Genomic DNA, 72,089 nt, shown 5'->3' on the forward strand with positions numbered 1-72,089 from the left:
TGAAGATCCTCAGATTAATTTAATAGGGTTGGATGGTGAAAATCAAGTTTTCTTAACACAAGAAGATCATGAGGATGAGGAAATCAAACTGTTCCAAACTAAATCAGGTGAATCCTTTGACTTTAAACAAGGCTATGACACTGCTGTTTATGAAGTCCATAAACAGTACAAGCTAAGGAGTAGAACTGTGAATGTCAACCATCCTGAAAAGAAAAAGGATAATCAGCAGCCTGAAAGAGTTATAGTCACGCAACCTAGTGACAAACTAAATTCACTTACAGAAGAAGTGATTGTTGAAGAAATCACTGAGCCACTGTCCTTAAGACAGCAGTCTCTGGACACTTCATCATCTCATCCTAATTTAAATGTCACTCCTCAAGAGATGAGTAAAAAGGATAAATCTCAAAGTCAAGATAAAAATCTAGAAGGAGACTTAATGAACAAGGAAAGAACTGTCACCTATAACCCCAAGACCCAATCTGAGAAACCTTTTGATCTTGAAACAGAAATTGGTAAAATAAAAATAGCTATTCCTCTCTTGGAATTAGCCAAGCATGACAGCTATAAATTGCAAATCAAAAGGTCCCTTCAACTCACTAGCAACAAAGATGATGTCAATGTACTGGATGACACACCAGAACTCCTCTTTGGCCCAGAAGTGGATGGAAAAACAGTAGTCACAGGGGTACTGCCTTTTTATGTCAGTTTACATATTCATGACAAAATACTACATAATGCAATGTTTGACTCAGGTGCCTCTCACAATCTTATGCCAAAAGCAGTCATGGAGAGATTGAATTTAGACATAACAAGACCATACAAGGATCTATTTTCCTTTGACTCCAGCCAAGTCAAGTGTCTAGGTCTCATAAAAGACTTATGTGTCTCTCTAGTTCAATACCCAAACAAGACAATCCTAATGGATGTGGTAGTTGCTGATATCCCACCTAAGTATGGAATGCTGTTATCAAGATCATGGGGAGCCAAACTCCAAGGTTCCCTACAATTAGACATGTCATATGCCACCATCTCTGTGTTTGGGAAACCAAAAAGACTGTATAGAGAAACACTAATGAAGTACATGGTCAGCAGTGAAGAAAAACCTCAAAATTTTCCTATATATGCTGTTCATTCAGACATAGACTCATACATTCTCTTCAATGATACAACCACTCCCTCAAAAGGTGAAGTTGAAACCAAGATATTCATACAGGAGGAAGATGCAAATGAGAGTAGTATCACTCATGAAACAACAGTCAATCAAACATTTGATAGTACTGCTGCCTTGATTGTCAAGAACATCCAATTAAATGATGAGATTGTCCTAGAAGACAAGCTAGAGAAAAAACCACAACTGCTACTTACATTACCAGCCCATGAAAAGATCATAAAATCTCCTTCCCAACAAGATATTCTATGGTTCCTTGAATTTGATGGCTCAGTCAACAAATTAGGGGCAGGAGCTGGAGTTTGGGTACACAATAAAGAACATAGTTATGCAGAAGGCAGAGCCTATAGATTGAATTTCAGATGTACTAATAACATGGCAGAATACGAAGTTCTGTTACTAGGACTCAAGTTGGCAAAATTCTTACAAGCTGCCAGGGTTTCAATCATGGGAGATTCAGATTTAGTTATCCAACAAGTGAAAGGGAACTTTGTCACAAATGACAAAAGACTAAGGACTTATAGGTCTGCTGTTGCTGAGATACTAAACTTTTTCTCTGAATTCCAAATTACGAAAATCCCCAGAACCCAAAATCTACATGCTCATAGTTTAGCCACCTTTGCAAGTATCTGCAAGTTGCCCTTTGAGCCCTACCATTGTTTCACAGCTGAAATAAAACACAGACCCTCTATTCCGAACAACATCAATGATTGGCAAGTATTTGAGGATGACAAGCAAATAAACCAGTTTTTAACTCTGCAGCAAGAATTTGCAGGATTAAATATTGACAATGAGACAGCAAGTCAATCACAAATACTTAAGTCAGCAAGTCAATTACAAATACATGATGGAGCAAGTCCATCACAAATACAGTTTCAACAGACTGCTCAGCCAATATCACCTAGAACTGCAAAACAAATGCTGAATCCAACTATTTTCAATATAGAAAACATCCAGCAAATTCAACAAATTGACTGGGAAGAGGGAGTATCCAATGCTGAAACTGAAATCATTGAGCTGAAAGACAATTTTCTTCCAACGGGCCTAACTCCACTAGAGGACATCTTTGACTCAAATGATATTCCCAGAAAACCAAAAATGCAGCCCTTAAATGCAGCCATTGAAGAATGTAACATAGGTACAATTGACAAACCCAAGATAATTAAATTATCTGCTTCCTTACCTCCTGACCAAAAGCCAAAATATATTGACCTCTTCAAAGAGTTCCAGGATGTTTTTGCATGGAGCTATGAGGACCTAAAGTCCTATGACACCTCTGTAATCCAACACACCATCCCTCTCAAACCTGATCAAAAGCCCTTTAAACAAAAACTGAGGAGAATAAATCCTATGCTTCTCCCAGCGATGGAACAAGAGGTACAAAAAATGTTTAAGGCAGGCATCATAGCACCAATCAGATTCTCTGAATGGGTCTCCAACCTGGTCCCTACAAGAAAGAAGACTGGTGAAATTAGGCTGTGTGTGGATTTGAGGAATTTGAACCAAGTATCCCTTAAAGACAACTACCCCTTACCCAAGATGGATCACATTCTTCAAAGGGTGGTAGGGGCCTCAAGGATCTCATTACTGGATGGACTTTCAGGTTTTAACCAGATCTTAGTTCACCCTGATGATCAGGACAAAACAGCATTTACAACCCCATGGGGAACTTTCAAATATGTAAAGATGCCTTTTGGATTGAAAAATGCAGGGGCAACTTTTCAAAGAGCAATGGATATTGCTTTTGCCAAAGAGATTCATGACTTTTTAGTCATTTACCTAGATGACCTCACACCTTTTTCAAAATCTGACCAGGAACATCTCAAACATTTAAGACAGATCTTCCTAAAATGCAGAAAATATGGAATCTCCTTGAATCCGAAGAAGTCCCTCTTTGGTTTAGAAGAAGGCAAGCTCTTAGGACACATCATCTCAAAAGATGGCATTAGAATAGACCCAGACAGAATCCAAGCCATCTTACAAATGCCTCACCCAAGGAATGTCAAAGAATTACAAGGATTCTTGGGAAAAATCAATTTCTTGAGAAGGTTTATCCCAAACCTAGCAGAGCTAACCAGATTATTAAATAACATGCTGAAAAAGGATTCAAAAGTGAAGTGGACTGTTGAAGCCAATCAAGCATTTGAAGGTATAAAATTGGCCCTTACCCAGACCCCAGTCTTGACCAATCCGCAGTTCGACAGAGAATTTATCGTTTTCTCTTTTGCTTCCCAACATACTATTGTTGTTGTTTTATTACAAAAGGATGACCAAGGAAATGAGAAGCCAATTGCTTTCTTTAGCAAAGCTCTCAGAGATGCACCTTTGAAGTATCAAATCATGGAAAAACAAGCTTATGCTTTAGTCAAAGCAATTAAAGACTTTAGGATTTATATCCTTTATTCCCATGTCAAAGCATACGTGCCAAGTCCTATTGTCAAAGACATTCTCACCCAAGAAAATTTAGAAGGCAGAAGAGGAAAATGGATTGCCAGCATCTTGGAATTTGACATTGAGATAAAACCTACAAAACTAATAAAAGGGCAAGGCTTGGCCAAATTAATGACAGAAACAAATTTTCAAGCCTTAGACATCAATCAGCTGGACAGTGAAACAGATCTGGCGACTCCAAAGATCAATGTAGCCTTTGAACAATCCCCCTGGTACTCTGATATCTGTTATGTGTTACAAAACCTGTGTGCTCCCCCAGGACTGTCCAGAACTAAGTGTAGGTTTTTAAAAATGAAAACATCAAGATTTTGTGTGATGGATGGAAATTTGCTTTGGAAAAACCATGAAGGTATATTGCTGCACTGTTTAATGGAAAATGAAACTAACAATATCATGCAAGAGTTTCATGCAGGAGACTGTGGTGGACATTTGTACTGGAAGTCCACTGTGGACAAGATACTGAGGGCTGGTTACTACTGGCCCACCATGTTCTCTGATATCAAGAAATTCACAACATCATGTCACAAATGCCAAGTGTTTGAGGGCAAAAGACAGTTGCTGCCACTCCCCTTAAGACCTATTGCAACAGAGAGACCTTTTCAACAATGGGGATTGGATTTCATTGGGGAAATTCATCCCTCATCTTCAGGACAACACAGATGGATTTTGACAGCCACAGACTACTTCACCAAGTGGATTGAAGCTGCCCCATGCAGACAAGCAAATGATTCAGTAATCATTCAGTTTTTGGAGAACAACATACTGGCTAGATTTGGCTGCCCTGATAAAATCATTATGGACAATGCTGCTGCGTTCAGATCCAAGAAAATGGTGAATTTTTGTCACAAATTTCATATTACTTTGGGCCATTCTACTGCATACTACCCCCAAGGAAATGGCCTTGCTGAATCATCAAACAAAAGCCTTGTAAACATTATAAAGAAGGTACTTGAAGAGAACAAAAAGCACTGGCACAAGAAACTAGTCAATGCCTTATGGGCAGATAGACTAACAACCAAAAGATCAATTGGGACCAGCCCATATGAGTTGGTTTATGGATTAGAGGCCAAGTTCCCCTCATCCTTAGGAGTACCTGTTATGAAGCTTCTTCAAGAAAGCCAAGCTGAACCAAATGATATGCATAGAAGGATAAATCAAATCATATGTCTACAGCAAACCAGAGATCAAGTTTTCGGCAGAGCTCAGGTATTACAAGAAAAACTAAAGAAGGCCTTTGACAGAAGAACCAAAGCAGAAGATTTTAATGTTGGTGATAAAGTCCTCAAGTGGGATGCAAGAAGAGAAGAGAAAGGAAAACATGGAAAATTTGATTCCTTATGGAGAGGACCATTTGCTGTCCAAGCAGTACAAGGTAACAACACTTATTTCCTTAAGAGTCTCAATGAAACTGATTTGGATGAAGGTCCTGTGAATGGCAGGATGCTGAAGCACTATTTTGAATATCACCCATGAGTGCAACCTGATTCTCCCATGTAAATATGCAGATGTATATATTATTTTCTGTTCAAAATTGTAAAAATGCAGTTTCCTTACTTTATTTTGACTGTTAGCAAAAGGTAAATAGAATCAGAGGTCTACCAAGAAGAGAAGCACACAATTTGGCACTTCAAAGCAGCAAACTTCAAGAATGATATGGGCAGCCAAAGAGCAAGGCAATCTGACCTGCTGTTCTTGGTCTTTCAAATGAAAAACCATCCCCATGTGGAGCCACTGTTAGATACCTATACCAATAGGTTTCATATTTCATGATTGGCTATGGAAGGTCCAAATATGCTCTGCTTTGATGATTCAAAGATCACATATTTCCTAGAGAAACTGATCTGTGCTTATAGCTTGGTATGGACTTAAAATTTTGATGGATGGTCCAACAGTCTAATCTGGATCATTCCATGGTTTAAATTTGCAGTTGTAGAATAGAGAAAGGAGTCTGTCCAAACTATTTAATCTTGGCAGACAAGTAGTTCAGGTAGAAAAGAAAAGGCTCCCAACAGCTTAATCTGGGACCTTGGAAGAGATAAGGGTAGAAGTAGATAGAAAAAACAAAGAAAAAGCCAAAGAAAAGAAAAGGCAAGTAAGGGTTTGCAAGTCCAAGTGCACCCTCCAAGGAGAAATAAAAAATGCTAGGTAAGTAGCTGGGTAAGTAGTTGGGGTTGCAGAAAGGTTATCTTTACCATTGCGCATATGTTAACTGTGTTTACCAGAGTAAAGTCAATTAATTGACAAGGTGTTCACCTCCATCAAGTTACAGCAAGGAGCATGACTAACCTCCCTCCTTCCCCCTTCCATTTCATTACTAACATCCCCTCATCAGCTGAGATTCATGGAAGAAGATCATGGTTTCATGGTGGTTCTTGTTCATTCAAAAGCCACATTTCTTGACTAAAAATCTTTTCATTTTGATCTACTCTCTAAACTAAGTAAGTTTCAAATAAGCTTAGTGGTTTCCCCTCCATTTACCCTTTCATCCATATTAACTCTAACACTACTATGTAAATCCCCTACATTACCTTTTCCCCTACTAGTACCTAACACCATGGTGTATAAACCCCAAATTTTGTATAAATATCCCTCCCCTTGGTATTATAGCCAATAAGTTCTGTGTCAGGGATCAAATGGCATCTGGTCACTTTGATGAACCTAACCCTAAACCCCTCCCCTCTTCTGAAGTCATTTAGCCCCTTGGAAAGCTTCATTTGCCAAAAGAAGCCTCATAAATAACCTTGTTTTACCTATACCCCCTTCATTTGCAAAGATAACCCCTAAATACCCACTTTGTTCTTATCCAAAGTATCGGGCCTGCATTATTGCGCATTGAAAACCTTTATAAATCCCCTTTACCCATAAACCCCTTTCAAAACACGAAAAGACCCAAAAAACCCACTTCTAACCGCCTAAACCAAAGTTGGCGCATGCATTTGGTTTATTTTTTGAAATGCATTGAAAACATTGTAAAAACCCATATCCGAAGGTCTCCGCCCGCATGCATATCCCCCGAACATATCATTCCCCCGTCCACCGTCGGATCAGATCCAAGAGATCCGACGGTCCGTATCAATATCGGAGCAGCCCCCGCGGCGGACGTTTAGCGCCCGAGAAAATGACGTTGCGTCACGTCAGGGCGCGGCCACGCGTCGCCCGTTCAGGACTCTCGGAGCGCCTTCTGACAAGATCTGCTCCGTACCCTAACCGCCCTGAGAAACCGTGGCGGCTATCCTTAACCGCAACCGCTACGGCCCTAACCGCCAAGCTGCTATCCCACGTCATGCCCACGTCACCTCCACCCTGCCACCGCATCACACTTTTGTCCGCATCTGTGCCAAAGTGTCCGCCACCTCATTACCCCGTGGACCAACGGCAGCCCGCCACCTCACCCGATGACGTCATGCTGACGTCATCCAAGGCTGACCCCACCCTATGGCGTCATGCTGACGTCATCACAGAAAAAGCGCCAAATTGCAAAAAGTCCATATTTAGCCAAAAAACGCGTTTTTTTTGTACTTTTCGCTCATTTGCTACTGTTTCCTTTGCATGTTGTTTTTACGTTCTGAACTGCGCCACCTGCGGGAAACGTCCAGAAGACCTCCAGAGCACCAATTCCACCCACAGCCACAACCTTTGTTCGCGGTTAGCCAGGTATTTCTCATAGTTCGTCCTCCATACGCCTGAAATTCACTGTAAATTGCTCAGAACGCTTAAGGAATACTGAAACTCACTATTTCACCGATAGCTTTCCTCTGCAAGCACTTTTAATTACAAATGCAACCTTGAAACCACCAGCAGAGCCTTCATTTCCCGAGTTTTGGGTCAAAAAACTGTAAACTGCTCGCGCAAACGTGAGACAGTTGGTCAAGTTACTTAAAACCTGCCATAGAACACAGAGGGAGACCAGGCATTGGTCTTATTTATAATTCGAGCAGTATTTCAATTGCTGCGTGTCCACTCCACCCTCTGCTCCCCATAATTCACAGTTGCATTGCAAAAACTCACCTCTGTGCTGTACTGCTCACTTGAAACTAATTCACCTGCAAGACAGAAACTGAATAGACCATGGAGACTCCAATTGCACTGAACATCAAGCCTCTCAATGCCCCTCATCAGGAATTAGAATGGAAAGCCCTGGGAGATATGGATTATCAAATGCTAGACTGGTTTCCATTGGGCTCCAAATATAATATTCAGATGCTGAATGAGTTGAAAGCCCAGCACCTTAGTGGAGCAGACATCTTAGGGATTTGGGACTCAAACTTGCCCATCTACAACCTCCCCCAGGTAAATCCTATGCCAGAGTTGATCTACAGATGCCAGGAGTGCTATGACCCAGGCCAAAGAGCTGTCATCAGCCCTACAGGCTCAGTCTTGTGCCATATCACCCCAGAGAGTATAAATGAGATGCTGCACTTCCATACTGCAAAGCTATTGACCCCCCTCCACATGCAGAACTTGATAAAGAAGGGGAGCAAGTTGTCAAATGACCAACTCATCAAAATCAACCAGCTGTTTGTAAAACCAGGCTCTGAAGCCATCAGAACTTCTCCTATTGGATATCAGTACTTGAATGAATTGGGCAGGATGTTAGTGGATTTGATCAGCTATGTCCTAGGGTTCAAGGGACTGGAGGATGTGGATGAAATCATAATGGCAATGCTGTCTCTATTCTCTCCTGGTAAGCCCCCAGCTGTACATTATGATTATGCTACATACATTGCAGATAAGATCCATGACCAGTTTATGAATTTGAAGAGGGAAAGACTGTTCAGGTATACCTCATACATATACCACCTATTCTTGTTTTATCAGCCAGCCAGCTTCTCTATTCCCTTGAAGCAAGTCAATGCCCAGGGAAATCCGAGGTCAGTTGTGTTTTGGACCTCTGTCTTTCATTGTGCCTCTGTATCACCTTATACATACTCCGAGTTCATTGACTTATTCATTCATCCAGCCATGACAGTATTGCATGGTGTTCCTCCTCCAAGGTTAACTGATGACATGAGGAGAATTCTCCACCTGAACAAAACCTACAGCATTGGTAATTGGTACCTCTACCAAAACCACACAGTCATCAGAATATATGGCTGTGAGTTGAAGCCTTTTAGGTTGCCAAGGTATGTCCCCATGAGGCTTTTCGCCTTAGAATATTTCAGGCAGTTTGGGAATGCCGACTACCTCCACTTTCAAAGCAAGAACAAGAAGTCACAGTTAAAGGTAAGGAGCCAGCTGGGCCCTTTCCTATACAACAGAAAAGAGGAGGGGTGGAAAGAGGCAAACAGTATCCTAGAGGCCCTTAAACTGCAAACTAGCTTTGAATGGATACCCTATGACCCCAATCACTTTGTATCCCTCAGGAGGATAAAATACAAATTGGGCAGCTATTCACACGTAAGGCAGCCTGAGATTGAGCAGTATGCCAATGCATTAAGCTGGGAAGAAGGTACCCTAGAAGAGGAAATTACTAGTCAAGAGCTGCTAGAGAGAAAGGCTAGAAATATTCAAAAGGAAGCTGACTTAGAAACTTGTGGACAGGTTCCCCTCTCATAAAAAAAACAACTTGGAGCAGCTACTACATCATCAACAACACATCAGCAAGCTGCCGGGAATACTGCAGAGACAGCCAACAAAGGCAAAGAAAAGCAGGTGGAACAGCCACCTCCTTTGACAGAAGAGCAAGTGGAAACATTGCTGCAGCAACAAGAAGAAATGGAGCAGCAGGGAGAAGGGCAGCGGCAAGAAGGAGAGCAACATGACAAATAGCAGCCCCTGCAGCAAGAAAGAGTAGTTGATACTCCAAGCTCCACTGAGCAACAGGCTCAAAATATAGTGCCTCCTAGGCCAGAGAATACCTTTGATGCCTCGGTCCTCCAAACTCCTCAAAAGGAGGATACATTTGTTTTTAGGAAAAGGGATAGAGAAACTCCCCTGACATCACCTATAAACCAGGGAGAGAAAAGGCAGAGGTTGAATGACTCTTCTGAGGATGACATAGCAACAAGGCAAGCATTGGGCATGGGCCCACCCAGCAGAGAAGTTTCAGCCAGTTCCTTCCAGCAGGAACAGGACAGAGCTATAGGAGGAGAGGTCAGCTCCTCCAGCCAGCAAAAAGAAGGACAAGTAAGCATCAAACAGCAATTTATAGACATCAAAAGGAGGAGTGATCCTATCAAAATACAGCTGTACAATCATCTGCTAAACTTGGCTCCCACCAATCAGCAAAGACTCATGTCTGCCTTCGATGTAAGTGAAGGCAAAATGATCATGAGTCACTTTATGCCCACAGCTCTACATCCCCAATCTGCCTCAGATTACCTCAGGACCAACATGGAGGTCCTGGCCAAAGACATACACCCAATGGACAAAATCGAACTGCACAAATAGACTGGTGAGATGGTGTATGCCTCCTTGGCAGATGAAACATTAGAAAATTACAAACTAAAAAGCAGCCTTGATAATACAGCCTCTCAGTTAGAATTGGAGAGAGCATCATCACAAGCTAAGGACAACAGAATCAGGTCCTTGGAAGATATAATTATAGAGATGGGACATGATCCCAAGGATGTCAAGGGTATCCAAGAAATATTGAAGTTGAGGGATGCAGACATGGCGGCCTTAAGGAGGAAAATCAAACTCCCAGCCACAATCCACCCTCAAACAGATGATGTTGCCCAACAAATACTTGAAAAAGATGCCACAGATCTAATGATATCTCTGTACAAGGAGCTGATCCGGACTCAAGACAAACTAGGAGAATCAGAGGCTGCAAAGGCAGCACTACAGGCAGCATTGAAGCAAAGAGAAGAGGGTCAAACCTCCCAGCCTCCTCCTGAAATAATCAATCTTGAGGAAGCTCCTCCAACAACTGCCCCTCCTCCTCAGCAAACAGGGCCTACAGCACCAACTACATCAACAACTGCACCAACAACAGAGCAGACTCATAGTCTGGATATGCAGAAGCTCCGAAATGAAATTCAAGTCCTGGAAGCTCAAATGTTGGAGCTCAATTCAGCCAAAGAATCTTTGGCTAAAGTAAATGAGAGATATGATAAGAGCAAACAGAATGAAGCTGTAAAGGAACGAGAAATAAAAGCTCTAAAGAAGAGGATAACTGAGCTTGAGAAGGAGCTCACACTAGAAAAGGTGACAGCAGAGCTAAAAGCAGTCCTCTGGGGCAATATTGGCCGGTCTATCACCAATCAGTGGCAGTATATTGAGACTATGGATGAACAATCAGTACTCATTGCAAAGGCAAACAGGGAAATACACAGAGCTAGAGCAAGCCTTGGCAACATGCCTGATGCTGCCACCAGAATGATCAATATTTTAAATAACAGGACAAGCTCTCAACTGGCCACCATGGGAATTGCTCACAGGACAGAGACAATCTCAATGGTTAAAAGGGTCCTGACATTACGAAACCTGGTTGGAACACTGGAAAGAAGAACCCAGGATATGCAGACTGAAATCAACAAATTCATGGACAGATTTCAGGCATTACAGAACAGAGGCCTCCCCAGCATATTAAGCAGTGTAGGAAGACTGCTTACCCTTGAAAACTACACTAAGAGGGTTGATGCCTATGCTGCAGAACAAATTGCGAGACAACCCAGCACTTCAGCAGAATCAGGGCCAGCATCAGGGCAAACTTTATACAATAGGGTGGACAACCTATTTTTTATTATGAATGAGATCAATCATCTGTTTGATGTGCCTCCAAATTTCTTTAAGTATACAGAAGCAGATGAAACCATAGAGGCAATTGTGAAGCACCAATTGCCCACACAGGAAGTCTGGAAGAATTTGACACAGATAATATTATCAAGCCAGAACCTGTAAGTGATAATTTTTCCAGTTTATAAGTAGTCATACACAGGCAGAATTTTGGTAGATAAGCATACAAAGGAAAGATAAAGGCTGAGCCAACTCAGTAGGGCTATTCGGTCACCACAGCAGCAATCACAATCACAGGTGGCAGACCCGAGAAAATACAGCGCAGAAAGCATAAAGACGTGTTCTCCAGCATTAAAGCAAAGTGGCTCAACCGACTCACTGACCTCCAAAGGTCAAATTATCCTCTGACAAACATAAAGAGCATTTATGCTGCATTCAAAATTGTAATAACTTCTTTTCTACTTTCTGTACGAAGTTATGAAGATATTTTCTCTCTCAGATGATTCAATGCCTGAGATATTTTGTATAAACATTCCTATAAAATCCCCTTCGCATGAGCTTGCAAGGGTGGTTGTTGATTTCTCCTAAAGAAATTCTTATGCTGTAATCCTTTCAGAAGTTTAATAAAGAAAGTGATGGAATTTCTCGGATTTCTGAAGTGTTGAATGCGTTCTGGTGCCTGTTGATAACTGCTGGATTCCTATGTATTTCACCATACAATAAGTCTCTGTAACTCTCTCTGTCAACTAGTTGTTTTGTTAAAATCCATATATGTTATCTGATCTTCAATACTAAGCAACAAGGAAAAAGAATAACTTTCAGGATTTATTCACTGAGTACCTTGAGTTCAATCTGTGTTGTTTATGAATGTTTTCTTCAGCTGTAATCTAGATAAGTGTAATTCTTAATTGCTGCACTTTCAGAATACATCTTTCATGTTGGTCTTTGTCCCAGGAATTCAAGTTTTGCTCCTGTGCACCGTGTTACACTTTCACCTCGCCAACTTAATAGAAAATTCTTAATTGCTTTCTGTTGGTTGACATACATCACCATTTAAGCTAATTTTGTTTGTCTAAAATACACAATAGGCCCTGCAGTTTGAACACCACCAATCCAGCGTATCAGATCATTTCACAACTCCGGACTCCATTGCCCAATGGTATTTCACTATCTAAACACTATGTCATAAGACCTGAAAGAAATCCTTCAACCAAAATATAAACCAAAACCTGAGCATAATAACTAGCCTAAAACACCATTATAACAGAGACAAATCATAAAGAGAGAGCCCTCTCTGATTACAGTTTGGCTAGAAATTGTAATCCAAAGATTGGTTAGTGGTTACCCCGGCCGTATTCCCTTGGGAGTCATAGGGAACAACCTGGGTGTTAACACTTTCTCAAATGCTACAATACCAATGTTAGTACAATAGACTACACCAATAATAATTCAATAACATCTTGAGATCTAAACATCCATTCATATAGACCATTATTAGTCTTCATTTTCAACTATCTAATAAGATTCCAAATAACATAAGCTTAAACCAAAATGATATTATGTTGACAATGTTGGACCCGCCAACATGTCAAGGGGATCTCCCTGGTAAGAAGTCCCAACTAGACCACAGACCGTTTCGAGTAGGTGTTCTAGCAATGGGTAGTAAAGTAGTGCCTTGACCGTGGTAGCACACAGAGGTAAGTATGATAGCTTTGGTCGGAAGCAAGTGTGTGACCTTGCAGTGAGTCAAGCGAGATGCATGGGGGTTCTAACACATAGAGGGGAAAAGGAAGTGTGTCCCTTAGAAGCCTGTAATATTACGCATCCTAAAAGGAACACACGAGCTGAATGACATCACAAGATGGAAAGAAGAATAGTCCACAATCCAAAGTGATGGGTTAATCCAACAACACGTCTCCAACAAGATTCATACAATTGCATACAAAATAGTTCATACACAAATGTGTAAGTTAAATAACATACATTGCTAAAAAACCCAAAATATTCTAACTACAATAACAACAGATGCATGAAAATGTGCTAGCTTAGTTATATTATTAAGTGAAAATTCCATCCATACATACACCAATGACATCCACTAGCACCAATAATGGAACATTACAGTCAGTAGTACCTTCTCCTCCAAATATATGTACTCACTCTACGTTATGGAGAAGTCAAGGCTCATCACAATACTCTCCAAGCCTTCTCTAAGCAATGCTTAGCCAAATGTTTGGCTCCGAAAATCCTCTACTATGAGTTATGAGGTTCTATATATAACAAAGGGTTGGGTGACCCTTGACATTCCCCTTTGACCCTTTGACTACCCTCATGACTCTTCAACTCCTTTACAAATAACTCTTTACATGACATAGTGATTGTTCACATTCCACCAATGACACTTGGAATTTCACTTATAATATATTTACAAATAATAATACAATTTCTACATATACCGATGTGGGACAAAATAGGCTTGTGTTATGTTAGCTTGATGGGGCCTAACCCAGGTTCAAAGTTGTTTGCAACAACCAACAAAACCCTAATTTTTGGCCATTTCGGCAACAACCCGCGTAGCGCAGGCTGTAGTCTCATCTGAAGCAGTATTGGGGGATGACAGAACTAGGTTTCTACATCCATAGGTCTGTGTGATGGGTTCCTAAGGTTCCTAGGGCTTATTTCTATCTTTAGGAACCCTAACCCTTCTGAAATAGATAATTACAGTAATTTACCTTAAACAACTTCCAGATCTTCGCAAAGGCCTTTAATTATTCATAAAAAGTAGAAACAGTATTGATCTATTAATTTCGCGCACCATATAAGCATTAATTCATATAAATTTCAACATAGAGCAAAAATACAAAAACTTGCAGAAGTAAGAATTAATACATAGATACACAGGAAATGTCTCAAAATTGTCTTTATTAGGTATAATCATTCAAGTACAGACTCCTTTTCACTACGCACTCAGCTATAGGGGCCCGTGCACTCAGCCTGTGGACTTACCAAGGTCTCTACACACTCAGTTGCAGAGCCTTCCCCTTCGCCTAAGGACATGAAACAAACCTTTCCTGCCTTAGCTTACTTGCCCTTACAAAATATTCTTCTCCATTAGATCTCCCTTAGACTCGCTATGACTCTTCTATTTATGGCCTTGCTTTTACAATACCATGGTTCGAGGACCATGGGCAGGTCTCAAAACATTTCTATCACCTACCCACTTAAGGGATTAAAGCCCCTTTGACTCTGACTAACTTCGCACTCTGCTTCCACATTTCATTGAGACTACACATCTTTACAAAAATAAATTACAAAATTTACCAAAATTTACCCCAGGTACCCCATCCCAACAGGCCCCCAACACAATTTGGTGACTTTTCCTCGAGTCACTCGGATGGCATTGCAATTTGGTCCTGGAGTTCATGGAACTCCATCTTCATAACCTGCAGATCAGTTGTGCCCTGCATAGCTGCCTATTGTACTTCCTCGACTAGCTTCTCTATAGTGGGGCCTTCCACTGCTAGGCCCATAGTCCTTTATATCTACTGGATCCCCTTTATCTTATTCTGCATGGATAGAGTGAGCTGGCTAGCTTCCTCTGTCCAAGGACGGGTTATGGCCCTTAGAGTGGCCTCTTTTCAACACATCTCTTCAATCTCAATTTGTAGCTTCTTTCCTTCTTGTAACCGCGTAAACCGTTGCACTATCGCTAAAGTGCATTCAGTCAACCTTATCTCATCAAATCGTTTTTTCTTTTGCTTGAGGTTACTGCTAACCTTTTGCAGACTAGGGTCCTCCTACAGAGATGTACAAAGCTCCATGGCCTGCTCAAATAATTCAGTGTAATCCTTGAATTTTGCTTCTAATGTGTCCATTCCTTCCTTGATCACTGCTCTACGCTGCTCCAGGACCTTTGGCAGAGTTGTTGGCTACAACTTCAATTGCAGCTCTAAAATCTGCAGTTGTAGTTCAAATCAAATGTGACCGATTTCATCCTTTGACTCCCTGACCACCGCAACCAACTTTTGTATCTTCTCCGTTGATTCTGCTTCTGCTAAAATATTGAGTTCAGGTAGTGCATTACATGCCTATGTAATCATTGCTTCCAACTTTTGGCTGCGCGTAGCAATTTCTTCCTTATCCTTCGATGTCTCTGCCTTTTCTGTAAATATTTTATGGTTATTGGTCTTAACCTCATTGATCACTAGTAGTGTGCACTACTCCCTAACCCTCAGCTCATTGGATACACCTTGATGCAATTCATGGAGGGTTTGGATAGGGAGTGCCATGAGATTGACACCCAGCTCCTTGATCTGTGACAGTTGGGTGATTGCTTCCTTTGATTAGTGATGAGCCCCAATTTTTGGTAACAATTTGGGCTCATTTGGCCTACTTACCTCGCTCAACCTTTCATCTTTTATCACTTATGCATCATTTCTTAGTATATTTGTGTTATTTGTAGGAAGAAGGGCAGGCATTATATCTATGTGGCTAATACACGATGATTTCAGGTTTTTTGGCATTAAAGGGAGCAAAGAACACGCAAATGGAGACAAGGAGACAGCCAAGGTGGCATTGCGGGTTTATAGGGAGGTTGTCCACAGTCTTGATGACCTTCCTCGTGATTTCCACCTTAACTCCGAGCTCCAACAGCTCTCCCCACCGAGCTAAAAGGCAGCCAACGGATTCTACAGGAACAGCAGTTTACAGCAGTTTACTTTTAGTTGGACAGCCAAGCTCCACTAATTGAGGAAGCCAGCTTGGCCCTCATCATGTATAAATATTGAGGTCGTAGCCTTTGATAGGAGCTTTTTGAACTTTTGAACTACTGTTGCAATTTCTAAGCACGAGCTACAGCTCGGTTTTTGCTTTTTGTAAGCCAGTTTTGGCATGATGTTAGACTCATGATTATTCAATAAAGGCAGGCAGCTTTGGATTCAATTCTGAGTTTTTAAGGGAGCTATAGCTCTCAGGTTAGGGCCCAACCTGAGAGCAATAGACCTCCTTTTCCTTGTATTGTTACTTGTCTTTCCTTTCAGCACTTCATTTCTTTGTTTTGACATGCATTTGGAAAACACAGTCTGCTGATTTAATTTCTTTAATGTGATTGAGTAGGATTAGTTTATGGTTAAAGTGCTTTCAGCAGCTTAGATTAGAGTAGGAGGATTGTAATTCATCAGAGCTCCAAAAAAGTTTGATAGTGCACTCGCTGCCATCTCTGTTTAGAGATTGGGGGTGTGGGTTGTACCAACCACCAAAAAATGCAGTCTTATACGTTCATGCAAGCTGCAACACAATCATTTCAGTTATAAAACCGTCCATGCATTCTGATCTTGAGCAATACTTCTTCGTTCCAACACCATGCACGATTTATCTCCACAATTTACATTGTTGTTCGTTGGTTTAATAACACAGTTAGAATAGGTTGATGGAATTCTTGGTTGTGTGCAAGACATAGAGGATTTGTTTCTTTTACACTGCAAGGCATCACTTGATTGTGTTCTTCTTCTTCTCAACCACGCCTAAAGCCACCTACTCATCATCTGTCCAGCTCGTTAGCCTTCCAACCCTTCTACTTCTCACGTAGCTCCACCTTTTCAACTTTCCATTGCTTCCACCCTTCTATCCACCAACCAACTGTACCCACTCTTTCTCCATCTTATCTCTCTGTCCTTGAGCCATCTCAAACTCCTCCTTCACCTTACCCATCCATCCATACAGTTCCTTCACTCCTCCATTACCTAAAACTCTGACTGTAGGACATCCTGTAGAAGTTAGCAGACTTCCTGTAGAAATCCCGAGTTTCCTATAGGATCCCCTGTAGACATCCTGTAGAAGCCTGCAAACTCGGTTTCCAAGCACCTGAACGTTGCGGACTTCTGTGGAATGATGTTAGGGATCCCTTGGAACCTCTCCTAGCCTCCTGACCTCTTCCAAGCCTTCCTTCCCTTCAAACCACCCCTGCACAGTCAAGACCTAGTCAGAAACACAATCACAATAACTCCACCCACTTGGGAAAAAATACAAAAATGAGTTCTTTTCAATGAAAGTAGTCTAAATTCATGCATCTCATCTCACTAGAAGTAATGGCATCATTTTTAGACATTTGCACTCCCACCAATGCATCATAGAGATTAAGCTAGTCAGATTAGGGTTTACTAGGGTTTCCACGTTTTGGTTGGCTTTCAGTTCATTCTTGCAAAGTAGGTTAATTTCCTTTGAGATAGCCTTCGTCCATCATTTAGAAAGCTTCTTCTGAGAGCATATAGAAGTTGGCTTGAGCCCTAGCGGACTTGTGCCAGCTGACCAAGTGACAGCTGCGACAAGAGCTAGTACTTGTGCATACAGCACCGTCGCTTCCAAGTTTGTTACGAACTACCGGGTTGATAAAATTAGAGATAGGAAGCTCCAGGAGTTGTAGCATTATTGCTACAATACTGGAGCCCACCATCTTTTTGGCGCCATTGCCGGGGAAGCATCAGAGTATTAGTAATTGTTGCTTTTCTTCTATTTTCTTACTCTTGCCTTCTGCCAAGTAGTTTATTTCATTTCCATTCTGCAAAAGTAGCATAGACATTTCCTGCTTTCATAGATTAGTATTTCAATTCCGCAATTTCAATTTTGCAAGCGTAGATTAGCATTTCAATTCTGCAAGCGTAGACTAGCATTTCCATTCCTGCAATTTCATTTGAGCAAAGTAGATTAGTACTTTCCTGCTTTCCTTTCAATTCTGCATCTTTATTTCAGTAAGATAGTTAGTTGTAGATCAATCCGTTTCAGTTTTGCAGGTACCAAAGAAGAGAAAAACAACAAAAGCAATCAAAAAAGTCTTTCCATTTCATGCCTCGTAGGAACCGAGATAAGATAGGCAAATTCCTACCCAATACCCCCACCACAACACTGAGTCAACCTTCTCTCTTCTTAGGTGGTAGTGATCCAGAAGAACCTATAGGTGAACCTCCTGAGATATACGAAGATCCTATAGCAGAAGAAGAATTAGAGACCATCCCATCTGAAGCTATGGCTGACAATAGAAGAGAAGATGAGAGAATAGAAGGTGCCTTCCCCATCCGAGAGACCAATGGAGAGATGAAAATGAAGAACATTAGCCCCTCCGCTTTACCTCACTTCCATGGATTGACTACTGAAGATCCTGATACCTTCCTGTTTGAGTTTGTTGTCCTTTGTAGAACCTATGACTATACTGAAGATGAGCAGAAGCTGAAACTCTTCCCTTCCACTCTTAAGGATGCAGCATTACGCTGGTTCATGGGCTTACCTGGGAATAGTATCACCACTTGGGCTCAGATGCAGCAAGCTTTCAATACCAAGTACCGGGATTACTGTAGGTCCAAGGAAACCAAGGTAGAAATCTTTCGGATGACTATGGGAAATGATGAGTCCTTAGAGGATTATGAGGAGAGGTTCCAACTTAGCTATAAGCGGGCCAGGTGCACACTTGACCCTGAATCCCTCAAGTTGGTTCTGCTCTGAGGAGTCCCTGAAGACCTCTTAGATACCCTTCACATGTTAGCTGGGGGGGATATTTACCAACTGCCTTATAAGGACATCAAGACTGTGTTTAGAAACCACTCCAGGGCAGCTCGGAAACGAGGTATAGGAAACCTCCTCTCAGCTGGTGTTCCTTTCTCCAAACATGAGTTTGCAAATCAATTAGAAGATCTTAAGAGTGAGGTGAGACAGACCATTGCCATGCAACTGGACACATTCAGGATCCAACAGAAGAAGGAAGAAGCTGAGAGAGCCTTGGCTATCTTCTGCCCTAGATGTACAAGGAGACACCCTAAGAATGAATGCCCATTGCATTCGGTTGAAGTGTGTTTCGTTTGTGAGGAGGACCATCCCACAAACCAATGTCCAACCTTACCTGGATTCAAAGCCATGTACCAAGGGACAGAAGCTCCCACTGAACCTCTCTATTTCATCAACCAAAGGAGGCCACAAGGACCTAGACCTTACCAGCAGGGGATGCAAGGGGCACCTCAAGCTTACTACAGCCCCAACCAATCGACTCCTATGCCTTCCTGGGGTCCCCCTTCTCATCCTTCCTGGTCTATGCCTCCTCCATGGTCTTATCCACCTCAGTAACCTACTCAACCTACTTCTCATTCATATCATTCACATGCCCAGCCACAGCCTCAGTGGAATACACCTCAGTCGGGGTGGAGGCCCCAGTACAACACTCCTCCCGCCATTTTGCCTCCACCACTAGTTCAACCTCATCCATTACCTCCTGCTCCTCCAAGGCAACCTCAAATGCCTGCTCAACCGAACCCGAACCCCAACAATAGACAGGCCCAGCAGGTATACACTGGGGAAACCTCATGCCCTACCTATGCTGTGGAGATCCAGGAGATTAATCTTCGATCTGGAAAGACTCTTCCGGATCGCCAACCTCCTCCCCCGGAGGATGAGGAAGATAAACAGGAAAGTGAACCAAAGGCTATTCCACCCTTTCCTGAGAGACTAACAGCCACCACACAACCCAACCCAGAGGAGGATGAGCTTCTGGGTGAGCTCAAGCAGTTGTGTGTGAAAATACCACTTCTCCAAGCCATCAAGGATGTGCCAATATACAACAAACTGGTTAAGGAAAAGTGTTTCAAACACCCAGGCAAGCGAAAGAGAGATGCTTCAACCATCAATGTCTTGGGACAACTGTCTGATCTTATGTTAGGACAAGTCATCTGCCCAAAGTATCTAGATCCTGGGAGTCCTGTAGTAGATGTCCACATCAATGGCACCATCATACCTCACACCTTGATTGATTTGGGGGCTGCCATTAATGTGATGACCAGGGATACCATGCTCAAACTCAATCTTCAGGGTTCCTTGAGGAAGACCTCGACAGTACTGCAACTAGCAGATCGCTCCACTGTGACTCCCGAAGGGATTGTGGAGGATGTCTTGGTCTCTATCGACTCTTGGGAATACCCTGCAGATTTCTTGGTTCTGCAACCCAAGGCAAAGCTTACTGGATATCCTCTCATTTTGGGAAGGCCTTGGTTAGCCACTGCAGATGCTTACATAAGTTGTCGTGCAGGAAACATGACCATCAAAAATGGTCCTATGTCCAAGCAGCTAGTCCTATACCCTCCTGCCCAACCCTCCTTAGAGCATGACTTACCATTGTGGTTGGAGGAAGGGGAAGAGGATGAGGTGTACTCAGCACCTTTGTGCACCCTAGATACCACTAGAAGAGACCCCCCAACCGAGGATGACTTGATTGAGACCTTGATCCAAAATCCACCTTCCAGTGCACTATCCTTAGAGAAATTGGTGGAGGATGCCCAAGCTAGCACCTTAGTGGATCTTTGTACAACCAACCCTGTCACTCCCAGAGTAAAAAATGTGGAGTTCGGCCCTGAGAGAACGTTAAAGATCAGCTCCTCCCTATCTCCTTCCCAGGAAAAGGAGCTGTGTAGCCTGTTGGCCAGTCACCTAGATGCTTTTGCTTGGAGCTATAAGGAGATGAAAGGAGTCCATCCTTCGATCTGTACCCATCACATATACATCAAAGAGGATTGTAAGCTGGTGAGGCAACCTCAGAGGAGAATGAATCTAGCCCTTAAGGACATTATCAAGGAAGAATTGCAAAAACTGTTGGATGCTGGATTCATTTACCCCATCTCAGATAGTGAATGGGTGTCCCCTCTCGTGTTGGTTCCCAAGAAAAATGGGAAGTGGAGAATCTGTGTGGACTACAGAGAACTGAACAAAGCTACCAAGAAAGACCATTTCCCTCTACCTTTCATAGATCAAGTGTTGGATGGACTGGCAGGAAAGAAGTTCTTCTCTTTCCTGGATGGGTTTAGCGGGTACAACCAGATCCAAATCAGCCCAGAAGACCAAGATAAGACCACCTTCACTTGTCCTTGGGGTACCTTTGCCTACCGTGTTCTTCCCTTTGGGCTATGCAATGCTCCTGCTACCTTCTAGAGAGCTGCCTTGAGCATCTTCTCGGAGCTGGTCCATGATGCAGTGGAAATCTATATGGATGACTTCACTCCTTATGGGGCCAACTTCCAGGAAGCATTGTCCAATCTGGGAAAGGTCCTAACCAAATGCATTGAGATGAACCTGTCCCTTAGTCCTGAAAAATGTGAATTCCTAATGACTGAAGGGACCGTGCTAGGCCATACCATTTCTTGCCAAGGGTTACAGGTGGATCCTAACAAAATTGCTCTCATCAAGAAGGTTCCACCTCCTCAAAAGGTAAGGGATGTTCGGAGTTTCTTAGGATTAGCAGGGTATTACCGGAGATTCATTAAAGACTTCAGCAAGCTAGCCTCGCCATTGTTTGGCCTGTTGGCAAAAGATGTGGAGTTTAAATGGACTGACGATTGTCAAAGGGCTTTGAATGAATTGAAGGACAAGTTGGTGTCAGCCCCAATCCTGAGAGGTCCAAACTGGGCCCTACCTTTCCACATCCACACTGATGCCTCGAACAAAGCCATAGGTGCAGCTTTAGGACAAGTTGAGCAGAAACTTCCATATGCCATTTCCTTTGTTAGCAAAAACTTGTCCAAAGCCGAGCTGAATTACACTGTAACCGAGAAAGAATTCTTGGTTGTGGTCCATGCACTGAACAAGTTCCGACATTATATCACTGGCTATCAAACATTTGTACATACAGACCATGCTGCAATTAGATATTTAATGAATAAACCAGATGTGAATGCTCGTATTATTAGATGGTTACTTTTATTGCAGCAGTTTGATTTGACCATTGTTGAAAAACCAGGTAAAGAAAATGTTGTTGCTGACTTTTTATCTAGATTGGATTTGTCTGCAGATGAGGATGGAACAGTGGATGACCAGATGCCCGATGAAAATCTGTTTGCTATTTCAGTACTCTCTCCATGGTTTGCTGATATATCAAACTACCTTGTTTCGGCACAGTTCCCTCCGCACCTATCTTCAAGAGAGAAGAGCAGAATCATCAGAAAAAGTGTCTCATTTACTTGGATCGGGGGCAACCTGTTCAAGCTTGGCCCTGATCAGATCTTAAGGCGTTGTGTAAGGGAGGAGGAAGTCTTTGATATCCTCCTCACCTGTCATGATGGGCCTTGTGGAGGACATTTTGCAGCGAAGAGGACTGCCTTCAAAATCCTGCAGGCAGGCTACTATTGGCCCACGCTTCATCAAGATGTCAGAAGATATATCAGCCAATGTGACCAATGCCAAAGAATGGGGAAACCAACTCAAAGGGATGAGATGCCTCTCCAACCTCAAGTGACTCTTGATGCATTTGAGAAGTGGGGTATGGACTTTGTGGGTCCAATCAACCCTCCTTCGAGGCAAAGGTCTTACATCATTGTGTGTACTGACTACCTGACAAAGTGGGCATAGACCAAAGCAATCAAAGCAGCAACAGAAGAAAAGGTGGTCGAGTTCTTAAGAGAAAACATCTTCTACAAGTTTGGCTACCCAAGAGAGTTGGTCACCGATCAAGGGAGCCAGTTCACATCCAACTTGATTGAAGACCTACTAGCTCATCACAAGATCAAGCATAGGACTTCCACCCCCTATCACCCTCAAGCAAATGGGCAGGTGGAAGTCACCAATAGAGCATTGGAAGGGATCTTGACTAAGGTGGTGAGCAACAGCAGAAAGGACTGGGCAGATCGCCTGGTTGAGGCCACATGGGCTTACAACACCACCTGGAAGACCACCACCGGCTTCACACCTTATGAGCTGGTCTATGGGAAGAAAGCTTTGCTGTCCATTGAATTTGAATACAACACTTTGAGGACGGCAACTCAGCTGGACCTAGATCTCATCCATGCACAACAATAAAGGTTTTTGCAGCTGAATGGACTGGATGAGCACCGGGTGCAGGCCCTCCTTCACTCGGAAGTGGTTCAACTTCAGAGAAAGGTGTGGCATGACCAACACCTCCATGACAAGAAATTCCAGCTGGGAGATTGGGCCTTGTTGTATGACTCCAGATACAAAGATTTCAAGGGGAAGCTGAGAACCAGATGGCTAGGGCCATATGCAGTGGAAAAATGTCATGACAATGGATCTGTTCTTATTCGGACCATTGATGAGGAAGCCATCCCCATGCTTGTCAATGGTCACCGATTGAAGATCTACAGGAAGCCTCTCTCAAGACAAGAGTTCATCAAAACTATGGAGAAATCTGTATTGGTCATAGAGAAGGGCTCTGCCTCTGCTTTGGGCATACCCTGAAAGATTTAAAAAAATCTAAAAAATAATAATAATAATAATAGTAATAATAATAAATAATAAAGATCCTTGGCTGAAAACCTTTCTGAGGCGCCCAAGGCAGGTGGTAGGGGTGAAAACCTCATTGAGGCGCCCCTATTGTCTTTCAAAAAAAAAAAAAAAAGAGAAAGATTTGAAAAAGATCCTTGAGTGAAAACCTCTCTGAGGCGCTTAAGGCAGGTGGCAAGGGTGAAAACCTCATTGAGGCGCCCCTGTTATCTTTCAAAAAAAAAAGAGAAAAAGAAAAAGAAAAAAGAAAAAAAACAATAAGCAAAAAAGACAAGGACAGCAAGTTCATCATGTGAAATTGCATGTAGGTTGCAGGTGTTCTATGGAGGAGAGGAAGCCTCTCAACTCAAGGCTAAGGATCCTTATCATGCTGTCAGGAGACCTCACCAGCACCTCCTCCAAGAATACTCCTTTTCTCCAAGGTATGTGCACCATTTTATCACGGCTTGAGTCTTCTACAGGAAGATGCAGATTCTCTACAGGAAGATGCAGATTTTCTACAGGAAGCGCAAACTTTCTACAGGAAGCTCTGTATTTCTACAGGAAACTTCCTGTAGAAGTTCAGGACGGGCCAGAACCCATTTTATGAGGAGATCTAACGGCTAAGGATCGGTTTGGACGCATGCAAGCTACTGTTGTCACCCTTGCACACTGTTGTCACCTTGTTCCACCATCCTTGTCGACATGCAACGAAGTTACCTGCACCAGCAAAGCAGATCGATGAGTTATCAAGGAGAAAGCAATTTTTAAGATAAACAAATGCTGAGATCTCATACCATATCCATCCCAGTCATCCAGAAGCTCCGGGAGCATGATCATGAGGCCAGATCCTTCGTCGTGCAACATGCACCCAAGGAGGAAGAACTGTTACAAGACATCCCGCGGGAGTCCTGTAACAGTTAAGCCCACTAGAGTGGATACCATTCACAGCGCTGGCCATATGCAATGAAACGCGGGCGCATGCAGCCAAAGCATCCAATCCATCGTCGGCAGCCTGTAAACATGAAACTCCGGGCCTGTGCAAATCCATCAGCGGCAGATAGATCCACTCATCATCGTCCAAAAGCCGAAAAATCGTGTTGCAGCCACGCAGGTAAGTGTCTCGACCCTTCCTTCCATCAGATTGCATGAAATTTACTTTGAAATTGTTTGCAAAGTGTGAGGTCAATGGGTTGAGCGGTGGTATGATCATTTGAATGGCCACGTCGACCAGTTAATGGTCTAGTCGGATGTTTGGGTGGTGGCCATGACAAAAGGAATGGGCAGCACACACACGTGAGAGAAATCCCGTCGGGAAAAATGAGTCTAACGAGAATGGCGACGGCGGATCTGCGGGAGATGATGCGCAGTAAGGGAACTCGCAGGCAAATGATGGGATGACGTCGTCCAACGGTCCGGCGGGGACATCTCACCCCCGCGCCACGGATTCCGTCGATTCAAATCTAATCGGCTAGATTATCAACCTCATGCATTTATCATTCACCGTTTGTGACTCGAGTGATCATCAGGATCCCTCTGCAGTTCGATACTCCGAGCCTTTGGCCATCAGAACGCCTATGAAGCTACAGCAAGAGCGCAGACCAACTGCAGTATTCCCCGGAAATCGCGCGCTGCTCCTACAGGAAAGCTGCTCCTACAGGAACGCTGTTTCTACAGGAAGGCGAGTTCCTTACGTCAAAAGGTGGGAGATAAAAAGGTAACCCTGAACTCTCCATGCAATTGGCTTGTGAAGGTGGCAGAATCGTCGTCTACAGCCTGGTCGTAGAAAATTGTTGCAATTGTTGTCTGCTGTGCATAAACTGTCATTCTACAGGACGTCATTGTAATTAAACTGTGTTAAGGTCCTCAGAGATAAGTTTCGTGGATTATGTGCATGACAGAAGCGTAATTCTACGCTCTGTCTCAGTGAGCTAAATTTCTTCCGCATTTGCCACCTCTAGTTAAAGCAACAGTTTTTATCATGCCGGGTGGGTTTATTCGACGGGAACCCACTGATTCATCAAAGTTAAGGGAAAACCAGGAGGTGGTGGAGCTCTTCACACAAGCACAATGGATAGCCTTCTGTGACAAATTGCATGGTTATGATGACGAAGTGGAAGAAGAATTTTTACAAGCTTTGAGGCCGAAATCCAAAACATTGGCCACCGTGAATTTCAGGGGCCTAAGCCTCAAGCTCACCCCACAATATATCAGTCGAATTACTGAACTTCCAATGGGTTTGCCATGGGATAAGGAAGAAAGGAAGTTAAGCCAACAGGCCAAGAAAGAATTCTTTCCCCCAGAGGAGGAATTCTCGGAGGACAAAAATGGTGTGCATAGAACCAGTTTGCTGCCACCATGGAATGAAGTTAGCCTGTAGATCATGAAGTATATATCCTGTGAAGGCCGTTTTAGCATTGTGTACGGGTATCACTTTAGGTTGCTCACTGAATTGAGGCACTAGATTGATCTCCCTGTAGAAAACAAACTGAGCATCCCTTATTTCCTGCTACAGTCTCTAATTGAGTGTGCCACAAAGTTAAAAGAAGGCATACCAGATCAGGTAGCCCACCATGGATTGATCAAACTTCTCGTGGAGGATGCGCTTCATTCATACAAGGTTCCTCTCTCATGGGAAGCATTCAGGAATTTGACAAGAGATGGAGACATAAGGATGTTGACTGAAGAAAGCGGTTCCTCCAGCAGTGAGGAGAAGGAATCGGTGGCCGTGGGAAAGAAGGAAACAGGCCAGAAGACCCCGACCACAGTGCAGAAGAAAGAGCCAAAGAAGAAGCATGAGAAAAAGGATGACAAGGAGAAAGATGACACACCCATCTTGACAGCAAGAGAACAAAGGTTGCAAGGCTGAGTGGACAAGGCTGAGAAGGTCCACATCAGCATGAGTGCCTTGACAACGACCGCAAATAAGTCAAAAAGAAAAACCCATGCAGCAAAGCAACCCAAGGCGGAAACACCTGTTTCTACAGGAAAGCCGAAACCGGCTTCTACAGGAAGCCCGAAAACTGTTGAAAAAGGGTCTTCTACAGGAAGCCCGAAAATTATTGGAAAAGGGTCTTCTACAGGAAGCCCGAAAATTGCTAAAATAGGGTCTTCTACAGGAAGCCCTGACAAAGTGAAACCCAAGGAGAAGAAAGCTGATATTAGTGAAAGGGAGGCAGCAGCTGTGCTGGCCGCCCTCAGCGCGCCACCTAATCCAAAGGAGAAGAGAAAGAGGGAGACCCCTCTATACTTTAAAGCTCGAAGAAGTGTTAGAATAAAGACGGGCAAGCCACAGCCCCTGTCCAGCAGCCCGATTATTATTGAAGATGCCCCTACATCGCCCAAGGAAAAGTCCCCCTCGAGGATATCAGTCACCTATGAGAGGGGGAGCCCAAAGAAAACTACGTGGCAAGAAAAGTTAGACCTGTTGACTGAAAAGGCTCGGCTACAGGAGGCTGAAAATGTTCTACAGGAAACTCTGGCCCGGCTACAGGAAACAGAGAGGAGGGAAGGAGAAGGACCCTCATCACCACCAAGGGAGGGCGAGGTAGAGCCATCTAAAGAGGTAGAAAAAGAACATATACCAGAGCCCAGCCCTCAGCCTAGTCTGAGTTCATACTACACCTTTTTAGAGGCTGGCAAAATCATACCTCAGAGATTTACTGTGCCACTGTTTTTCGCATTAGAGGAAGAGAGGGTCCGTACACACACGTGGATGAAGATAGCAAAGTCAAAGGGTGTGGCAGACATAGGTCCTTTACAAGAGCAGCTCAAGGAGGTCAGAAGTGAATTGCCCATGGCCAAACACGTGGCAAATTGCCAACGTGTGTTTCTACAGGAAGAAAACCAGAAGCTGAGATTGCAGCTACAGGAGCTAAGGGCAGGGGCAGGTACATCCTCCAAGGACACCACAGAAGAACAGCAAGGCGGAAAGGAACTGACCACTGGTCTTGAGGAGCCAATGACACATCTACAGGAAGCAGGATAGCAAGCAAAAATTGAAGTGCAAGTCTTAAAGCAACAGATGCAGCAAAAAGAGGCACAATTGGCCTGCATGGCCAGTTGGGCCATGGAGGCAATACGGTGCAGACAACCTGCAAAATCCTATAGTTTGTACTTGAAAGACCAATGGCTGCAGTTCCAAATAAATACCTTGGCACAAAGAGGTATTTCTCAGATCCAAGACCCACAGCAATTTTCTGAATTGTGCAGTACTAGTTCGTCAGAGGATAAGGCTAAATTAGCGGAGTTCTACCTCCACAATTTGGCCTTGCCTAATGTAGTTTCCTGGGATCCCAATACTGCCTTGGGTGATATGCAATTAATGGCATTCGCTTCATGGTTGAACCATGAGGATCAAAGAGCAACAAAAGAAAAATCGGTCATGAACCGAGAAGTAAACGAGCCATTGCTCATTCGAGCAGAACCAGAGGATCCAGTTGCACTCATCTTAGCACACCAACATTTTTCCACTGATCCTACAGCTTCATTGAGATATATGGATCAACAGGCCCAAGCCATAGCTCATTTTGAAGACATGGAAAGACTGTTAGGAGAAAATGTTGTCCAAGCATGCACACGCAGATGGAATACATTGGCATACAGTTTGAAAATCCGAGAGTACCATACCCCAACTCGGATGAGGGAAGCTCTGGTAAGAGTAGCCCTTTACAAGAAATCCATGCAAAACCTCCAGGCCAGCTGGATTGGCCTTAAACTCAGCCCACCACTGCTGCTAGGATTGACTGAAGGCAGCACAGAAGAGGATGACAGTGAACAATGGGAAGAGGTGAACAGGAAAGCTGGGTTTCATATCAGCAAGGAGGACACTACTACAGAGGCTTGGGATGTAAGGGTAGCAGTCAAAGCAATGAAGGATGAAGAGTTGGACTAGTTGCTCAAGGATGAGCAAATTTTTTAGCTGGGGGGTGATGATGAGCCCCAATTTTTGGTAACAATTTGGGCTCATTTGGCCTACTTACCTCGCTCAACCTTTCATCTTTTATCACTTATGCATCATTTCTTAGTATATTCGTGTTATTTGTAGGAAGAAGGGCAGGCATTATATCTATGTGGCTAATACATGATGATTTCATGTTTTTTGGCATTAAAGGGAGAAAAGAACAAGCAAATGGAGACAAGGAGACAGCCAAGGTGGCATTGCGGGTTTATAGGGAGGTTGTCCACAGTCTTGATGACCTTCCTCGTGATTTCCACCTTAACTCCGAGCTCCAACAACTCTCCCCACCGAGCTAAAAGGCAGCCAACGGATTCTACAGGAACAACAGTTTACAGCAGTTTACTTTTAGTTGGATAGCCAAGCTCCACTAATTGAGGAAGCCAGCTTGGCCCTCATCATGTATAAATATTGAGGCCATAGCCTTTGATAGGAGCTTTTTGAACTTTTGAACTACTGTTGCAATTTCTAAGCACGAGCTACAGCTCGGTTTTTGCTTTTTGTAAGCCAGTTTTGGCATGATGTTAGACTCATGATTATTCAATAAAGGCAGGTAGCTTTGGATTCAATTCTAAGTTTTTAAGGGAGCTATAGCTCTCAGGTTAGGGCCCAACCTGAGAGCAATAGACCTCCTTTTCCTTGTATTGTTACTTGTCTTTCCTTTCAGCACTTCATTTCTTTGTTTTGACATGCATTTGGAAAACACAGTCTGCTGATTTAATTTCTTTAATGTGATTGAGTAGGATTAGTTTATGGTTAAAGTGCTTTCAGCAGCTTAGATTAGAGTAGGAGGATTGTAATTCATCAGAGCTCCAAAAAAGGTTGATAGTGCACTCGCTGCCATCTCTGTTTAGAGATTGGGGGTGTGGGTTGTACCAACCACCAAAAAACGCAGTCTTATACGTTCATGCAAGCTGCAACACAATCATTTCAGTAATAAAACCATCCATGCATTCTGATCTTGAGCAATACTTCTTCGTTCCAACACCATGCACGATTTCTCTCCACAATTTACATTGTTGTTCGTTGGTTTAATAACACAGTTAGAATAGGTTGATGGAATTCTTGGTTGTGTGCAAGACATAGAGGATTTGTTTCTTTTACACTGCAAGGCATCACTTGATTGTGTTCTTCTTCTTCTCAACTGCGCCTAAAGCCACCTACTCATCCTCTGTCCAGCTCGTTAGCCTTCCAACCCTTCTACTTCTCACGTAGCTCCACCTTTTCAACTTTCCATTGATTCCACCCTTCTATCCACCAACCAAATGTACCCACTCTTTCTCCATCTTATCTCTCTGTCCTTGAGCCATCTCAAACTCCTCCTTCACCTTACCCATCCATCCATACAGTTCCTTCACTCCTCCATTACCTAAAACTCCGACTGTAGGACATCCTGTAGAAGTTAGCAGACTTCCTGTAGAAATCCTGAGTTTCCTGTAGGATCCCCTGCAGACATCCTATAGAAGCCTGCAAACTCGGTTTCCAAGCACCTGAACATTTCGGACTTCTGTGGAATGATGTTAGGGATCCCCTGGAACCTCTCCTAGCCTCCTGACCTCTTCCAAGCCTTCCTTCCCTTCGAACCACCCCTGCACAGTCAAGACCTAGTCAGAAACACAATCACAATAACTCCACCCACTTGGGAAAAAATACAAAAATGAGTTCTTTTCAATGAAAGTAGTCTAAATTCATGCATCTCATCTCACTAGAAGTAATGGCATCATTTTTAGACATTTGCACTCCCACCATTGCATCATAGAGATTAAGCTAGTCAGATTAGGGTTTACTAGGGTTTCCACGTTTTGGTTGGCTTTCAGTTCATTCTTGCAAAGTAGGTTAATTTCCTTTGAGATAGCCTTCGTCCATCATTTAGAAAGCTTCTTCTGAGAGCATATAGAAGTTGGCTTGAGCCCTAGCGGACTTGTGCCAGCTGACCAAGTGACAGCTGCGACAAGAGCTAGTACTTGTGCATACAGCACCGTCGCTTCCAAGTTTGTTACGAACTACCGGGTTGATAAAATTAGAGATAGGAAGCTCCAGGAGTTGTAGCATTATTGCTACAATACTGGAGCCCACCAATTAGGCGCATAGGGCCCCATCCAGCAATTGAATGACTCTGAGATCCAAATTTCGATCTGTATCTAGGGTGGTCGCGCTTATTTTCTACAAACTCTCCTAAATCTCACTCACCTAGCCAACTCTCACTTGAAGTCGCCCCATCTGTATTTGCAGGTCATGCAGATCCTTCTGTACATTTTCTAGCGCCTACTAGTACTACTGCTCGAACTACGTCCATAGTTATGTTTTCGTATCATGGACCTTATCTCCAATATCGTCTAAGTCCCCCTCAATGAGGAATAGTGGATCCACCTAGGTGAATCTGGTGGACTTTTTCTTCTTTCGTGGCCCCGATGTTGTTTGCTTCAGCCTCTTCTTACGCTCAAAGGGGGTTTTTGTCTCCTCGCCCTTGCCTCCTTCGACATCTGACTCCTTTTGGTCCAAAGTATGTTAGGATTCAAGCCCCTCGACTTCTATGGTAGTTTTCTTTTCCACCCAATCTTTGTTGGTAGTTGTCTTAGCAGCAACTTTCTTAGCAAAAAATTCATTTTGTTATGCAACTTTCTCCTAGGTTGCAACTTGCTTTGCCTCCTTCTATTTTTGTGCTATTGTGGTCTATGCAGAGGTACTTTCCCCTACCTTTCTTGTACCCGCACCTAGATCTGATGGGTGCACCCACTCCCCTGGCCATTTGCCAACAATCTCATGTGCATCTTCCTCACCCACGAGGTAAGGTAACTTATACCAGGTCTTCATAGGATCCCTTCGTGCGTGAATAGAGACATTGTGAAAATCTACCTTGAATTTTGCATAAGGCTCCAATTGTTCATATAGTGTAGGTGACAGCCTCAGCCTTCGACTGATCACCATGCAAAGATCCATCTCTACGATCACCCACAACATCTTGGTCTCTGTGACTCGTGCTGCATATTTGGTCGCCCATAGTGAAGTGAACTTCCTACCTCTGGAAGGTATGGGTCTTGCGGAGAAAACTGGTTGTCCTCCAGCATCCTCTATGCTACTAGTACTATCAATAACAATAACCAGGCATAATGAAATTCCTTCCCCTCATCCTAGGCTTCGTGATAAATTGCCTAAAACTCTTTACATAGGTACTAAGCCCAATTGTACTAGACTCCTTTAGCACATTGTGCAGCTAATGAAACCACCGACGTCGGAACTTCGTCCGCGCGACACTTCCGCATGATCTTATAGGAAAAGATATGTGTGGAAAACTACACCACTTTGTCTGAAATGGAGCAAATAGAATATCTGCGTGACTTCTTCACGAGTCCAAACGCACTCTTCATATGGTCACTTAGCTTCTTTTCTTTTGTTTTCCCTGCAAAGGCCTCTGTTGGATCCACACCTTGACAGGGTAGCGAAGTGATCCTCTAGATCAGCATGTCAGTAATAAGGATGGCTTCTCCCAGCCAAAGACACCCATCATGCACCAGGGTGAGAAATTGTCTAATACACACAGTGTTAATGTTTGTTCCGCTAAAATGCAGCACCTAGAGCATGTTCAAAAATCCCACTTTCTCAACTCCCACAACCCACTTCATCGGTTCCAATCGCATTACTTTGGTTTCCTCATAGAAAATTTTCGCCAAATATTTATTCAGCACAAGCTAAGGGAACTTCTCATGGTCTTCCAAGTCCCAATCCTCCAACATGAGTGATGGAATGTGCCCCAATAGCCCACCCTCAAACACCACCTTCTCTGGTAGCAATGGTGTAGAAACCATGAATTTGGCGGTGTCTAGGTCTTTAGGCACCTTGGCTTTGCCCTTACACGGCGGGATGTACTTGTGGAGCCAAGTCATGAGCTCACTCTCTTCAGCATCCATTTCCTCAATGCCTCCATGAATTTCTTCTTCATCTAGGTCAAGGGGCTCATGTGATTGTTGTGTTTTGTCCATTTTCCCCTTTTGTCGGATCTTTGTGGGAATTTTTCGCGGCGATTACCTCACCGAAACTTTCTGCGATTTTTTTTGCTTTTTATCTATTGTAGAGGGCTTAGGTCTAGGAGACCTAGGCGTCGTAGTAGGATCTCTCGTTGGGACAAGGGGTGGTACTTCAGCAGAGGGTGGTTTCATATGGCGTGGATTTGGTTGCAGGGGGAGTGGTCGTCATTCTCTCAAAGATGATCCCTTGGTGCCACTCAGGTAAGCTAGCAAATTCTGGTTGTGCTAAATTGTCTTCCCAAATCTTCTCAGACATACATCAATCTCTTTGGCAGCAAGGATTAAGGAAAAATTGTTGAAAGAAAAGTGTTCGAATGTTGGTCATCCTGCCATACTCATAGGTGAATTTGAATTAATATCCAATCATTCCCTCCAATTTTCTCTCATTAATGCAATTTTGTCGGCATATTTCCAACAATTTCCCCCATAAATGTGACATCCCTGCTCTTCCTAACAAAAAATTTTCCATCCAATCATCTACAGCACACCCAATGGCTACTTTTGGACCTAGCTACATGACACCAACCTCCATGGTGCAGCTCTCCTCTATGCCCTACTTTCTTCCATTGCGCAACCCCCTTACTTCATCGTTCCAACTTTCGGGCTGTGTAGTTTATAGTCCCGTACTTCCTTGCAGGTGCCTAGAGTATTAAGATTATCCTGCCATCATATAGTCATTGTGCAAGGGAAGGATCACCCTTGTACAACTTCAATCGACTTCCATTGACTTTTCCCCAAAAAAATTCTCCATTCAGCTTCGCAAGATGAACTACACCACCATCTGTAATTTCCTTGACCACATATGGTCCCAACCAATGCATTTGAAACTTTCTAGGGAATTTCATAAACTTGTTGTCATATAATAAGACCAAATCATTAACTTGGAAGTTGCATTGCTTTATATGTCTATTGTGACATGCCTTATCACGCTCATTTTGTACATGTTGGTGAAATCCTGCTAACAAGCAATCCTTGTCCAATTCCATCAGTTTTCCTGAAGCACTCCTCCATACTCTCGTGATCAGCCATATCGGTCAGCATTGCAATCTGTAGACTCAGCACAATACATTCCATGGGCATCACAGCCTCCTACCCATAGACCAACCTGAAGGGGGTTTGGCCTGTCAGCTTTTTACAAGTAGTTCTATACACCCACAAGCTTGTTGGTATGCACACATCCCAGTCATTTCGCTTCATGTTGCAAACCTTCGTTAGAGCGCCCTCTAGAATTTTTTTGAAGGCTAAAACTGTACCATTAGATTGAGGATGATAGGGCATACTCTTTTGGTGATAGACCTAGAATTATTCAAGCATCGCCACAATCATTTCATTTAAGAAATACGTACCCCTATCACCCATTAATATCTTAGGACATCCAAATTAGGATAAGATAAACTCAAAAATAAACTTCGCAATGGTAGTTGCAGTACAATCCTTTACCAAATGTTCTTCTTCCCATCGTGTTAAGTATTCAGTTTCTGTAATAATATATCGTGCTCCAGTCTTCTTTCCTGGTGGTTGGATTGGACCCACAAAATCAATCGCCCACTTATAAAATGCCTCCAAAGTTAGATGTGGATTCAAGGGAAATTCGTCCCTTCATGATGGTCTCCCTGTCCTTTGGCAAGCATCTTACACCCTATAATATTCTTTTGCATCCTTATGCACCATTGGCCACCAAAGTCCTGTGCGCGAGATCTTCTACGTAGTTTCTCTTCCTACATAGTGGCCTCTTGGCACTCCTCCATGTGCCTTTGCAAGGATGCTTGGTCATTCAAACTCGACATATCGGTGCAGTATCTCATTACAACACATTTTATATAAGTGTCCAACGATCACAGAAAAGTCAACCACATGAACCACCAATTCCTTCTTTTTCTACATAGAATATCTCTCTAGGGTTGTCCTAGTTATTAAAAACTAGATTATATCAGCTAAGTGACCGTCTACGACATGAAAAGCAAAGAGTTGTGCATCAGGCAATCCTTCTTCCAAACTAGTAGGCTCTTCGTCCAACTCAATTTGGGAGAGATGATCAGGACCAGCATTTAACCGTCTGGGCTTCACAATCACCTCAAAGTCATACTCCTTAAATAGAAATAGCCATCTACATATCTTCCCCCCCAACACGGTCTTATTGACTAGGTATTTTAGAGCAGAATGGTTTGTATACATTTTGAAATGTTCTCCTAACAGAGAGTGCCATAATTTCTATAGCGCATACACCATAGTCAATCCTTCGTGCTCTGTAGTCGAATATTTCTTCTTCGTCGTAGACAACTTTCTACTTACAAATGCTATAGGATGATCAATATAACCTTCTCTTGGTTAGGTCAGGACCACACCCAGAGCAATACAAGAAGCATCCACATGCACATGAAACTCCTTCCAATATGGGAATACTAGAATATGCGTGGTGACCATTTTGTTCTTCAAAATATCTAAATTGTTCTGACACTCTTCATCCCAACAGAATGTCGCATATTTCTTCAACATTTTCTCCATGGGCACAGTGAGCTGTGCATATGCCTTAATAAACTTTCTATAATACCCTGTATGGGCCAGTGTCATGTGCAGCTACTTTACGTTCCTTGGGGCCTCCAAATTGACAATAACTATTATCTTTGCAGGGTCTACCATCAATCCCTGCTTGCAAACCACATGTCCGAATAATATTCCATAAGGGACATAGAAAATGCATTTCTTCAAATTTGGGGCTATATGATGTTTGCAAAAGGTATCCAACATAAGGCGCAGACTTGCAACATGGCGCTTTACCAACCCAAATATAATCCAATCATCCAAGTATAGTTCAAGGAATTTGTGGTTGAATTCCTTAAAAGTTGTAATTTTACCCATGAGAAGATCGCAGGTGAATTCTTCAACCCAAAAGGCATTACCATATATTGAAAACATCCCCACTCTGTCTCGAAGGTGGCCTTGCTACAATCCTCCAGCATGATCTTAATCTGATGGTACCTCGAGAACCCATCAATGAACGAATAGGCTTCCTTCCCTCCAACGTTCTCCAAGACTTCATCTATAAATGGCATTGGGAACAGATCATGAATGCACACATCATTGGGCTTCCTCAGATATATGCATATCTAGATTCCATCTTGTTTCTTTTTCTCTTGAACTACCATAGGGCTTACCAAGTCTGATTCTTCCACTGGCTCAATGATCCCAGCTTCTAGCATTTTGTCCGATTCCTTGTGCACTTTTTTCTTATACTTGGTATTCAAACGGTAGGGTCGCTGTTTGACAGGCTTCGTGTCGGGCTGCAAAGTAATATTCATCACCCCCGGTCCCCTATTATCCACTTAAGATCTAAGAACTTGGTGGGAAACAACTCCTGGTATTCACGCAACAATTCCGCAACCTTATCAACTATATCCTAATCCCAATAGTCGCATATTTTGGCAAACTTCAACTACGCGTCTAATCCAATGTTTAACTATCTAGTCTTCAAAGGTTCTCCTATGTCAGGAATTTCTTCTTTGGTTCCTTCAACTTTGTGTTGTCCCTCAGACTCCAGAATGTTGATATTTCTAGGATCCTCTTCTTCTTCTTCTGCGGTCACATTATAACATTCCATCACATGGTGCAACTGTGTATTCCAATCTAGTTGAACTCATTCTATCGATTCCTCAGGCATTCAAAATATTGCAACCTTAATTTCTTGGAGTGACTCATCAATATACTCAAAGCCATCCTCAAAGTTGAAGGTTAACAAAAAAAATTCTTGGAGGATATTCCACTCAGTTGTTCCATGGTGTAACTCTATTTGCAAGTACCAATTCATCGTAATGGTATCCAAAGTATGAAAAAAGATGTGCACCCATTTAGGCTGAGCTTCTTCTCCCCAAGCTTTAGTCCATCACGCTAGATGCTCACGTGGATTGTCTCTTCCAGTGTATTTCTCCACCATATGGGTATTGGCATACCCGAACCTCATATTCATCATTCACCTGTATTCTTTCCAATTAGTGAAGATATCCTTATGCGTACCCCACCAACAGGCAAGCGTAGCACACAGTGCTAGATCTAATGGCTGGAACCAATGCTCTTCTGGCACCTCCCTTTCAAACTTATCCAGAAACAAATTAACATCATCTAAACCATCATAATGAGGAAGATTTCTTACCTCCATGGATATGCATCAAAGCGATTTGATCAACATGTTGCAACACAGCAAAGAGACTTCATGTAATATGTTCTACCAATGTTCAAGCTCTTCGTTGGAATCTGAGGTGCAGGAGCTAACTCTATCCCATGTAATTCATCCATCTACTGTAGGATTGATCTAGTCCTTATCACCTGTAGTGATATTATATATCTGAGCCAAATCATCCTCCTCTTCATAATTGCGGATTGGTTTCGCGTATCGTGCACCTTTAGATGGATCCAAGGGAACAACTACCCAGAGTTATTTCTACTCAAATATCATTCTTCGTTTCTTAATATTAATGACTGCATCCATATCGAAGGCCCAATCAATGCCCAATAGCAGAGGGTAAGGATTACTATCATCCACTATCTCCATCACTTCAAAATCATCCAACGCGCTTGCCCCTTCAATATCAATCGTTACCCTTTATAGGTGCCCCATAGGAATGATTTTTTGTTGACTGGCCATGCGAAGATGGATAGGAGACCATTGCAAGGCAGGTCTCCCCATTCTTTCCCAAGTTTGTTTTGGTAGCACATTCGCATCCCATCCTACATCAAGAAATACCTGATCCATTTCGTACTCTTCTATTTGTGTTGTTAGCCTCATTTCATGACCTATTCATTTCTCGATTTTTCCCACTTTTTGTACAGTGCACTGTTCTGGAGGAGGCTTGATATTCCCTGTACAATTAAAAATTAACACTTGAAGCCCTTCTACTACCTTTCTATCCCGTAATATCTTCATACATGTCTTCAGAAAGGTAGCTAATAGCAAAGGATCTATGTCATGTGCTAAGTTGGTTTCACCAGGCTTCTCCTAATTTTCTGAGGTAGAGGCTTTAGCAAAGCTCTTTTTGGCTTCCATAAAGGTCTCTTTAGCTCGGTTTAGATCGAATCCAACTTCTTTCTCATCAACCTTGCATACCCATCCTTCAGTTTCTGGCCACTTTCCTTTATCTTCTCCAGTAGCCATACCACTTTGCGTTACTATATTAATGCTAGTCTCTTCCTCACGAGGCTTTGCTCTCATCATCTGAATGTTCTACGTAGGTGTCTGCATCTTCTTCTCCTACATCTTGGCTATTAGTACCGATAAATCTTCTATTACATGATCAAATTGTCAGTAATATTGGTAGGATTGATGCATTGGGTTCTAAAGTCGTGCACAAAATGACCAACTTCTCCTCAATTATAACAAATTATTTTCTTGCGACCTCTGCCAGCCCCTCCTCCACATCCTCTTCCGTGGCCATGTAATCCTCCATGCGATGCACCCGTGCCTGGATCTTGAGGCCAATTTTCTCTCTGCATTCTATACGTAGGGGTCTGCTCCATCATCAATTTGTAGCTCCGACAATCGCGCTTATCATGCCCAAATAAATTATAAAAAGTACATAATAATTGTTGTGGTGTCTGCACAAACTTCTATAGGAGATGATAGTTATCAATAGCGTGCTTCCCAGTTATCTGACTGATAGTGCACTATAAAGGTACTCTTGCACTCATTCCAACAATGTTTTCTGGTTCTATAGGAACATGACCTCCCCCCCAATGAGGTAGTTCTGATAAACGGGACAGTGGTCATTATCATGACCCTAGCCTTTACACTTCAGGCACTAAACTTCTACGCACACCTCGGGTTATGCTTCCTTTCCCTTCTTCAGGCTTTGCAACTCCATGTGCAGGCTTTCCAACTGCGATTGAATATTTTGTACCCCTATATTCATATCCTACACTGGAAAATATTCTAATATGATAGTGATCTCCACTGCTTTTGCATGCATTCCTATTTTCTTTTGTGACAATGGCACTCTCATATGCAGTAGGAGCGAAGAAATATACCAGTATATATGATGGGCATCTATAATAGTCATTTTAGCTTACTGAATCAAACATTTAAAACTTTGATTAAAGTCCCACATGGACTCGGTTATCCTCTATTGAATCTCCTTAAGCTCTGTTAGAGACTGGGCTTGAGATTTGGGCTTCCTAAACTCACTATTCAGTTCTTGTTGGGTCTCTAGCATAGTCGCATTCGGTCTATCTGTGAAGAACTTAATGTACCAGCTCAGCGCTTTATCCTATAGCACTGTGACTAGCTGCACTTTCTTCATATTGTTATCAGTAAGCTATTGTGTTTTCCATATAGCATCTGCGGCAAACCAAAATTTTTCGGGGTCTTCAGTTCCCACACCCTTAAACACAAGCACCTTCATTGTATTCTCCATATTAAATGATGGGTTTGGAAGTGGAGGTGGAGGCAGAGGTGTAGGTGTAGGTGTGTGAGGTGGAGGTGGAGGTCTAGGTGGAGTGGACGGATGAGATATCCCTATGATACCCTGACTTACGAGTTGTAGCACACTTCACGATGTCCTCATAATATTACCCCAATCGTCGCTATCAGAAGATCCTAACAATGGACTGTATTCAAAACCTGATTCTTCGTTCCTTTTGAAGACTCTCCCACTTCGCGTAGTCCCAAACATAAATTTAAGGGCATAACCCACTTTTCACACTATACTATCTTAATCCAGGTCTTCATAGATTTTAGGTACTTACCTCTTGGTCCCTTGAAGAACCTGCGCTCTACTTCACTATCACTGGAGGACGAATCGTTCGTGAACTCAGTGATGAATCCTCCTCAAATACGATCGATCCAGTGGTCAATGGCCCGCGCAATGTTATTTTCTGAAGCCTCCAAGTGCTTCACTAGTTCTGGGGTCCACACAATAGGGTCATCAAGCTTCCACGTACCCTAACTATCGATTAATTTGGACAGCCAGTTGTGTAATTCATAGGGGAAGGAGAAGAAGAATATTTCAAGTTCGCCTATGAATATGTATCTATTCAACCACTCTTCCTTTAATAAATGTGGGTTTCTGTTCTCTTGAGCTGCAAACGCATGCAACTTCCGATCGATCCACTTTTCTATTTCTTTCTAAGTAGGGAACCATGTATTCGACATCACACATTCCTTAGCAAGATCCCAGTCCTGACAACGAAACCATTTATTGACTTGATGGGGCCTAACCCAGGTTCAACATTATCCGCACCAACCAACAAAACCCTAACTGCTAGCCCTTTCGGCAAAAACCAGTGTAGTGCAGGATGCAGTCTCACCCGAAGCAATATTGGGGGATGAAAAAACCAGATTTCTACATCCAGAGGTCTTTGTGATGGGTTCCTGAGTTTCCTAGGGCTTATTTCTATCTTCGCAAACCCTAACCCTTCCAAAACAAATAATTACATTAATTTACCTTAAACAACTTCCAAAACTTTGTGAAGGCCTTTAATTATTCATAACAAGTAGAAACAATATTGATCTATTACTTTCACGCACCAGATAAGCATTAATTCATATAAATTTCAACACTGAGTGAAAATACAGAAACTTGCAGAAGTAAGAATTAATACACAGATACACAGGAAATGTCTCAAAACTGTCTTTATTAGGTATTATCATTCAAGTACAGACTCCTTTTCCCTGCGCACTCAACTGCAGGGGCCTATGCACTTAGCCTGTGTACTTACCAAGGCCTCTGCCCACTTAGTTGCAAGAGCCTTCCCCTTTGCCTAAGTACAGGAAATAGACCTTTACTACCTTAGCTTACTTTCCCTTACAAAATATTCTTCTCCATTATATCTCCCTTAGACTCGCTATGACTCTTCTATTTATAGCCTTTCTTTTACAATACCATGGTCCACAGAACATGGGCGGATCTCAAAACCTTCCTATCACCTACCCACCTAAGGGACTAAAGCCCCTTTGACTCTGACTAACTTCATGCTTTGCTTCCACATTTGGCAGAGACTTTACATCTTTACAAAGAAATTACAAAATTTACCAAAATTTACCCCAGGGACCCCATCCCAACACATCACCCTACCAAGACAAACACCAACACTCGGAAGTTTGGGGAAAGACCAAATCGGTAACATCCTCTTGATGGTCTTCGATGAAAAACTGATACCAAGCTTGGTATTGTGCTATTATGTCCCTGTACTATTTGGCGATGTATTTCTAGAAACAAACTCTTACCTCCATAGCTTTCGGTATATGGTTCTGGAACCTTTGTCCAACTCATCTTGAATCATGTGCAACATTATCCTGAGTGTGGGTGGACCATCGATGTACTTCTGCATGTTTTCTGCGCTCAAGTGCAAGTCATCGTTGTTGTCCTTTCGCATCAACTGTGCGATGTACCTATCCACCTCCAACTGGACTTGGTTCTTATTCAAGCCTTGAGTGAGGGATCTGATTGAAGGGATCCTGTGTGTCCTCACTATGATATCCAGACTCTTGAACAATCTTGCATAGGAAGCCTCAATGCTAGTGATGAGCAGAGGAAGTTGTTCATAGTTCTAGATCAACATCTGAATTTGTGCCTTGTCTAGCTCTTCCTGTGGCTTCATTATCTTATGCAAGTAAAGTGGGGCTCCCTTATACCTCATTTTCCATTCATGTACATGTGTAATAGCAGCATGTATGTCTTTGAGAGTTTGGACAATATTCATGCACTACTATTGAAAACCATATAGATGGACAACCACCTTGTGCACGATGACAAATATGTCATATAGTTTCCACATGGTGGTCTCAAGAGTTGATACTTCAGTAAGTATCTCTTTTCTCATTTCTTCCATAGTGGATCCTACAAATTGTTTTATCCTTTGCCTGGCCTCTTACAAGTCCTTTGCCATGCGATCATTCTATGCTAACAATAACTTGACATTTGAACTTGTGGCTTCTGCATAAGCCTTAGAAGCATCTGCCATGGCAGCTAATTGTCTTCTAACATCTGACACAATCACCCTTTCCACTATATGTGCAGGTGATGCATGATCATCTAAGAGTTGCTTTCTTCACGCACGTACAATCCTTTGTTGTGAATCATCAAATGATAGATTGTACACATCCATCAAGGAGGAAAACCTCTCCATGAATACGCGGGACTGGTTCTGATTCTAGAAGTGGCAGAGACTGAGGTGCGACCTCAATGGCATAGGTTGGTATCTTGATCTTGTGGCTCCTATTCCAACTCCATGTCCATTTCTTCCACCATTTTCTCAATTTGCTGAGCAAGTTCCCGAAATTTCACCTACTCAGTCTCTTCTTCATCTGTTGGCTACTCTGACTCCTGAACCTATATAGGTGCACTTTGTTTTGTCATTGCGCCTTTCCATTCTTCCTATTCCTTTCTCTACTTCTCTTCCCTCTCTATCCTTCTTATCTCTTGCTCTTCTTTTAGATTCTTCTTTATTTCCTGCAACTTCTTCTCTGCATCCTCCAACCTTTGCTTCTCTATCTTCCTCTATTCTACTATTTTTGTGCATTATTTCCTCTTGGCCTCCACTTCCAAAGATACTCTCTCAACGAGAGGATCTTCTCTAAACTTCTAGCTTCTCTCAACCTTTGGGTTCTCAACAATATTCCTCGTGCCTTTGTCCTGCGTCGGTTTTTTGCTCACTGTCGCTATTGTTGTTTCTTCATGTGGTGCTACTGCCTACAGAGCTACTTTCCATTCTATAGCCATGTTAACATATTCATTGAGCTTAGAGGAGCTGTAGAAATACCTCCAAGGGTCCTCCTCTGGCCAATGACATGCCTCGTGGATCCATGGATAATACACCTCCACACAGTTTTTCTTCCATATGCAGTGGGGATCATACGAATTGAAATCCTTGGTGATAAACTCAAACTTTTCTAATTCCTTAACCTCAGCATCTACATCATTCAAGCTTCGGATCTTGTACAATCCAATCCACAAAGGAAGAGCAGGCCATGGTGCCTTCTTCCTCCTATTCAGTCCTACTAATAACCCTGTGGAGATGTGGTATGCAACCTCCTGAATGACTAGCTTATCCATGGCAAACCTTGGTAGGACATGTGGAGGCTTCTCTCTGCCAAACATCCTAATGAAGATATCACCGGGTGAGGCATACTAATCTGCAATTTTAGGCAATGTCTGCATTCCTTCTTGGGACATGTAAGGTAGATTCTTCTTAAAGATCATCTTGTAAACTGGGGTGATGAAATGGTTAGATAGCGTTGCCATGACTCCTCGATAGCTTCACTTAGAAATCAACTTGCAATAAATATTCACATCATTCTCTGATGGTGTCCATGTATAACCCATGCCAGGAAACTAATATTGGGCATAGATTGCATCAAGTAGGTACGCATACATATAGAATCTCGCTTACTCATCCTTAGGCAGATTTCGGGAATTAGTCACATGCACTTCCAACTTAAGAGCCAACATATCTGGCCAATTGAATTTTCTTCCTTCATTTTCCAATTGATCTAACAAAACCACCCAATTTTGTGTAAAGGTCTTCATGCTCTCTTGACCATACAAGCGGCATGCAAAGATGATCAAGAGTTGGTAGGCATTTCTAACTGACTTGGTCTTGTAGACCTGATTGAGGAGCTAGGCATTCTGATCATTGACTTTTTTAGGGCATGTAACAACTAAAGTAGGGTTGATGGGCCCTAATAGTATTGATCTGTAGGTTGGGGTGGATGTGCCCAAATGGATCTGTAACAGCCACGTGTCACTTTTTCCTAGATTTTTATCCTTCACATCATAAACCATAAATCAATCAAATATATTTAATGAGCACTGCCATAGCTCATTTTCATATTAAATCTTGGAGCTTTGGCATTCCCGAGGTATCTAGGAACCTTTGGCACTGTCTCCATAGCTTTCCTGGTAAGTCTTTCTTTTCTTGTCTTTTGCTGCTTTTTTGTCACTTTTGTTTCCTTAGCTTGCGAGAGTGTTGTTTTGCCCATTTTATTGAACGACTTCTTGCATTTTGATTTGTTTGAGCTTGTAGAAGTACTATTTTAAGTTTTTCATTGTATTTCCTAAGTGTCGCATGCATAACCTAGTTTTTGCACTAACGTCAACCATTGTGGCGACTCTCCCCACAAACTTCATTGTTATTCTGTTTGACTGATTCCTGCGTTTGTTTTGATTGCATGCATCACCATTCACTCAGATCTACACTAACCATCACTCACACATTCAGATTTTCTCATTTTCATTTTTACCTTGGGTAGATCTAGGCTTCCTTGGCCCAAATATATCTCTTCCTGACACGCACTGTGCATTTATGGATCTCAAGGCTCTGACTTGGGTCTGGGAATTGTGCAGGGGCTGCCAGTGACTCGCTCCAATTGCGCACTGTGTAGTTCCAGGAGACCGTGCCAGAGTCTTATCCACTAAGATATCGTAATGCGTAGTCCCAACTAGCATCAAAGCTAGGTTGAATCTCACATTGCGCAGTTCTAGTCATCAGCAAGCCACAATGGACTGCATATTGTGCATTTCCCGACATCATCACCTTTCATTGGCAACTAGGACTATGCAATGCGTAGATCCAGCTGACAATCCCTCACCTCTGAAACATAGAATTGTGTAATATTTCCCAACAGTTACCCAGCTTGTTGCATGATATTTCCTTGAAGTGATTTTCAATTTCAAGCTAGCATTTTCATGCCATGAGTGTCCTCTCTATCTCCAGGTACATCAGTTGTTGAGATTATTTCCAGCAGTACAGGTAACATGACTTTCAAGAGAGCTGGATACAAGGATACTATAGAGAGTAGTACTGGAGATGTAGTTGAACATGTGTCAATGAACTTGCCAGTCTATGCAAACACTCAATTGTTCATAGAGAAGGACATGAAGATAACATGGTAGTAAATTAAGGACATATTTGTAGGTAGATTCAAGGAAAATCAGGAAGATCGATAGGTCTATGTCAACATCCACAAGTCAGGCTTGTATAAGGTTGCATAAAGGTACCCCTCCTTACCATGTGTTATAGACAATTTTGTGCCTTACAGATATAAGCATGAAATGTCCATAAACCAAGGGATCCTAAGTCCCTAAAAGTGTTGTTCCAGCTCCTAAAGAAACAAGGTCAACAAATTACAGCTTCTCCTAGAAGTTCTCCACCAGAAACTGCTCAAAACTAGTCAAAACAGGATCATTTCAAGTGCTCCACTAGCTGGCTGCGTTGCAAAGCACCCAAATACACTGGCTAGGTGCGTTGCAACGCACTTGAATGCACTACCAGGGTGCGTTGAGCGGGAAATGACAAGTGGTAGAGTCATTCAACGAGGTGGAGAGACAATGGAAGCTTCCAGAATCTTCTCCAATGACACTTGCCTCACTGAATTCGACCAGTGATGAGTAAGAGGCTCTCAGTCTCCAAGTGGAAATAAGAACTGATAGAGAGAAGCCACTAATCAATTCAAGAGCTGACTCATCCTCTTTGCATACATCTATATATGGATCCCTCACCAAGAGATCCAGAGGATGGAATTTTGTACATTGCAGAGAATTGTTGTTGGTTTTGTGATAGATATCAGAGTATTGGGTGATTTATGCTTTGTTGGAGGTGAAGAAGGGATTCTATGCTGGGAGGTTGATGCTGGATCAGGAATCATCGGTTGTAACTCCTCCTGGATCTTCTTGTCTTATCAATATAACTACTTGAGTTTCTCCTACATGCTTGTATATCTGATGTGTGTTATATTTGTATGTTTAGCTTAAATCTGATCCTAAGCTTTTTATGAACATAAATCCATGTCTTTCTGTAGTTTCTCTCTTCTGTGAACTTGCAGGAACTTGGTGACGCTGGGCAAGTGAGGGAGCAGATCGTTGGAAGCTGGCAAAGAGAAGAGAGATTGCATCGAACAACTAGCGCAAGACACATGTCGGTTCATCTTAATCATCTTCGTTTATAGTTTATAAAGGAGAATACAAGAGTAGTTTTCCCTGTTTGTTTCTGAGGTCTCTGTCACAACCAAATGGGATAGGGTCATTCTGAATAGACACTTTTCCCGAAAACAAAATGGCGACTCTGCTGGGGATCGTGTCTAGTTAGTTTATTTATGTTTCTATTGTTGTTCATCTCATAAACTTAGGAGTACCCAATCGAACTGCATTTTCCATTTACAAATGCAAAGTAGACATCCGCTACTCTAGTCCATTCACTGGGCCTGTTTATGATCTGAACAGTTGACTCACAAATGATCTGATTACCCTTTGTGATAGCTCTTAAAGCTCTTGTAAATCAACCCTCTGATTGTACACAATTGATTGCTTTTACCCGGCTAAAAACCATAGATTAAACTGCAAACCATGACCCAGAACCCAGAGAGAATTCTCGTTTCTTCTTCAGCGCAGGCTCTGTGAAGAGACTCTAGATTTCAGCGCAGTCCTCGAGAGGGCTACCTGCGTTGCAATTCAGTTTCTCTGTGTAGCAAGTGTGTTGATCAGCCTAGCCCTGCCTAGCTGAGGTTCTTTGCTCACTTTTTCCAGTTTTGCCTCTGATTTTTGCAGCCTGTGATCAATGTGTTTGTCTGTTTAAAAGCCCCTTTTCTTTGCCTTAATTCCGCCTTAGTTGTATAAAAGAAACTGTATTTGTTTTTGTGTATTTGTTACGTCATTTACAGTTTCCCATTGCAAAAGTAAACTGGTCATACTTTCACCCTTAGATCTATATCTGTCGTAAGTGTCGTTTTTGATCTTAGGAGAAAGTTTATTTGTTGTTGACAGTCGATTACGCTTTTACTTTTGCCTTTGGCTTGAATTCGTGAATTTCTAGTGTCGAAACAAATGTTTATTTCAAAATCATAAAGTGTCGTAATCGTCTCTACCTTTTGATTTCGAAAAGAAGCTTGTTTGTGTTTTTCACTTGAAAGCGAATTCAAATTTGTACAACAACTTTCTTTTTAGGCATCAATATTAAGAAAGTGAAAAACAAATACATGCACAAGTGCATTTTCATATTGACAGTTTGTATGGATTGATTTAGGAAAAGTGCATTTACAGTGTGCTCTTTGCTCTTTGAGAAAAGATTGTGTCTTTCTTTTCCCCTTGTAGCTAGGATTTTCATTGCTGAAAAGAGATAAAAGCTTGCTTATCATCTTTAGATTGCATTTTAGGAATTACATCTACATCTCGTGGTGAACCCAAAAGGAAAACTTCATAAGAAAGATCAACCTAAAATAAATTCAATGAACTTAACAACGCTTTGTAACTTAATGCACAACATCTAGAGGTCTAGGCTAGAGACGTATTCCGGCGTCGTAAAGCCTGGTAACTGTTGTCCTCACTGATGGTTGGGTGATTCCTCCACTTTGAGACGATAAGTGCCAGTATGGACTTGTGCTCCCACGTACCGTCGAGTATATATTGGGAGACCCCTATAGGCATAAAACCTTTATCCATAGGAAGCCGTGTCGGCCGCCCTACTGATCGCAATGCACTGAACACAGCATTCGGGAAGATTGACCGCCGTACCCTAAAAAGTATTCTGCAGTTTTTCGATTGGTTTGGCACTCCCTCTACCTAGACCTCCAGAGCAGTCCCTTTCGTTCCTTTTTAGACTCCTTAACGGAAAAGGTCCATCTGAGCACTTGTCACTTCAGGCTCATTAAAAATCGAAGGAGACTAGAGTCATCTTTTGTTTTTTCTCCACTCTTTAAAACTGAAAAAACAAAGTTGTGTCAAAGCGTGTTAAAATTTATTTTAAACGGAATATTCATACCCTTTTCCTGCGTTGATCTTTAGGTTGAGAAAATGGAGCCTACCAACCAAGGAATTCCCCTTGGTGGAAATCCTAGTCCCTTCTCCTCTTGGGGAGATGTTGGTGCGCCCCATATGGCCACATTGTCGCTTCCAGGACTGACAATTGGCTTGTCAGTATGGCTCTTCTCAACCAATGTCGTTCAGAACACCACTATTCCTGAACAATCAAATCAGCAATTAGACGATTCCAGAGTTACCCATCAGCCTTCTACTTCCTCTAATTCTTCCTCTCCTCCTTCCTCTTCGCTTGACGGGACTTGTAAAGCTAAAAGCCAAGCTCCTAAGGAGAAGGAGGAAAAGAAGAAGAAAGAGAAAAAGAAGAAGGAGCCAAAGACGAATAAGGGAAAACGAGTGTCGTCGAATGAAAATCCACACATAGCACCGACCAGGCCTAAATCGCCATGTGTCATTTGTAGAGGAGACCACTTTCACAGAGATTGTCCTTACATCCCCCGGATACTAAGGGACTGGTCTCCTCGTTTGCACAATCCGGTGTCATCAACCTCTGGAGATCATGTTGAAAGTACACCGTCAACTAGTGAAAGTGAAGCCCCAGGACAAAAAGGGAAAGCTAGATTTCCCTGTAGACTGTGCGAAGGCGACCATGCCCTCCACCGTTGTCCCTTATTAGACGAGGCTAAAATAGTTTTGGATGATCGTCCGGTTTCACCGTTACGACTTCCTCCTGGATATAAAAAACTCTTGCCGAGTCCGTCACTAGTTGAGAACCCAGCTGGCCCGCTCAAGTGGTCATCTGAAGCATCTATCATTGAGGATAAACCAACTGAATCCATACCAGACAAAAGTCAAAAGGTCGAGGCGGCAGTTGACCCGGTCTTGCCTTCAGAGGTTTTATCTTCGAATGATACAGTCACTGAAGAGGATAAGGATGACACCGTCCAAATTCTCTTCATCAACACAGACTCCGACGAACATGGGGGCAATCCACCCATTCCTTTACCGCAGGAAGGAAGTTCGTTAGAGCCATACTCGGCCGTGTACTCGGTCCCACCTCCAAGCAACCTAGTTGTATCCTTTGACTGGAATCAACTAGGCAGACCCCGTTTGCCAGCAAGCATACCATTCCGAATTATCGTTCAAATATATAGAATGGTCATGGCTGGCACCATCATAGATGAGGGGGCTTCTGTGAGTATCCTTTCCTCTATTGCTTGGAAAGCGCTTGGTTCGCCATCAATGTTTCCTGAAATGAGAAATCTGACAGGCTTTGATAAAGGAACCAGTCGACCTTTAGGGATCCTTCCCGATGTGCCCATAACATTGAGAGGGAAGACAGTTCGCATGAACGTCATGGTCGTTCAAGGACCCTTGGATTATAACCTACTCCTTGGATGAGACTATATTTATTGCATGGGAGCCATCGTCTCCTCACTCTTTAGAGTAATGTGTTTTCCGCACGAAGGAAGAGTGGTCAAGCTCGTGGACCAGCTTTCATTTCCCGGATCACGCATAGCAAATAGTCATATACCGTCCCTAAATGGTCTCTTCACGCAAGAAATGTCTCAAGTCCCAGTCCGTCCTCCCGATGAGCGCGAGTAATTCGGAGGGATATGACTGAAACCCAGGGGGCATGCGTCCTGGCCTGCTTCGGCAGGAAAACTTCGGGTATAGAGTAGGTTTCCGCGGGAGAATATGACTAGTCCGTACCCCGTCCGTGATTGGAAGAGGGGTTGTTCTAGAATAAAATTCTCTTGTCAAAGTTATGAGAGTTGGTTGATCTCGCCACTCACCTTTGCCTATTTCGGTAGACATCGCCGAAGAAGTGTTTTGTTTGCACCGCGGATAGAACAATCTTTGGGTAACCTGTAAGAGGTAGGCCTCTCTCGATAGAACAAATGTTTTGTCGGCAAATTGAGGGGTAACTTTGAAACTCTGTTTTATACCTGGGGGCATGCAAACCTTTTGGCATGCAAGCAAGGGGCGGCTATTTATTTTTTTAAATTTTTAGGACCTCTAACCCTTTAAACTCGTAGGATTAGTCGTCACCTAACTTGCATAAAGAAAGGATATGGGGCAAAAATCTAAAAGTTGTCGTTTTTATATGAGACATTCTTATCATATGACTGGATTAATCGAGCAGTTTTAGCGCATAGTACAAGCTCGTTAAAAAATAAACATAAGATCGAGCAGTTTTAGCGCATAGTTCAAGCTCGTTAAAAAATAAACATAAGACCGAGCAAATGTTTCCACCTGCATTTAAGCTCGTTAAAAAATGAACTATCCTCCGGTAAATAACCATCGTGAATGAAGCATTCTCAGCCATTAAAGCCTTGGTCGTGTTTGCACCGTCACCTCCACTTTTCCATTGGCCGATCATTCACCTCCATTTGATTGTTTACCCATTTTGAGGAACAGCTGCGAAGAGTGATTTCACTAGCCATCCTTGTGACACTGCCGTGATTGGAAAATTCCAAACCTTACCTGGAATCAGCTGCTACCCATCTTATCACTCGTTCCTCAAAAGACGAGTCTTCTTTAAGCTCTTTTCATCTGACTCGTAAAATATGAAAAGATTGCAGAGTTTTGGCCTTCCAGCTCGTTAAAGCGACAGGAAGTGCTATCCCTCCTCTAGATTTTAATCCTTTTGGACCTGAAGGATTATTGCACAAAAAGATCGAGCGCTTTTTTTGTTCGGCTTGTTAAAACTATCGAAAATTCATCCCTTCTGTATTGTTTTATACTTTTTCGGATTTAAGGGATTAGATGACGAAAAAGGAATTCTGGAGTTATCTTTGCGTACCTTTTCAGACTCCCTAAAAAGGAAAAGGACCGAGTTATCTTTGTCGTTGGACTCGTTAAAAAGATTAATAGCAACAAACTTGTCTTTAGACGAGAATGAGTTTCACTATCGCTAGGCTCGTTAAAACACAACAATGGGTTTTCCTGAAGGGCGAATTATAGAACAAGCATATGTTATCCTCCTCAAGCTTGACAAAAATAAAGAGGTACTGGTCAGAAATGACTGGGGAAAAATTGGGAAGAAAACTCAAGGAAACTTTATTGGTAGCAAGTCGCTCTTGAACATGACACTTCCACTCCATGCCAGAGTCGGGTTGGGTTGTTTCATTCACCGGTCACATCACCATGGTCACGCCATACCATCCACATTTAGGGTAAATGCTACCGATCCATCACATAAGTGTCGCCGACATGTTCAAGAGAAGTCATCCAGAGAAGTCACCCGTGTCCCATCCACTACCATGCATTATACTTCACTCTTTCATGATTGCCACCCTGAACCGTATGTCACCAGATCGTTTTCACCTCCGTCAAAATCATTTGCTTCGTTCCGTGTCATTGATGTGGGATTCATTAAGGCCCTCCTTTGATGGATCACTTCTTGTCGACATCAGCTCATTATCCAAGAAGTTGATCTAGGAACACCCCTTCAGTACTTTGAAGCTTGCATGCCTCAATGGCAAGTTTCTCACTTCCGGCGACAGGTATACATCAATGACCTTCGACCGAAAGATTTTGCATGGTGTTCGATGCCAAGTCCTTTATTCACACCACGTGAATTGTACTGCAGTACCTTGAGGGTCATTATCATTATCGGTGATTCCTCTCGCGCTTGTTAACAGTTTACATCATTGACTGGTAATCAAGCGATGTCTTTCCATGTTCGACTTCAAAACATTTCTCACATGGATCGACTTGTACTTAGAGTGAAGATCGGACGAGATTGAAGACCCCAGATCTAGTTTCATCCATCCGAGCTGCGATATATATTCAGAAAAAATAAAGACATTGAAATGTACAGCATTACAGCACAGATAATCATCCTACCAAAAGGGATGATGACTTCATCAGAATCATCAGTCTACCATCAGACGATTGTTTATCCTATGTACATGAAAATGAATTTATAAAGCTGAGCATGGGAATGCCCACCTCAGCTAGATCATGAAAACAGTATGAAAATAATGTATTGTATTGTATCTCATTACAGGTCTCCTCTCCAGCATTAGAAGAACTTCGGATCCTCCTAATAAAGCATTTCACCCGATAAACGGCCTCATACTTTAGGGGGCAACTGTTATAGACATTTTTGTGCCTTACAGCTATAAGCATGAAATGTCCATAAACCAAGGGATCCTAAGTCCCTAAAAGTGTTGTTCCAAATCCTAAAGAAACAAGGTCAACAAATTACAGCTTCTCCCAGAAGTTCTCCACCAGAAACTGCTCAAAACTAGTCAAAACAGGATCATTTCAAGTGCTCCACTAGCTGGCTGCGTTGCAAAGTACCCAAATACACTGGCTAGGTGCGTTGCAACGCACTTGAATGCACTACCAGGGTGCGTTGAGCGGGAAATGACAAGTGGCAGAGTCATTCAACGAGGTGGAGAGACAATGGAAGCTTCCAGAATCTTCTCCAATGACACTTGCCTCACTGAATTCGACCAGTGATGAGTAAGAGGCTCTCAGTCTCCAAGTGGAAGCAAGAACTGACAGAGAGAAGCCACTAATCAATTCAAGAGCTGACTCATCCTCTTTGCATACATCTATATATGGATCCCTCACCAAGAGATCCAGAGGCTGGAATTTTGTACATTGCAGAGAATTGCTGTTGGTTTTGTGATAGATATCAGAGTATTGGGTGATTTATGCTTTGTTGGAGGTGAAGAAGGGATTCTATGTTGGGAGTTTGATGATGGATCAGGAATCATCGGTTGTAACTCATCCTGGATCTTCTTGTTTTATCAATAAAACTACTTGAGTTTCTCCTACATGCTTTTATATCTGATGTGTGTTATATTTGTATGTTTAGCTTAAATCTGATCCTAAGCTTTTTATGAACATAAATCCATGTCTTTGTGTAGTTTCTCTCTTCTGTGAACTTGTAGGAACTTGGTGACGCTGGGTAAGTGAGGGAGCAGATCGTTGGAAGCTGGCAAAGAGAAGAGAGATTGGATCGAACAACTAGCGCAAGACACAGGTCGGTTCATCTTAATCATCTTCATTTATAGTTTATGAAGGAGAATACAAGAGTAGTTTTCCATGTTTGTTTCTAAGGTCTCTGTCACAACCCAGTGGGATAGGGTCGTTCTGAATAGACACTTTTCCTGAAAACACCATGTGTGAGCATCATTCACTTGATTTCCTCACATACCGATCCTAAGACGATGACATCGAGTAGTGCCAGTGGAACACAACTTACTACCTCCAGGATGGAAAACTATCATTAAATGTATCACTTACCACAACCGGTGAACTACATGGATGCACTTTTCTATACTACCAACAACAATTTGAACACTAGAGACATCATGAAGCGTTGGGTAAAATATCCATCGAAGTTTAGGTCGACAACCAATCAAATCTACAAGACCAAGTCACTTAGAAATTCCTACCAACTCTTGATCATCTTTGCATGCCGCTTGTATGGTGAAGAGAGCATGAAGGCCTTTCCACAAAATTGGGTGGTTGTGTTGGATCAGTTGGAAAATGAAGGAAGAAAATTAAAATGGTCGGATATGTTGGCTCTTCAATTGGAAGTGTATGTGACTAATTCCCGAAATCTGCCTGAGGATGAGTAAGCGAGATTCTATATGGCTGCGTACCTACTTGATGCAATCTATGCCCAACATTGGTTTGTTGGCATGGGTTATACATGGACACCATCAAAGAATGATGTGAATATTTATTGCAAGTTGATTTCTAAGTGAAGCTACTGAGGAGTCATGGCAAGGCTATCTAACCATTTCATCACCCCGGTTTACAAGATGATCTTCGAGAAGGATCTACCTTGCATGTCCCAAGAAGGAATGCAGACATTGCTTAAAATTGCATATTAGTATGCCTCACCCGGTGGTATCTTCATTAGGATGTTTGGCGGAGAGAAGCCTCCACATGTGCTACAAAGGTTTGCCATGGATAAGCTAGTCATGCAAGAGGTTGCATACCACATCTCCATAGGGTTATTAGTAGGACTGCACAGGAGGAAGAAGGCACCATGGCCTGCTCTTCCTTTGCAGATTGGATTGTACAAGATCCAAAGCTTGAATGATGCAGATGTTGAGGTCAAGGAATTAGAAAAGTTTGAGTTTAGCACCAAGGATTTCAATCCATACGATCCCCACTACATATGGAAGAACGACTATGTGAAGGTGTATTATCCATGGATGGGCCTTGTTCCAAGATCTGCACACATCACAATCTCATATATCAAAGGAATCAAATGAATTTCATGATTAACTTATTCACATTTTACCAAAGATTGTGCATGACTTCCATAGTCATTTTGGTTCTATAGAAATGACTTTTGTAGCCATTTATAATTTGAACATCCTTGTCTGCAAATAACCACATCCCCTGTCACATCCTACTCAATACAAGATTAAGCATATATATTCATAAAAATCATGTATCATGACTTCCACAATCATTTATAATTTGAGCATCCTTGTTTGCAAATAACCATGTCCCCTACCACATCTTGCTCAATACAATATTAAGCATATATAATCATACAAATCATGTATCATGACTTCCATAGTCATTTATAATTTGAGCATCCTTGTTTGCAAATAACCAGGTCCCTTGCCACATCATACTTAGTACACGATTATGCATATATAATCATACAAATCATATATCATCCTTAAATCATAATTAACCATATGTTCCACATAATAATGACCATCCATGGATGTATGTGTCTCAATCCTGGATCACCATCCATATCATACACCTATGTCCAAACAAGGATACCAAAAGAGAAAACATTGATATTATGTTATTAACCAAAACCATTTCTTATACACACAACCATAGATATTATCATAACCACATGGCAACCGTGTGACCTAAACCAAGTCTATAGCATACAAGCATATACATAAGTCTAACATGCATAATATTTATGTCACTGCATCAAAATCACCCTCTCCAAGTGTCATGAAATTTATCTCACCAAGAAGGGACACTACATAATCCCCCTCTTGGGCTAAACTTGGCTCGAATTTTTTCCTACAGTCATAAGATACTTAGTTCTTTTTTATTCTCCTATCAATAAGGTGTTAACCTTATGTATATTTATTTGATTTCTTTTTCTTCATGCCAATCCATAGTTTAATGTTTACTAAATTGGAATCAAGTCCATGAAAACCAAAACATACCATTCTTAATTAGGTAAAGAATATATACATGCCTTATTAAGCATGTTTTGATATAAAATTCCAAAGATTTCTATATCAAAACCAGCCATACATTTTATAATACCATATCAAAATACTATTTTATTTAATTGGTATGACATCTATTTAAGTTATCTATAATAATTTGATATTCTACATGTTTTTTTTCTCATAGTCTGCATGAATCCTACATGTGTCATATTCTTGGTTCTATAATATGTTGATATTTCCAAGCTATAAATATCTCACACATTAGTTGTGTAAACAAAAATTATGGCCCATCCCATCTCACAATCAAATTTGCATACAAGAAGCATAAAATCATCCACATACAATTGCCAATGAAACTACACAACAAAACCTGATGTCATATATAAAACCTACTCTTACATCCCACTTGATTTATGTCTTCTCCGTCCAAGTTTTCCCTTCTCATTCCATAAGACGTCCTTGCAATCAAAATCTTTAAGATCTACCTATAGTTTTTACTAAATGTTTACTCTTTAGGAAAAATCACAATTTGAGGTTCAAGACACCATTTTTTTTTAACTAACAAGCTAAGGTTCCATACAATCCTCATTGACCCACTTATGTATTATAGACCATTCCTTTGTTCCCATAATATTCATTATTATTCACTTATCTTACTTGAGTATTAATTATGAATGACTCTGTTAGAAGATCTTCATTTCGAAATCAAATTAATGATATCTTTTCGAAAGTGGCTTCTAATGAAGAACAACTCTCAAAATTATGCAATTACAATATCTATATTATTGAATCTATCTTGATAATTGTAAGTCAAATTTTTTTCTAACTATAAAATTGTTCTTTATTGTAGAAATTCTGCAAATTCTCTACAAATCTCGCTCTGAGACCATATAGAAAATATGATTGTAGATTAACCCGATAATTCAATATACCAAGGCAAAATACCATAACCTACTTCTACTACCAATTTTGCTTTGTGGAAGCTTAAAGATTGAGCAAGATAGAGTTGAACACATATAACCAGAAAAAGAAAAATCAATTCACAATACACATGAAAATACTCAGGGGAAAGCCTCAACTAAAAACCCCACTATCTGTATTATCATACAAGGTAGAAATACATAGGAATTATACAAAGCCTTAGCTCTCACAGCTGGCCAGCTCTTAGTACAATCCTCCTGGATGCTCATAGGCAATCAAAGCTTCTCTCAAGCCTTCCTCTCTGCCCTCCAAGCTCCTATTTCCTTGCATTTTTCCTAGTGGATGATTCTCATCTCACCAAGTGGAACACTGCTCTAACACACTGTCAAAACTGTGCAATCCTCAAGGAACCTTACCTTGACTACATGCATGAGTTTTCTTTATAAGAGAAAACATGCAATTGATAGTACATTGTCCTTGACATTTAACTCAACTGGGTCTTTCTTAGAATAGACATGCATGAGTTTCTAATGAGGGAATCTTTAGTTATCTAGAGTACACTGGTTGAGTGCATGCATGCATCAACTGACTAATAACTCACAATTAGTTCCTCAAATAGTTTGGAACTAATTTAACTGGACTTAACTCAATAAACTGACTAACTAATTACAACTCAAATATAACTCAATCTTATCTCCTTAATTAAGGGATAATCTCCTTAAGTTATGGGATAACTATTACATGACTTCAGAAAGACTTCTAACTTGAACTTCTCCAACTAATTAATCCATAATGAATTAATTAATTATTTCCAAGCAGTTGGTGAGACTAAATTCGATTTTAATTCAAGGACAAATTAAAATTGGAATATTCTAGATTCTATTTTTATCATTTCTTGTTGCTATTTTCAACATTTATTTCTATTCAATAATTAATCAATTCATATTTTTCAGTTCTTATTCCTTAATATTAAAACATATCCAAAAACAAGCTATGAAAACCATACATTTCTCAAAATACGAAGAATCTTGTTGAATTTAAATCATATTTAGACTATCACAATGGAATTTATAACCTAAACCTAAGCCCTTTTTTGGTTTTAAGGAGAATTACCACCCTCTCAAAAGATTACAACCTTTTGTAGGACTAATAACTACTCATACAAATATACATCCAAGCACAAATTACTAATTCCAACAATCTCTTCCATTCCACTTACAATACAATCAACTTAGGTTCCTAAATCATGCAAGAATTCCAATTCATCAAAATGTGATCTCACTCTCCTTCAAAAAATATCACAAGCACATATTATTGTAAAACAAGAACTCAAATAAGCTTTTCATTAATCACATACCTTTTCAAATAAAACAAATTTCTCACCACAAAAAATGTTTATCTTCTAGACATGTTATTCTCTTAACAATTTACAAGTTAATCAAATTCCAAGAAAGTATTTCATCAAGTTGATAAACAATATGAATTTTGACTCGATCGCCTAACTAACAATAGTTTAGACCAGCTCGTGAGTTAAATCCTCATAATTTCTCTAATTAATTTAGTTAAATAGAATTCCACCAACATGCAATTGATAAATCATTAAGGAGATTATTATGGCATTTCCTAGACCTAATTTGTCTTAATCCAATAGAAAAGATATTTCATCAAATTATCACAATAATATTTTTCTACTTTTCAAGAATTTGAAAATCAATTTAATTCTACCTAAATCTAACCTATACAAAAGAACTACAATACTAGAGGATAGATACCTAGTTCACACTTGACTCCATATATCAAAATCAATTATTCCAAACATTATAAACCACCTAATGGTGTTCACTATACCAATCCGAATATCTTCATTTGTAATAAAATGAAAATTATGGATTTAAATCTCAAGCAAATTCATGTTACGAACCTCTATCCATTTAACTTTAATTACAAACAATCAATCCTCCTTAATCATGTCTATGAGATTTTGTTAGGCCCCTAGACTACTAGTGTAACCCCTTATTGTTATTAGTATAACCCACTTATTATATTGATGTACCCATGTAGTGCCCATATTTTTACTATTTTTCCCCACAGAAGCCCACTATTGTTATTATTGTGCCCTTACATTATTATTGTTATGTCGCTCTGATTATGTTATGACCCCTTAGACTCCTATATATAGAAAGGAGGTATTTTTATTTGTGTCATCCAAAAATTGTTCATTTGTGTAATGTAAAGGAGGTTGCCCCCTCGAAGAGGCTAAATTATAAGGCGTTGATCTCTCTTTTCTATCTTTTTGTGAGCTAGTTTCATAACATTTGGTATCAGAGCTTTGGATTTTAGGGTTTTGCTGCTCCAAATAGGTCATCGTAGCATTTTCACTATAACTTTTTTCTGTTACGTTTCAGAAGCTAAGAAAAAATCCCATTTGAAAATACATTGCGCTGAACCTCGGGTCCAAATTTCAGAGATTTTTGCACTACATTTTCGGAGATATGATCTGAGGAAGTTGGTCTTTTTGCAGACTCCTGAATTACATTCCAAACAAGTGACCTGGGGAAAATCGTCATAAATTTCTCTCTGAGCATCAGATTGAACATTCATAAGAAGGTATAGAAAGAGGACGGGCTATAGTTTCTTGTAGATATTTTTCAAAGCCAAAGGTCGAAACACTGACACGTGGCACTTCATACAAGTTCGCTCTTCTGGAAAGGTCTATAATCAGGTCATCTTGGGAGATTGTGCATAACTCTTTCTTGGAGAATCCAATTTGGATCAGACTGGTAGCATTGGAAAGAGGACACAAAGGGCTACTACAAATCACAATTTTAGAACTTAAAGATCCGAAAGTACAGAGTTACAGTCGTTTCAATATCTAGCTCCTAAAATCAAGAAAAAGCAAGATGAGGAAGTTTGATGGCAGGGATCCTATAAATTGGATACTTAAGATGGAGCAATATTTTGATCTACATGGTGTACCACTGTTACAAAAGGTATGTATTGCATCTTCATATTTAGAACCGAATCAATTTTAATGGTATGGAGGGCTTTGTTCTCGTAAACAACTTGTTACGTGGTCAATTTTCACGGAGGAAATGATAGCACATTATGAGGATACAAAGAGTAACACCTTCTTTAGAGCAACACCACAACAATTGGAAAGAGTAAAAGGGCTTTGTGACATAGTGGAAAGCAAAATTATGGAAACCAGGAAGCATATCCCTCACAACTATAAATATGGAAGTGTTGTTTCTCCTAGCCTTCCACAACCTACAAGGGTTACACCACAACAATTGGAAGAAAAAAGAGAAAAAGGGCTTTGTTACAATTGTGATAGCAAATGCACTAAAGGTCATAAGTGTGCTGAGAAGAAATTATTTTACATAGAATATGAAGAGGAGGAAGAAAAGGATCAAGAAACATTAAAAGAAGATATACGCCAGGACCCCACCCCAGAGAAAGAAGAAATGAATCAGACCATATCTTGTAAAGCATTGGCAAGAATTACCACTCCTCAAACTCTCAAGATAGAAGGACATATCAAGAAGAAGAAGGTGCAAGAAGTGAAAGATCACATCGAGAAAGAAGAAATGAAGCCAACCATATCTTTTAATTCATTGGTCGAAATTACCACTCCTCAAACTATCAATATAGAAGGACATATCAAGAAGAAAAATGTTCAAGAAGTGAAAGATCACATCGAACATCAAGAAATGAATCCGACCATATCTTGTAAAGGATTGGAAGAAATTACCACTCCTCAAACTCTATAGATAGAAGGACATATCAAGAAGAAAAAGGTTCAAGCAGTGAAAGATCACATCGAGCATCAACAACAAGTTCTCCAAATTTTAAAGGATAATGCCACTTCGGTGCAAAATCAAACGAAACAACAGGTAGATCAACATCGTGGTGAAAAAAATTTTGATGTAGGTGATTGGGTATTTTTAGTGCTGCATCTCAAGCAAGCTATTTATGAGAAGGAAATGTTGGCAATACTGCATGCACTTAAAAAATGGCGACCTTACCAAATGGGAAGACTCTTCAAGGATGAGGATGTGGAAGCATTGTTTTGTGTTATTTCTATTATCCAACCAGATTGGATAAACGAAGCAAGGGATGAATGGAAGAAGGACGAAGAAGTATGGCCACTTATTCAAAAGTTGCAAAAGATCCCAATTCAAACAATATTGCCAGAAATTGAAGAGGAAGGAAAAATCATATTGGAACCTGGAGCAATCACAGAAACAAGAACCTGATAGCTACGAAATCAATCAATTTCAGAGTATCTCATCAAGTGGAAGAACATACCCGCTGAAGATTCCACATGGGAGGATAAGAATTTTATACAGAAGAATCAAGAACTACCCAAGCGTTGAGGACAACGCTTTTTGAAGGAGAGGGGCATGTTAGGCCCCTATACTACTAGTGTAACCCCTTATTGTTATTAGTACAACCCACTTATTATATTGATGTACCCATGTAGTGCCCATAGTGTTACTATTGTGCCCCATAGAAGCCCACTGTTGTTATTATTGTTCCCTTACATTATTATTGTTATGTCGACTCTGATTATGTTACAACCCCTTAGACTCCTATATATAGAAAGGAGGTCTTTTCATTTGTGTCATCCAAGAATTGTTCATTTTTGTAATGTAAAGGAGGTTGCCCCCTCGAAGAGGCTGAATTCTAAGGTGTTGATCTCTCTTTTCTATCTTTTTGTGAGCTGGTTTCATAACAGATTTCATCAAAATAATTTCTTCATTCTAACCAAAAGAATTATTTAGCTTGACATAGATATTATATGTTACTATGGATTCCACACCCATACCTTACCTGATAGATATATGCTACTATGGATTCCACACCCATACATTAGTTCATAGATATATGCTAGTATGGATTCCACACCCATACATAACTTGAGGAAAACATAACCTTCAAGTGTTCCTTAAAATGGCTTCCAAAACCATTCATGCACAAGTAATTTAAGCCTCTTGTTTATTAGGAAGGCCATACCACAACCTGGTATCTGAGTAATTTCAAGTTATATAATGTCAACCCAAACTACACAAAATCATGTCAAAGAAATCATAGGAATTTCATTCTTACTCATTAAGAATGTATTCCCAAATCATATTTTAACACACCAAATTAAATCACATACATTACTCATGAATCTACATTCACAGTTAAAAGTGACATTCTTCAAGCTAGCTTTGGTTAAGTTTCCATTAGTGCAGATAAGAAAAGAGTCAAAATTAACATGATGAACTCAATCAACACGTTAATTGAATCTCAACGTTACACTTGTTACACATTCCCAAATCATACACACCAAGGTCATCATATTATAGTCCAGATTAAGAAAATATTTTTCTTGGTAGATATAATTTCAGCTAGTAAATATGGCTACTAAGCCCATGTCATATTGCTAATGATGCATTAAACATATATGCAACCATGCATGCACTCCACCTATCTCACTCATTAATTGACAATCAAGCCATTCATATGCTTAGGATTAACCCCAACTTTCTCAAGGACATCCTTTCCTGACATGTCTTTAAGTATTTGAACATAATTCTAATCATTTGTATTAACAAAATATAAAGGAATATAAGAAAGAACTATTTTTCTTTCATGAGTTTATAAATGACATAATAATAATAGTATCCCTTATGCAACCAATATGCTTCGAAGTCAGCATATACAACAGCTCAACATGCATGCAAAATCAACATTCATACATCATCAACCTACAAGTAAGCATGTTGGCCCATTAGGCCCTAGTGTTGTAGCTTTCTCTAATACCATATGTAAGGTCCCACCTTACCAAACATCAATAATTTAGAGAAGTAGAGGTCACATTGATCACTAATACTCAATTTTATTTTATTTTTAAGCATTACAAACTTAGTTATTATGTAATCACCTCCCTTCATCTATTTCAATATAAGAATATCACATAAGAAGTGAGGGATAACTTTCCCTTAAAACGAATTCCAAAACACATTTCCTCTCAAGTTTAAAAGATGATAGCATGTTCTCTTTTCATACTTATACATGAATTGTACATAAGACTAGAAATAAATTCCACCATAATGCCATGTGTGAACATTAAGCTAGATCAACCTATTTGATTTCCTATATTATGTTAAATAAGATCCACCAATTGACTCTTGATATCATAACTATAAAAATATCATGCTTCTATTACAAAAATCACAAATAAGTGTATGAGTATTAACCTACCTATAGCAAGGTAACTGAGGGAAGAATATGCCTCTCTTCATCCATAAATCTAATCAATATGATATGTTTATGAAATCGAATCACAAAATATGTTAACCCAGCAACATTTCCAAATTCATCATTTAAAAATTCTCAATTTCAATTATTAAGGCAATGCTTCAATCATGATTTGTATAATGAATGTTGTAGCAAGAGAAATTACTCTTACCAATCCAGAAGTATATAATTCTTCAAAAAGTGCCAAGTATAATAATGGACTTGCATAAATTGGGCACAAGTAGTTGTTTTCTACAGTGATTTGAAGCACAAGAATGCACTCATGAATATATGCATCTCAAACGAAACTTATTATGCTCACTTGCACAAAATCCTACAGAATTAGTCACTGTAAAATTGTTTCCAAAAAGCACCCCCTCTTTTTTCATGAAAGATTTAGATAATGAAAGTAACAATCGTCACATTCTCTATTCACATTTCAGCAAATTACTAAATTCATTTCTCACCTTCATACCAAAAACTCGCAGACATAAGAAACTACGTCCATTAAATAGTTTAATCATAAATTTCTAGTACATAAAATATAAAAAATAAATAAATAAAAAGTAAAAAAAATAAATAAATAAAAATTTAAAAAAAAATACTATAGTAGTAAAACTTTTACTCTAACAATTTATATGCACAAAAGCTACAGCCATTCATGCATTTTGACAAACACTTAGCAAGCATGCAATCTATACCAATTGAGGCATTTTGACAAACATTTTGCAAGCATGCAATCAAATTCCATTGAGGCATTTTGTCAAACACTTGGAAACAATCAATTTGAGATTCTTCTTCAACCTATTTATCTCATAAAATTCAAAAATTGAAACTTCAAATGTTGGCTTTTGAAATAGGGATTAAATAATCTTAGTCTTTCATCAAAGACTCGATAATAGGCGCACATAACTAACAACAGCAATCTGTAAAATCGCCCACATTTACAATCCAGTTTTTGAAACGTGTTTTTTTAAATCAAATAGGGGGTTATAGGTTCATAAGGCACAGATACCCCCTGATGTTGTCCTGAATCGGTACGAAACCATGCATAGATGCTTTTTTAAAAACTAGCAAACATTTACAAATTTTGTCAAACAGATGGCATGCAAGCTTGAATCTACAACTATGCAAAACAAATCACAACCTATAATTAAATTATAATTACTTATGTATTTTCAAAATGCCTTTCAAAATCATTTCATCCACTGTAAGTGAATTTGAGGGCTTTGAGATTCATCAAGAATTATTTTCATTCAATCATTCCTACAAACACATGGAAAGCATCCTAAACTATTTCAATACATAATGATTGAAAATTACCTCAATGATTCTCTTTGAAACTCTTGTCTTCCATCTTTTTTTTTTATCATTTGTATTTTAACAGTTGATCTAGTGAATCATCCAGGTATATTTCGGGTATGCATCCATTTCCTGCTCTAGTAGGCTACAGGTTAACACTTATTCATGCATAATGATTAAAAATAACAATAGCATTTCCCATTCATGGATTTTGTCAAACACTTTGCAAAATATCATTAAACTTGCTTTAAAACATGCCTTTAATTACCTAAAACAAAACCAAAACTCATGAAACTCTTACCCAAGTCCTTTGGAATTTCTTTATTGCAATTACCTTCAGCAATATTTGGCTTTCCTTTCTCAAATGCTACAATAACAATGTTAGTACAATAGACTACATTAATAATAATTCCATAACATCTTGAGATCTAAATTTCCATTCATAGAGACCACTATTAGTCTTCATTTTCAACTATCCAATAAGATTCCAAATAACATAAATTTAAACCAAAATGAGATTCTTACAACAATTTAAGTTTCTACTTTTTATTTTATGCTAAAGGTATACTATAATTTTAGGACAATAAAAATTATACCTGAAGAGATATTCATCTCCAATTCGTGAGAATATGATCCATATTTGATCCATTAACCAACTCATTTGAACCATCTCATTTTCCACCCAACCATATCCATGAAGAACTTCTCCCCCCTAAAACCCCTGAGTTGTAAGAGCTCACAAGAACTACCAAAATATTGTTGTAGAGAGATATACAAGGCAAGTTGAGGAAGATAAGTTTTACTTCCTCTCAATACCACTCATGTTCAACTCCATTGGGTAGAGATACTTAGTAATTTAGATTAGCATTTGGCTACTCTCAAAATCTCTCCCTCTCACATTCTTCTTCAAATCTCTTAAACCCTTGGTACTACCATGCACTTTCCCAAGTGAGAATACATGAGACACATATATAGGAGGAGCAAAAATTTCTTGTCATAAAGGAGGAGTAATATGCATGCCTTGTATTCATTTTAGAAGAGTGTAACTCATGCCATTAAGGAGAGGCATGTATGCGATCTACATGTAGATCTAAAAAGATTCAGAAAGGGAGGGAATAACATAGATGTTCTAGAAAACAATACCATCATCTTATTATGAGGGAGAGATGAGAATTTTATAAGAAATAAAAACATTCTCCTTATGCATTTTTAATTAAAAATATAGATGAGATAAAAAGAAATTACATTATTAGATTAAAAAACATAGAGATGTTCCATCTTTACTAGTTTTTGATGTTTCCTTCTTTTTGAGTTTTAGATGTTGCCAAGAAAGTAGTGCGTTTTTTCCTTGTTGTCCAGATGTTTCTAATTTGTGAGCATTTCTTGGTTGCCCAATTCCTCCCTATTTAGAGTGGGAAGTGTCCCGACTTCCTCCACCAAAGGAGGGAAATTGTGCTTCAATGGTTCTATTGTCAGCCATTGGGTATGCACTAGTGTGTGTCCCTTCCGACCAACAAGATATGATAAGTCAGGAGCCACATTGGCACCCCTAACTGGTGTCATTCTGCTCGGTGAGAGTTTCCCCTGTGAAACAACAGAACTCGTTGCATGCTTGCCCATTAGAAGCGGTGAGCGGTGAGTTGTTGAAATTATTCCTGCATAGAAAGTAGCATGAATTTGAGAACAAGCAAAAGATTTCTTGTCTAACATAGAATCTTCCACAACAGGGCCCTTCAGATTTTTTAGAACATGGCCCTTCATTGAATTACATTATTTAGTTGTTTTCCTACTGTTGAATACAGTGTCCACACTCTACACAAAAGTTGTTGACAATGGCTTTACCCCAACTTGTGTTGCACTCTTGTGACTAGAATTTGAACTTGAGCTTTCATCCATTTCTACCATTAATGGATTTCTTTGAACCCCATTATTACCACCATTGGAGGCCGCATATCTTTTTACAACTTGCATATTTTTGTGTCTAGTTTGACCTTTGACAACAACATGTTTCTTTGATCAATCATGTCCAATAGATGGTTTTCCAGCAAAGAAAAAGGATGGGGCGGTGGATAAGGAAGCACTTGGAATAAGATTGATTTGGTGTTCAATAGAGAATTTGGGATGCAACACTGTGTATTTAGTGAATATATTTGCAAATTTTGGCTATAGTGGAGCCATGGCAGGGGGTATTGGGTTGGTGTTGTTTTTTGGCTTGACAGAGTGAACCAAACACAAAGGAATGTATTGGTTTATATTGACTTTCTTAATGGCATCTTTGCCAATAAGAGGTTGGATTGATGTGAGGGCCGAGGATGTGAGCACATAGGTGCGACCCTCATGTTGCAAGTGGTATTTGTGATCTTTAGCATGATAAATAGCATCTTGGGCTTGGCTATATGGAATGCCTAGTAACAAATCGGCACAATCGAGAGGAGAAACATCACACACCATAGTATCTCGAAAAGTACCAATAGCAAAGGTGACAACACAATGTTGGGAGACAGTAAGACAAGGGCCTTCCTTTTGAACCCAACCTAGTTGATATGGGTTGGGGTGTAGAGTGGTGGGAAGGCTAAGGTGGTGAACCAAGTCTTGTGCCACAAGATTCTTTTGACTCCCATTATGGAGGATAAGAGTCACCAACTCATGTTTGATTTGAAAATTATGGGTAAATAGAGGTGCAGAATAGGTTCCAGCTTAATTAGAAGTCATGAGGATGAGAGAGGGGCCTACTTGAGTAGGCTTGTAAAGAGAAACAACTGCAAGTGAGGTAGAGGAATTTGTTTTCTCTACCTCTGTAAAAAGAGTCTTATTGGGGTGCATATTTTGAAGTACACAATAGTCCACTGAAGCAAGTGAATTGGTCTTATGAAATGTACACTAGCGGGATGGGTCAAGGGCCACATTAGATGGACTAGCAGGAGATGGACCATTTTTGGTTTGAGGAGATCGGGTTTGAGGAGCCACTTTATGTTCTACATCCAAGGCCCGAATAAAGGCCTTGTCCAAGGAAGTACTATCAAACAACTCAACTTCTCGACAAAAAAAAATTAGTAGACCAGAATTAAATTTAATAATTAATACCTCTTTTGGATCAGAGATATGGAGTTGAATTCAAAATTTGCAAAAGACATCAATGTATGCTAACACTGATTGATTTGGTATTTGTCGGAGTTGCAAATTTGGCAAGGAGATTCTGGAGATATCTCAGGGGATAAAAACGTGCTTGTAAGGCTTGGCAGAAGTCATTCCAAGATGTGATATGTGTGGATCTGGTCTCGTCTTGGTCTCCAAGCTCAATAACAAAGGATATATTATAGGGTTGAGTATCCCACCATGTTTGTGCTAGACCCTCCAATTGTAGACTGGAAATTTGAAGCTTCACCTCCTCTTCCATCATGGGACATGTTTTGAAATAGGTAGAGAGATTGCGGAGCTAAGAATCGACAACCTCTCCATTCATTTGGCCCAAAAAATTGGGCAATTGAAAGCATGTATCCAACTGCATTTGTCTAAGAGGGTGTCTTTTTTGTTGCAGTGTAATTATCTCTTGAATAGCCATGGCTAAATCATGGATTGGTGAGTCCTCGGTTGAGGGTTCTCGACAGGGCGACATGATTTTCATCCACTAAAGGAATTGAAAGGTATGACCTCAAGTGACAATCTGTGATGGGAATCTAAAGCAACGAAGGCGCACTAAGAAGGGTGTTGAATTGTTAAACTACAAATCCCAAAAATAAATATTTGAACAAGTGGATGGCTTCTAAGATCTTATGCTTTGATACCAATTAATCTACATGAAAATCTAAAAAGATTCAGAAAGGGAGAGAATAACACAGATGTTCTGGAAAATAATACCATCATCTTATTATGAGGGAGAGATGAGAATTTTATAAACAATGCAAACATTCTCCTTATGCATTTTTAATTACAAAATATATGAGATAAAAATCAATTACATTATTAGATAAAACAACTATAGAGATGTTTCCATCTTTACTAGTTTTTTATGTTTCCTTCTTTTTGAGTTTTAGATGTTACCAAGAAAGTATTGTGCTCTTTCCTTGTTGTCCAGATGTTTCTGATTGGTGAGCCTTTCTTTGTTTCCTATCATACCTTAGTTAAGGAGAGTGTAACATATGCAATAAAGAGAGTGTAAGAGGAATATTTTATGACATGTCTTTAATGAGTGTAAGAGTAACATGTGATTCTTTGATGAGTGCATAAAAGAGAGTGTAATGCATTATTAAAAGAGAGAGAGAGAGAGAGAGTTACATAGATCCATGAGAATCATCAAGGAGATATGTGTGAAGTGATTGAGAAGATAAAGGTGACTTATAATTCATTTTTTGATAATAATATCATAGTCTCATAAAGGATAATAATACTATTAATAATATTGAGGATTAAGTCAAGATTGAACTATTAGGATTGATTAATGATAAGCTAAGTGATTTTCCTTCAAATACGCTTAATTACCCATTGATTGAAGGTTATTTACTATTTTTGGAAAGTCATACTTACGCTGCTAGACATGACTTTCTATTTTTAGAAAGTTACTGCAGAATTGTTAGAAATGAGATTTTATTAAATAAATTCATCCCTGAGCTGCCCATGAGTGGTATTTTTTATTCTGGAGAATAGGGATTCTACATCCCTATTACATACATATTCGTGCCTTAGTAGATTGAGAACTTTGCACCCTAATCTACTCCAAGGATCCAAGATTCCACACCTTGATCTTTTAAATATTTATGACTTTGCGTCCCAATCCTTTTATTATAGATCCAAGTCTCTACGTCTTTATCTTTCATGGATTTAGGAATTCATGCCCTAATCCTTTTATTATAGGTCCAATACTCTATGTCTTTATCTTTCATGGATTTAAGACTTCGCGCCCTAATTTTCATGGCTTCTCATCTACTCTGCTTTGAAACTTCATGCTTCACCTTAAGGTACCGATTGTGAGCTCATGCCCATGATGTTTTGTTTCTAAGACCTTGTTCTGAGATCTACACACATCACAATCTCATAGATCAAAGGAATCAAATGAATTTCATAATTAACTTATTCACATTTTACGAAAGATTATGCATGACTTCCACATTCATTTTGGTTCTAGAGAAATGAATTTCATAACCATTTATAGTTTGAACATCCTTGTTTGAAAATGACCACATCTGATGTCACATCCTTCTCAATACAATATTAAGCATATACAATCATAAAAAGCGTGTATCGTGACTTCCACAATCATCTATAATTTGAGCATCCTTGTTTGCAAATAACCATGTCCCATACCACATCTTTCTCAATATAATATTAAGCATATATAATCACACAAATCATGTATCATGACTTCCACAGTCATTTATAATTCGAGCATACTTGTTTGCAAATAACCAGGTCCCCTGCCACATCATAATTCCACTACAACAAAACCTTGTGATGAGCATCCCTTTTTGTTTCCTTTTTTGCATCTAGAGACTAGTTTTGGTGCTATTTGCATCCATTTATCAAATATGGTGAAAAATGAAGCAAAATTTGCACTAGTTTTTGCACCAAGCCTTGCACCACGTTTAGCACCAAGTCTTACACTAGGTCTTGCATGAGGTTTTGCACCAAATTTTGCACCAAGTCCTACACCATACTTTGCACTAGGCTTTGTGCCAGGTTTTGCATCAAGTTTGGCACCTATTTTTTTTCGCTTACTTTTGCATCCTTTATTGCATCCACTTTTTGTTCCTACATGTGCATCAAATTTTGCATGATTTTTTGCATCCATTTTTGCATCCCCTTTTGCACCAAGTTTCATGTCAAGATTTATGTCTAGTTTTGAATCTACTTTTGTCACATCCAATTTTGCATCTTGTTTTGCATCCTTATTTGCATCCATTATTATATCCACTATTGCATCCTCTTTTTTTGTGCCACAATTTGCACCTAGTTTGGCACCTACCTTTGCACCCACTTTTTCTTCTAATTTTGCATCCACATTTGCATCTATGTTTGCATCAAATTTATCCACTTTCGCATCAAGTTTTGCATCGAGTTTTAAGTGTCATTTTTCATCTACTTTTGCATAAACTTCTATTGCATCCACTTTTTCATTCAAAGTTGCAACTGTTATCACCTACAATGTCCCAGGCTGAAGAGGAGATCGAAAGAGGTAACTTCAAACCACTTGCAGTTTAGCAACTAGCCCTACTAAACCAGAGAGGGATCTCTCTAAATTTTTCTCAGTCAATGATTGGAAAAGAAATGGATTTTAGGCTAGATGTATAGGTTTGGTTTGAGTGTTTGGAAATTTAGGGTTTTTTAGGTTGCTGGACCAGGAATTGGAGCAAGCAATTAGGTCAAGGTTTAAAAGGTTTGCAGTGGCAGGCATAAAAAGGGGCTAGATAAAAATGTTTTGTGGTGAATTAAATATTTTGGTCAATGTAGTTTAGGGTCTGAAAACTTAAGAAGTCATAATGAGCATGCATTAGCATGAATTCATTAATCTAGAATAAAATATACATAAACATGATTTTCCATATAAACAGAGCTTTGAACTTAAAGAATTTTTCCTATATGACTGTAAGGAAAATCACATGAAGAAATCAAAGCATGTTAAGAGAGATAAATTCATGAATAAGAAACTGATATAGAAGGGAAACAACACCACAAACTCACTGAACTAGTATTCCTGAAAAATAGTTGCAACTGCTCCTTGATTAATTATATGAAAGCGTCAGATACAAGTCCTCTCCTCTGAAGTCCAACCCTTCTCTCTGAATGAGAAATGATACATATAGACTCAATCAAACCTTCAAGATTCGAATTCCTAAGTGGTGGAATTGTTTCCAAGATTCTCTCAACCAACAAGAGAGAGTGAGGAGGTCAAACACAAACTCTTCTCTTAGACTTTGATTTGAGTTTTGTTTCTTTTATGAGGCCTAATTAAGCATGAAAACAAGCTATCATGCCTATTTGTTTATGATTACATCATCTAAACCTCAAACTACTGAAGTTACATCATTATTTTAAATTTTACCAAGTAAAACTAAAAACCTAAGAAATTGCACAGTGAAATTTTTAAATAAAAACTCATAAATTTGGCATAATCGCAGTGCCAACTTTGAGGCCACTTTCAGGTGTCTTCCGGAGGTCAAATTTGAAATTTGAGAGAAAGATCAACTATAATATCCTATCTAGTTTCCATAACAAATGAATTTTTTAAAATTACCCATGGGAAGAAATTCAAAAATTGATTCTCCCAGGGTGACTCTATAAGCGCAGTGTCCATCTGAAAAAGGAGGCGGAAAAGGTGATTTCTTGAGGGTTTTTTGCCTTTTCTACCTATTAGAAACTCAGATTTTGGAGTGCCAATAGTCAAAATTGCATGTAGAGGTTATTCTAAATCTAAATATGCAAGACATTTTCCATTTGGAGGTCTCCACAGTAAGAATTGAGTCTAGGTCGTTGCGTTTATAGCTTACACTATGTTTTTTAAAACAGTAAAAAAAAAATCAAAGTTTTGAAAATGACAAAAAATTCTCCAAATATTCTGAAAATTGTTGAGTGAAGCTATGATATGATATGCTATGCCATTAGGGAGGCCTTAGAGAGTAAATCAAGCTTATCCTTGTCCTTTTGGCTTGTTAGGGTTTCCTTGAGCTTCTTCTTCAAATGCTTGACCCTTATGTTGTGTATCATGTTTTGTTGATGGAGAAGGCAAGGCCCCTTCCACAATCTGTGGAGAAAACACTTGCCTATTTGCTGCAAACACTACCCTCTTTGATATTTCTTGACCTCTTTATCCTTTTTAGTCTTTTTTCTCTTCTTAACTTTCTTCACTGCAGTAATTAAGAATATTTGTTCATATTCTTTTTTTTGTACAATGTAAGCCATCTTTTCAATGCTCTTGCAAATGAAGCCAATTTATGATGTCACTTTGTGGAGGCGCCTCGAGATAAGCTTAGAGAATCTGGATATAAATTGAATATGTTCTAGACAAAGCATAGCAACTCAAGGAAAAATGCAGTGACCAAGGGAAAAGCGCAGCACTTTCAGGGCAAAACGCAACAACCAAGGGCAAAGTGTAGCACTTTCAGGGCAAAACGTAGCACCATGTTGTAGAGAAATTTTGGAGGCCTTCACAAGCTCCAATTTAAGAGTTTGATAGCTCATTGGAAATATATGGATGTCTAGTTGCCAATGGAACTATAAATAAATTGATTTGAATACTTAATCTAGGAGAAAAAATTATTTTTCCAAGGTCACTCCGGCAGTGTAGCAATGCTCCTGTAGCAAGTGTATTTTAGACATTTCTCCCAAACCATGACACATGTGTAAAAACTGAAGGAGGTTTTTCTTCCTTGGTGTATTATTAATAAAAATATCTTTCACATTTGTGAAATTCATGTCCACTTTCTCAGAACCATCCTTTGAAGAAAAAATGGCCCTATGTGTGGCAAATGATTTGTCCCTTGGAATTAATTCTTGAAAAATGATAGAGAAATGATGTTAATGAGATGAAATGGCCTCATACTTTCTGAAATGACCTATATTATGCCTCCTCTGCTCGGATGTCTCTGATTCCATAGCAAACCCTAGCTCAATGGGAGAGAAAATTAGGGTTTAGTGTAGGCAAAACAAGGGATTTGGGCAATTTATAAGAATGAAGGGAAATAAAGGGGATAGGGTCCTTATAAATTCTTAGGAAAATTTTTGGAGATAGGGAGGGATGTTAGGAATTATGGGAAAGTGGGACTTCAAGGATTGAGTGTGGAGAAGGGATCCAAAAGGGAAAAACATAGGCCTAGCCTAAAAAGGTGTAAAATTGTAGCAATATGCTAGGGTTTGTGGGAAAATGGTGATTTTGAGGGGTAGGAGTGATCAAAAGTGTTTAGGAAGGTATATTAAGGATATGGGAAGGTGTATGAGCATCAGGATATAAGTTTTGTTTATGTTTTTACCATGGAGGTCATGCAACCAAGAAAAATGCCCTCAAAACCCTAGGAGAGGGAAATGAACTTTCCAAGCAAAACTGGGAGACAAATATGGTAAACACAATGGCACTTACTTGGATTTGATGTAATGAAACCTGAAGTTGATGATGAAAGATTCTGAAATTATGATTTGGGA

This window comes from Pinus tabuliformis, chromosome 9 (assembly GCF_031772625.1).
Source record: "Pinus tabuliformis cultivar Carrire ecotype Pingquan chromosome 9, CPIR1, whole genome shotgun sequence".
Lineage (NCBI taxonomy): Eukaryota > Viridiplantae > Streptophyta > Pinopsida > Pinales > Pinaceae > Pinus > Pinus tabuliformis.